The sequence below is a fragment of the Mustela lutreola genome, chromosome 8, assembly GCF_030435805.1.
Source record: "Mustela lutreola isolate mMusLut2 chromosome 8, mMusLut2.pri, whole genome shotgun sequence".
Lineage (NCBI taxonomy): Eukaryota > Metazoa > Chordata > Mammalia > Carnivora > Mustelidae > Mustela > Mustela lutreola.
In genome coordinates, this window is record NC_081297.1 from 103,603,067 (window position 1) to 103,675,155 (window position 72,089).

The 72,089-nt window shown below is 36.8% G+C and overlaps 1 protein-coding gene and 1 long non-coding RNA gene across 7 annotated transcripts; one reads left to right on the forward strand and one right to left on the reverse strand.

Annotated features, from left to right (window-relative positions):
* Positions 1–3,017: 3,017 nt before the first annotated feature.
* On the reverse strand, positions 3,018–6,969 carry LOC131839141 (uncharacterized). 2 transcript variants are annotated; one of them, XR_009356826.1, is made up of 4 exons: positions 6,238–6,969; positions 6,035–6,099; positions 5,838–5,901; positions 3,018–3,104 (listed from the first exon to the last, which is right to left on the reverse strand). It is a non-coding gene; the product is annotated as an uncharacterized LOC131839141 (long non-coding RNA). The 2 variants fall into 2 exon arrangements; XR_009356825.1 differs by having other exon boundaries at positions 5,838–6,099.
* A 27-nt stretch (positions 6,970–6,996) lies between these two features.
* CPSF6 (cleavage and polyadenylation specific factor 6) lies at positions 6,997–41,373 on the forward strand. 5 transcript variants are annotated; one of them, XM_059186288.1, is made up of 11 exons: positions 6,997–7,144; positions 14,895–15,104; positions 16,631–16,734; positions 20,075–20,220; positions 21,076–21,249; positions 21,380–21,490; positions 21,970–22,474; positions 24,835–24,950; positions 25,424–25,577; positions 29,616–29,811; positions 36,476–41,373. In XM_059186288.1, the coding sequence occupies exons 1-10, from the start codon at positions 7,085–7,087 to the stop codon at positions 29,803–29,805; spliced, it is 1,770 nt and encodes a 589-aa protein (XP_059042271.1). In that variant the 5' UTR covers positions 6,997–7,084; the 3' UTR covers positions 29,806–29,811; positions 36,476–41,373. The 5 variants fall into 5 exon arrangements, with proteins under 5 accessions (XP_059042271.1, XP_059042273.1, XP_059042272.1 ...); XM_059186290.1 differs by having other exon boundaries at positions 29,619–29,811; XM_059186289.1 differs by lacking the exon at positions 36,476–41,373 and adding an exon at positions 29,892–34,737.
* The last annotated feature ends 30,716 nt before the right edge of the window (positions 41,374–72,089 follow it).

The window sequence follows — 72,089 nt, forward strand, 5'->3', positions numbered from 1 at the left end:
TTTTTTAAATTAATTTATTTTTTAAAGGTTTTATTTATTTGATACAGAGATAGAGAGCACAAGTAGGCAGAGCAGCAAGCAGAAGGAGAGGGAGAAGCAGGCTCTCCGCTGAGCAGGGAGCCCAATGTGGGGCTCCATCCCAGGACCATGGGATCATGACCTGAACCAAAGGCAGCCACTTAACTGACTGAGCCACCCAGGAGCCCCTATATATTTTATTTAAAAAACAGAAAAGTTAAGAGTAACTAATATTCAATATAGGAATAGTGTCCCCACTCAATTCATGTCAAATGACTTCATGTTATTAAGGTATGTGGCAGGCATAAAAATAGGTTTCCTGGGGGTTGATATATCCATATTTTGGGAACTTTCTTAAAGAAAAATAACAAAAAATTATGAACACAAAATAACGTATAAAAGCAAATTGTTATTTAGAAGAAGAAAAGAAACAAAGGAATTTCAATTTCATGTGATTTTCTCTTTAAAAGAATATGTAGCAAGTTGAGGGACACCCGGGTGGCTTAATTAGTTAAGTGTCTGCCTTCTGTTTAGTTCATAATTCCAGGGTCCTGAGATTGAGTCCCATATCAGATGCCCCGCTCAGCAGGGAGTCTGCTTCTTCCTTTGCCCCTCCCCCTGCTTATGTTCTTTTTCTCTCTCTCTCTCTACCATGCTCTTTCACTCTCTCTTGAATAAATAACAAAATCTTTTAAAAAAGAATATATAGCAAGTCGATAATTTTATATGCCTCATTGTGTAGTATATTCCAGCTGGTAGAGAGTTCCATTTTGACAAAGCATTAATGAGAACCCAATTTTTCACTTGCAATTTTGCATGTTTCTTTACAGACTAATTTTCGAAAGAACAGTATCTAATTCCTCACATTTCAAACCTTGTTTCTCCTCCAGTACCCATATACTTCTATTGCCTAGCATGGTTGGACACACTCAGATCACCATATGACCTCTGGCTTTGCATTTTCCCATCACAGAAGCTGGATGAGTTGCAAAGTGGGAATAAAAATATTTCTGGAAAGCATTCCTGTGTCAGGATGGTTAACAATAACTTATACACAAATATTTTCCATTAAATCCAAATTAAATGTAATCCCTCATTCAACTTCCACTCAGATGCAAAAATATGGCTGTTGCCGCTCCAACCCCTATCTAAAACAAAGGGGAGTATGTATGAAAGAGAGGAAAGTGGCGTGGAAAGGAATAGTGGTTTTAGACAAATTATGGAAGGGGCCCATGAAAGCAAGGGATTTTGAATCATTAACATTTTTTACTTCCCATGTAATTGCTCCTGTTGGAGGTAGTCCTGAGGAAAGACGGGGACTCTCTCCCCAACACAGAGGATTCTAAAGGGATTCCTTTACACAGGTATTCAGTACACTGTGCTTGCTGTGTATTATGATACATGGCAGCTTATGAGAGCCCAGTTACATAGACTTAGTGATTTTTATTTTCTTGCTTTAACTAAGTTGACCACTACAAAATGCCCAAGTGTTTTAAAAATCCTAAGAAACCATGGTTCATAACTAATACTTGTAATGAAAGTACACGTAAAAGACAAGAAAGTGTCAGAGCCAACACTTAATTCAGATATGAATTCCTGTCAGTCCCATAAGGAGATGAAAACAAGAATGATGTAATGAGATTTGACAAGAGCAGGACCAAAAATTTCAAGGCTATTTGAAATATGGATTTATATCCACTAATGATAATATGAGGCCATTATAAGAGTTATGCATTTAAAAAATCTTATTTATTGGAGTGCCTGGGTGGCTCAGTTAGTTAAGCAACTGACTCTTGATTTCAACTCAAGTCATGACCTCAGGGTTGTGAGATCAAGCTCCACATCAGGCTTCATGCTCAACACAGAGTCTGCTTGAGATCTCCCTCTGCCCCTCCCCCGCTCATGCTCACTCTCTCTCTCTATTAAATAAATAAATAAATAAAATCTTTTTTAAAACCTTGTTTATTTCGTCCTTCAAAATTATATATTTGTATGGGTGTTTATGGTATAAAAATGTTAATATAAAATGCTTTACAAAGTGATATTTACATTTACATATACTATGGATGCATGTTTAAAATGTTAAGGGTATTTTTTAAAGTTTGGGGAGCAGGGGCACCTGGGTAGTGAAGTTGGTTGGGTCCAACTCTTCATTTCAACTCAGGTGGTGATCTCAGGGTCATGGGATCAAGCCCTGTATCTGGCTCCACACTCAGCACAGTCTGTTTGAGATTTTCTCTCCCTCTCACTCTGCCCCTTTCACTCATGCTCTGCCTCTCAAATAAATGAATAAATATATTTTTTAAAATTTTAAAAATATAAATTTGAGGAGCATAGAGCTAAACTATGACCTATAGTATGTTAAAACCAAAATCGTATTTCTATGGAGATTACGCCATTGATATATGTGTCAAATATTTATGGATTTGGATTTGCCTTCTCCAGCCATCAGGTCGTTTTCGATGTGTTGTCATCCAATAGGTGGAATGTGTTGGACAAGACTTGGGGTATCTGCTTAGTTCAGAGCAATTGTCTTTTACTGACAACTGTCCACTCTTTCCTAACTCACAGAGTAGATTTTGTAAGCTGTGTTTTTACTCTATGACTCCATCTCCTTAGACTAACTTGATTGGACTAAAAGTAGACGCCTATAAAAATTGAGCTAATCAGCTGCTGTCTCTTTAGATTTTGTGATTGAAACTCAAAACATATAGCCATTTTCCTGAATGGTGCTTGTTTGAACTCTGGAGCTGAGGTTGCCACTGTTGCATAGACATGTGCATGGAAAAGGAGAGAAAGTTCTTCTGTATAGAGAAGGACATGTACAGAAGACCTTAGAACATTATTTACCTCCTCCCAACCTCTTTGTTACTCTTCTTAAATATTTTGATTTTATATTGTTTATATCGTTGGAATGATGTAATTGTGGAAAGGACAGGGTCGCAGACAAAGAATGTGGGCAGCCTCTAGAAGATGGAAAAGGCAAACAACTGTACTTACCTCTAAAGCTTCCAGAAGGAATGCAGACCTGCCGACATCCTGATTTTGGCCCAGTGAGATCCATTCTGGACTTCTGATCTCCAGAACTATAAGATAATGAATTTCTGTTGTTTCAACCCACTACCTTTCTGGTAATACCATTGTCAAGTTGCTCTCAAGGCACTGTGGACTTTGAATTCTGTGTAGATTTGAATAATAGAATTTCAAAACTGAGGGGGAACTTCATGAAGTAAAGGACTTGCCTAAGGCTACCTAGCTGGTCAGTTGTAAAGTCAGGATAAAAACCCAAATCTCTAATCTTTCATCGATGTACATTAATGACTTATAAGATGTCTAACAAAGAGGGTGGTATGTAGAAGCACTGATGAATAAGTGGAGAGTTTTTACTTTTTGTTGTTATTATTATTAAGCATTTTCTTTTGTAAACTACAATATTTCATTTCTTGAACATTGCTAAGTAAGCAGGTACCCTATAACAACATTTTATTTTTTATTGTTATTTTTCCTCAGAGAGAGAGCTAGGGAGGGAGAGAGAGAGAGAGAGAACAAGCGAAGGGGTGGGAGGGGCAGAGGGTAAAAGAATTTTAAGCAGGCTCCATACCCAGCCCAACACAGGGCTCAATCTCATGACCCTGAGCTGAAATCAAGAGTCAGATGGTTAAGGAACTGAGCCACCCAGACACCACTATAACATTTTAAAATCATCAAAAAGCCAGCCAGGACCTGGTGATTCACAGACCTGTACCCCTGGGGATAAAATTATATGTTTATAAAAAATAAAAAATTTAAAAAAAACTATTTAAAAAAAATTAAAAAACAAAAATGGTAAAAATAAATAAATAAATAAATAAATAAGCCAGCCAGGGAGTGAGGAATTACCTGGGCAAGATGTAGAAAGGATAGGCCTATACATTCAGAATGCTCTTGCATTTCAGATTCAAAAGAGATGGCTGAGAGGTTACCCTAATCCAGGGTGATCCATGAGATACTAATACTCATTAGTATCTGGAGATGCCTTGCAGAAAATAATGAAAATCCTCTATGGAAAAAAAAAAAACTATCCTAGGACTCATATTATTTCTTCAAGTATTTCAATTATCATGTCCTGCACACAGTGATAGGTAATAAGACAACGTGAGTGAGAAACAGCATAAGGAACACAACAAATAGGGTTGCCTCAGTGGCCCAGTTGGTAAAGCGTCCAACTCTTGATTTTGGCTCAGGTTGTGAGATCTCTGGGTTGTGAGATTGAGCCCCGTGTTGGGCTGGACATAGAGCCTGCTGAAGATCGTCTCTCTTTCCCCTATGCCTGCCCCTCGCCTCTCTCTCTTTCCAAACAAAACAAAACAAAAAAACCACAACAAATACCTAAAACAAAGAACCAACAATACACTCAATAGGACTCCAGATATTGGAATTAGCAGAGACCCAGATTGTATACCAACAATGACTACTGCACTCAAAGAGATGAAAGCCAGGACTCACTGTTTTGATAGAATGCTATAAAAATGAACATAACAGGGGCGCCTGGGTGGCTCAGTGGGTTAAAGCCTCTGCCTTCGGCTCAGGTCATGATCCCAGGGTCCTGGGATCGAGCCCCGCATCAGGCTTTCTGCTCAGCAGGGAGCCTGCTTCTCCCTCTCTCTCTGCCTGCTTCTCTGCCTACTTGTGATCTCTGTCTGTCAAATTAATAAATAAAATCTTTTTTTAAAAAATGAAAGTAACAGATTTTAAAAAGAATCAGATAGAAATTCTAAAGCTTAAAATTACCAAAAAACCCCACCCCCAAACCAAAATTAATAGCTAAATAGATGTTTGACATCATGGGAGAGAGAATTAGTAATCTATTTTTTTGTTTCAAAAAAATTTTTTTTATAACACAAGGTCTATACCCCACGTGGGGCTTGAACTCATGACCCGGAGATCAAGAGTCACATGCTCTACTGACTGAGCCAGCCAGGCAACCCAATTTTTTAAAATTTATTTTAATTTCTATTTGAGAATTAATCAAATATATTTTGATTAGAAATATATTTTGATTAGAAAATATATCAGAAAAAAGCTATTAAAAATGAAGCATGAAGAGATAAGAAAGAGAAGGTAAGAGAAATAGTGGGTAGTATAGATTTAACATACATTTGTTGAAGTTTTAGAAGGAGAGAAGAGTGGGGCAGAAACAATATCTGAAGAGGTAAAGGCTGAGTATTTTCCAGAACTCATGAAAGGCATCAATCAACATATTCAAGAGGTTCGGTGAGTCCCAAGAATCATAAATAAAAAGAAATACACTTCCAAACATACATAGTAAAGGAGCAGGAAGCCAAAGTCTAAGAGAAAAAAATCTTAAAAGCAGCCAGAGTCGGGGTGGGGGGGGAACCCCCCAATGACCTCTAAAGAAACCGTCACACCTTTTTCGTGGGCAATGGTAGAAGTCAGAACCCTGGAATGATTTTTAAGTGTACTAAAAAGAACATAAACTGCCCCTACATCAAATCTCCCCTTTCCTGCCTTCCTTTTTCACTTACAAGGACCCTTATGATTACTTTGGATCTATCAGGAGATGAAGGATAAGCCAAACTCCTTAATTTAATCATACCTGTGAAGCCCTGAAGCCCCTTTTCCAATGTGAAATAATAAAGTCAGAGGTTCTGGGGATTGGGATATAGACATCTAACATGGGCCTATGGTGCCCACGCCAATCTAAAAATGGGTCTCGCTCCTTATCATGAGTCGCTTTCGTCTTCTATAAAAGCCCCACGGAAAAAAGAGAATCAGTATTCCCAAGAAGTAGAAGAGGATGGGGGCATTTTGCATATTACCTCGTTTAAACTACCATGAACCTTCAAGCTTGGTGATGTACGTTTTATTACAAGTCTGAAGATTCTGAAATTGAACACGAGAGAGAGGTTAGGTAACTCGACTGAGGCCATCCAGCTGGTAAACTGACAGACTAGTAATTGGTATCCACATCACCATACTGGTCTGTAAGACTCCAACGAAGCTTCTTCCAACATACCAAGTACAGGTGGATCTTCTTTGGCTTATCATTGTGTGAGCGATTTCTGCATCTTAGCCAACACTCTAATTTGGTGGTTTTTCAAATGGGTGAAAAAGAAATAGAGAAGGATGAGGTTTCTAACCGGAGAGACATCTTTGAATAAAATATTGGTGGCAGAAAGCGGTCTCAATTGATCACGTGATCCCGGTTAACTCACTCACCTTCTATTTGGCCTCAGTTCCCTCATTTGAAAAATAGATGTTTGGAGCTAATGACGCCTTTTCCAGGTCCCTTCTCGCTCAGACATTCGATGGTTCTAAGAGAGAAGCCCCTTGCCTCAAGATGCCTCTATCGTGCCGGGTGGGCTCTAGGATGGCTGCATTCAAGTTGGAGGCGTTTGAAGTATTCAGAGAAAAACCAACTGCGATCTAAGGGGGTAAAACTGAAGGGCAACGGACGGGGAAAGAGGAGATGAAAGGAGAAGGTGACGGGAGGTAGAGAAGCAAACATAAATGGCATGCAAATAACCTAAGTAGCTTGCAAATTGCCTAAGATAACAAGCCACGGGAATCCAGCGTTTACTAGGCAGATGAAACGGTGGGTCTCTGAGGATGCGGGGATAAGAACATCGTTTTCGCTCTCAAGGCGTTCCCAGAATGCTGGGTTACACTCCGTATGTAATCACGGACATAAAACTTCCACCTCTCTAGAAGCCTTGGCTGTGAGAACCGTGAGAAAAACTGAGAAATGAAAATAGTACAAAACGTTTGAGTGTGCCAGAGGCAACGTGAAAACCCCGTCTCTGGAAAGAGCTGGGATGTGCCCCGCAAACCCCAGGCCTAACCTACACACACAAAAGAAGCCGCCTCCGCCAGCAGAGACGCAGGCTTTTTCTCCGCGCCCGCCGAGCGGCCCGGCTGCTGAGAAGACCGCCGCCCCCGGCCACCCCCGCCTCGTCCCTCGGGCCTCGGAAGTGACGCAGAGCGCCCCGCCCCCGCCGCTAGATCCGCTGCTGCTGCCGCGGCGGGCAGACCTGCAGGAGGCGGCGGCGGCCTCGGCCGAGAGAAGATGGCGGACGGTGTGGACCACATAGACATTTACGCGGATGTGGGCGAAGAGTTCAACCAGGTACGTGAGGGCCCGTGCCCACGCCGCCGAAGCGGGCGGCGCTGCGGTCCGGACGCTGACCCGGGGCCCGCCGCAGGCTGCGAGCCGGCGCCGCTGCAGACCGTGCGCCCTTGCCGCCTGTGGGCCGCGCCGTCCGACCCCGGCGCGGCGCCCCCCTCGCCCCTCGTTCTACCGCGTCGTTTCGCGGGCCGCGGGTGATGCGGCCCGCCGCGGGGCCCGGAGCGCGGACGCGGGCCGCCGTGCAGCCGCCGCCGGCCCCTCCCTCGCCGCCGCCACCCTCCCCATTGTTGGCGGCGGCCGGCGGGCGCTTCCCGCCGCGCTAGGCCCGGGCGGTGGGGCCGCGTGTGCGCGGCGGGAGAGAACGGGCCGCCGCCGCCGCCGCCGCGCCCCCTCCCCCGCTGCCGGGCCAAGCAGGAAGCCCGGCGGGGCGCGCGCCGGCCGCCGCCTCTCCCCCGGCCCTGCAGCTCGGGCTCCGATTCCTCTCGTCGCTCCATTTTGTCTCCCCGGCCGCGCACGGTCGCCTCATGGAAGGCCGCATTCATGGCCCTTTGTATCCCGCGCGCCCAGTTTCCTGGGCTCCTGCTCGCGTTTGCGACAGGTTTCGGCGTGGCGTCTTCTTCCTCCTCTCCTCACACTTTCTGAAGGCGGCTTCGGTGTGGGCACGTTTGCAACAAGTCCTTTGACTTTTGCACCAGCGTTCGTGCTTAAAAGTCGGCGCGCGGGCCTTGCCTCGGTGGTCGAGGTCTTGCAGTGCTTTTGAGGCCCAGTTGTTCTTGGCTTTTGTGATGAAAATACCTGTGAAGGTAGATGGCCTGAGCCGCAGGAAGACTTGGAAGCGTGTTGGTTGGATGGGGGGTGGGGGTAGCTCACCAAGAGATAAGAGGGGTGATTAAAATAAAAGAACGTTGACCCGAAATTCTTTTAGTATAGTTTAAAGGGTTGTAATTAAGACCTGACTTTCGGAAGCGAATGTAAAATGCCTTCCGAGGGATCCGCTAATTTAGGTTTTGGAAGGTTGGAGAAAGTGAGAATGGAAGGTTTTTCCGGTATCTCACAAGCCACAGAAGAACTAGCCGCGGAGCTGTGATGTCTGATGTTGGACATCCTTGCAAAAGATCTCGTTCGTTACTAGAGTAGTGACGTGTAAGCGCTAAGCCTGCTGTTCCCATCTTTACTGCCTTTATGTAGTAACACATTTTTAAAAAATTAAATTGTGCCTAACTGTAGTGCACCTAAATGCTTTATTTTTTTATAGTCCAGGTCCGTAAGAGAAGCTTGATATAAATTTAGTGGTTAATGTGTTTTTCTTTTTTTCCACCCACAACATTCAGGACTTTATTTCTGACCAGAGGCTCAAGATTTTTCTTTTTTTAAAGATTTTATTTATTTATTTGACTGAGAGAGATCACAAGTAGGCAGAGAGGCAGGCACAGTGAGAGAGGAAGAAGCAGGCTCCCCGCTGGGCAAGAGAGCCCCGTGCGGGGCTCGTTCCCTGGATCCTGAGATCACGACCTGAGCCGAAGGCACCCAGGCGCCCCAAGGCCTCAAAGATTTTCTTAAAAAAGAGAGAAAGCTAGAATTCCTTAACAGTTCTTATTTTCCGGAATGACTTTGTGCTTTTCTGATTTAAGTATTTTGAAAAAGAAAAATATTTTTCAGGTAGCTGTAAATTGTTCCTACTCTGTAAAAGACTGGATATTGTAATCAAATGCTAAGTTTTAAATTTTTCATTATTTTTATTGTGTTTATATTTTGGATCGGTGAAGCCTGAATTGTGTCAATGGCAAATCAGAAAATGATCTTGGGCACTGCAATCAGATTGTAATGCTTTTAAGATCAGTAGACAAAGACCTCTAGGAAATGTCTTTTTATTTATCAAATGGGTATAACATTCCATCCAAAAGAGAATGTTCAAGACTATCTTCATCAGGTTTTCTTATAAGAAAATACATTTGCTTTGCCCTTTCCCCCATGATAAAAGAATAATTTGGGTGCAGTTTTAGAGTTGGAGCTTTCTTCAGGACCTCTTCATTAAAGAGGTTTTTTAAGGCTTTCCCATACTTAATTTGGGATGGCCATTTCTTTAATACATATAGCTGGAAGGAGTGATACTTGTTTATCCTTGTGCAGTAACTAGTGCTGACTGAGCAGGAGGTAAGAAGAGATTAAAATTTTGTGGCCCAGATAAGGAACTATTTTATAGGATTCTCTTAAAAATGTAGCTCTCTGTTGATGTAAACTTAACAGCGTTTTGTTAACAATATTATACATATTGTATATTAACAATATTACACATATTGTATAATTTTTCCAGTAAAATCTCTATACTTTTGAAAAGATTAATGGGATTAAATAGAGGCTTTGTTTTTGTTATTATTTTGCTTTTATAATCTGCTTGCTGTGGTAATTCCTCTACAAAATATGTCCACAAAAAGATAGTTGGTTGTTTTCAAGGTCCATCCTCTTTATAAAAACGTTACTGTTACTGAAATATTTTTCTGAAAATTGATCAGAATTAGAAGCAACTACAGAATTACTGATCTAATTTTCACTTTATTGTGAGCTGGTGACCTTATTTCTACTGGTTGCTATAGTAAACTATGACTCTTACTGTAGTTGGGTTTTACTAATTATAACCAATCTTGACTTATTTTGGCTTCTAAACTGCTGTAAACCTTCATAAAAAAAATCCTTGTTCTTCACTGTGAGCTGCAGATTTAATTGCATTTGTGCACTTTGAAATTCTCTATAGTCTGTATTTTCCATTTTAATTGGTACTTTATGAAGCCCCCCCCCCCCCAGGTGTGTATTTTGGTTAAGGACAGATTAAACTTACATCAGAAAGTATGAGACAGTCAGCTCTCTTAGGAGAAGAGAATTGGGAAATGGGGTGAGAATAAATTTAGTGAAACTGTAGGGTTCCTTTCTTCACCAGATGGATTTAGAATGAAGAATAAAGTTGGAGAAAGAGAGAAGGCACAAGGGACTTGGCTATTCTTTATGGGTGCTCTTTAATTCTTAAAGTAAAGGTCTTTGGATATAACCAAATTGAGAACAGTTAGTTACTCCAGTGGAAGGAAAATTTGAACTACTTCCAAACCTCTACATTACTTGAATTTGGAGTTGAGAAGAAAACAGTTCTGTTTCAGCCTCTGTAGTATGTCTCAGTACAGCTTGAGCTGGGATTTGTACTCTCACGTGGTAGTTGGCATCCCTACTATTTAACAAATACAGACTTTAATTTTGACCAAGACCAAATAAAAAATTTTCAGACTCAGTTGTTCAAAATACATTTCTTGATTATCTATTATTATATGCCAACAAAGAGGTTTACTAAATTCAGATAGTCTCTACTCTTAAAATGCGTTGTAGTTGGGGGGTGAGATACATCTACATAACTAAAACACTCTGACAGGTCACATATAAAACTCCTTTGTATCCTTGTAGAATTTTTATTGATGGGGAAAGTAAAAAATACTAGGAACCTGAGGAAAGTTTACACTGTATACATTTAAGTGTGTGTTTTGCATGTTTGGAGATGAAAAGCTCTTACTATAGAATTTAGTTACTGATCTGTCTAGTGGTAGGTCACTGGTAACACAGTGCTTAGTACTTTGACTACTGAGTTTTAAAATGAAAATGTTATATAGGTGTTGCTGGGAAAAAATTCCTTCAGAAATTAAGGACCTAGCCATCCTCGTAAGTCAGCTTGCCTTTATTTCGTGAGTTCAGTATATTTTATATTTAATCATTTATGTATCTACTCGAGCCAGTTGTCTAGCTGACTTTGGAAAATAAGTTTCTTGGGCAAATGTCCGTGAAAACCTTATTTTTAGTAAATTTATATTTAATAGAAAATCCTCTGAGATAAGGCTGTAAGGTTAAGAATGAGATTGACTCAGAAACTTAGGTAGGAATATTTAGGGGAGTAGAGCTCTTCCCATTCAGTTTTACAGTTTATGAGTGTAGTTTATTCAACTGCCTGTGAATTGTCCACCATTTGTGGTTCATGTGGCATATTTTTAGTACCAAGTTGGCTTCTTTACCATTAGTTGACCTTTTTACAGGGATTGAAAACTAATTTTCAAATGTACTCAGAACACAAGTAGATAAAAATAAGAAAATGATGTATTTTCTCTAAAGGTAAATATGAATTAGATGATCTTCTACTGGATATTGCATGCTGGTATTTTTCTTCCTTGGTATAGAATACATTTTGTAAATGTAAATGCAAAATGTAAACCTACCCTCTTTATATTTCTCCAAATGGAAATGGCTTATACGTTCCTTTCTCTTTTTTCTTCTCCTCTTCCTCCTTCTCTTTTAAGTAAAGGGGCTTTAAAACAAGTGGCCCTTGCTGTACCATTACTGGTACTCTTCGTGTAATGCAGGGATGCTATTATTACAATTTAGGATCACCAAAAGCTATGTTGGGCTTGTCAGGGAGATTGAAGAGTTTTGTATGGTTTTTCCATGGTCAGCCCAGTGGTGGTATACAGAATGTATGTATATACAGGACATCTGTGATACTAAAATTTTGTGGGAAGTGATTAAGAAAAATATGTCTAAAAACAAGTGCTTGGAGGGAAGAAGAAACATTGCCTATAGAAGGGAGCTAATGGTTATTTTACTATCTATGTTGTTTTAAACTGTTTTTTCTAATGTGGCAACAGCTACTTGTATATCATGTAGAACATAATCTTGAAGTGTAAAATCTTAAAAGAATGCCATGCGATTAGAATGATTATAGCGATTTAGAATGTAGGGAAGGAGAAATATTACTGTTTTTTTTTTTAACGAGCCCCGAGAACTATTATTTTATTGGAAGTTACATGTTATGTGCAGCTCTATCAATAGATAAGTTATTATGAAAAGCAGATAGTTAGACTGAGCAGCATTTGGCATCTAAAATAGTTAGAGGGGCAATGTTGGTTTTTGTTTGTTTTTGAATGCCATTAAAAGTTCCTAAAGATGATAATTGAGAAGATTCTTTCCACAGTAGAACTTGACACTGTTGACCATTTCTCTCTGACACAGTAGAAGCTATTTCCTTTTTGTTCAGTACATGTTCAGAGCTCACCTTCTTTGTATATGACCTGTGATACACATTTTGCATAATTTCAGAATATGTGTTTTTCCCCTTTTAAAAATAAGAACAGAAAGTAGATGTGTTCTGTATCTTTTTTTAATATGGAGGATAGATGTGATATGCTGAAGCTGAAAAGGAAGATTACTGATACCTCAAGAGTATGTGCTTTGAATTGCATTTTTAGTAATGGCAGCAAATGTATTCAGATTCATTAATATTTTTTCACCACGTCCAAATGCATACCGTTGGGGCTAGAAGTACAGGCTGTGGCCTTGGAACAGAGCGAAGCTAACTAGTCCACATGGATATCAAACCCCAGGACCCTGGTCTCAATTAGCATCATACTTCAACCAATTGGAAGCAGTCCAACTACCAGACAAAATGGCTGATCCTAAATATTGGTAGAATCATATCAATGTGGAAAATTGGTTGGTGTCAACATAGGAATTCGTGGACGGACAAAAATAGTAAGTGATTGTGATTCACCAGGTTAGTGTAGCTGCGATTATGCTTGTAAATTATTGTCTACTTATGTAAACATTTTCCTAGATTAGAACTAATGAAAAATCAAATGATGTGTTAAACCTGTTTCATGAAAATATAAATTTTAAATAATCCTTGCATTCTTTTTTTACTCTCCCTCAGACCATATATTGTGATTGTAGTCTCTACTGAGGAGGATGGAAACACAACTCCCTTTGAATAATAATAATAATTCCACTTGGTGTACAGAACTGGATTGCAAGAGTTTAAAATGCCCACTGCCCCTTGTGGGAATCTTTTTTAGTGTCTTAAGTGTATGGAACCACTGCTGCAACTACGCTGCCTGAAGCTTCAGCTACACTGAAACTTCATAACAAAACTTAAACTCCTTTTTCCTAATTTTTACTGTCACTGCAATTTGAGCATGTTACTTTGTTTAACAAAAATTCAGTTATAAAAGATTATTTTGATATTGCTGTACAAACAAAACAAAATAAAATCAAGGCATAATTTAGTTATTTGTGGTCTTAGTTTTTGCCCATTGCTAAAGATGGCTTTGTTCTGTGACTTAACCTAGAGATCTTGGATTCCTTATTAGATAAGTCTTACAGACATTCTACCTCATAACAAAATGTTATGTAAAGATGCTGTTATGTAATTAGTAAATTGGTTGACTCAGTTATGCAGAAGATTACCTGAAGATGACTTTGTAAATTTCAGATTCCTTTAGCTATGTGTATAATTGTTATTTCCCCTTTTAGGTTTTTTCCACTTTTAAAAAAATCTTTACTGCTCTTCTGGGTAACAAAGCAAAGCTATGTTCTCTTGGGGCCTATAATAACAACATTTTGTTGATCTGTTTATAGTCCTGTTATAAATGCTTTCCTTTGGGTCATTTGTCTACCACCTAATACTTCTTAAAACTATTAAAACTTTTAGCTCCTCCTTATGTGCCATTTATATAGCAGTTCCTCCTTAATAAGTTATATTAATGAGAGGATATAACCCAGGTTCTGGGCTCTCAAGTTTGTTGTTTTTTGATTGTAGTTCTCTTCTTTTATTATCTCAAATTTTCTACCTCATAAGAAAAATGAAATCGTTCACATTGATTTAGATAGATACTTAGTGATGGAAGGGAAGGAAGATAAAAGTAGTTTTTTCTTCTGATTCTGGCTAGTCAAGCCTGTGGCCCTTACAAAGGGCAGTTTAAATGGTGTTGAGTGTTCTGCCAACGTCTGTATTTCATTTTTCTTGTAATTATTTATGGTAGAATCCTTCTTTTTCATTTTTCTCTTGTGTACATTTCTGTTTCTTGTTTGCTTTCCGTTTTTGCTTGCTTACCATTCAGGCATGTAAATGGCATCCACTGGCATTGTATTTATTCTGCTGGTGATACTCAGTGGCAGAGCTTTACTAGATCCTTGTTCATATCATCTTTCTCTTGCTAATTGACTAGATATCTCTTGCTAAATTGACTAGAGATCTAAGCGTTCAGGTAAGCAATAACTCTTTGTTGACTGAGAATAATGAAACTATTGCTGGATACTAATTTGGATAGTTTTATGCATATTTTATTTACTGTTAATCTATTTCTTATTCATTTGTAATGACATTTGGAATAATTTATGTACCCACATTTCTTCATCTCTTCCTTTGGCTTAGCTCACTGTACTTTTTTCTAAAACTAGTATCTTGCACAGAGTTGGGAAACAAGATACTGAATACCATAGAAAATAATAGTTGTATTTGTCTGCAGTTAAATATTAAAAGATTTATAATGGCTCTGACTTTTGTTCGTGATATTTTTGTGTCATTTTTTTAAAGCCCATCTCTTTGCATTCATGTATTATTACTTCTACTCTAAGAGTATTGTACTAACAAGGAAAGTTTTACATCACTACCTATTTTGTCTATCATTCTTATCCCTGAGGAATGTTATTTTCCATATTATAATATATGTAAGTGGGAAAATAGGATTTATTGTACAGAAACTCACTTTATATAGGTACCATTCAAGAATACATCTATGGCGTGAAGTAAAGAGAAGATTTTTACTGAGATCTTTGGGGCTTTATCTTCTACCAGATTTTTAAAACAAAATAGTTGAATTTTGTATTCCAGTCTGTTTAGTGGTAGTCTGACTGTTGTATAATTTAGAGCATTATTTCTGTGTCTCAGGAGGCTGAATATGGTGGGCATGATCAGATAGATTTGTATGATGATGTCATCTCTCCATCTGCAAATAATGGAGATGCCCCAGAAGACCGTGATTACATGGATACTCTCCCACCAACTGTTGGTGATGATGTGGGTAAAGGAGCAGCACCAAATGTTGTCTATACATATACTGGAAAGAGAATTGCATTGTATATTGGAAACCTAACATGGGTAAGTAAACTTAACATATGAATTAAATGATTGGTAGTTGGTTTTGAACTGTTCAAATAGTTAATTTATTCCAGTTTTATAAAATAAAAATTTGAAGATTTGATGTTCTGTATGCTTGTTTATGCAATGAAGAGAGAAATTCAAGTATATTTAAACATTATAAATTCCAAATCTAGTTTTGAATTTTGTGGTCATTCAGCTTGTTTTGGTAGACATTCCATTAAATATAATTCAGTTATTTTGAGTTTAAATCAGATATTTTTTATATTTTACTACTTCTACACTTCTGTTATCCTAGTTTTACAAAGAAAAATACTCACGTAAAGTCTGCAACAAGGATTCAGAACTCTAGGAACAACAGTTTGATCTGGGGTTTTTAAATTTTTCATTATTAGGCTCCTGGCTGGGTCAGTCAGAAGAGTGTGCAACTCTTGGTCTCAGGGTTGTGAGTTGGAGCCTCATATTAGTTGTGGAGATTGCTTAAAAAAGTAAAATCCTTTTTAAAAGAAATTTTCATTATCTAATTTGTATTACAAACTTACTGAATTTTATTTCTGCTTTTAAATTTGAAATCTCATTTATGGAAACACTGCTATATACTTTATATTTTAATTTGGGTTTTTTATGAGATTATTGATTGGGCATTTCATTAACTGGGCATTCAGTGTATATTTATGATTTTATTAGCATTAAATCTTAAAATCATTGAAACAGCCATGTGGAATCTTTATATCTCTGCTTAGAAGCATTTAGTACATACATTCGAAAGTTTAAAAGTTGTCTAGAAATCAAAATCTGTCATCCTTCTTTCCTTGGTAGAATTTTAAAATGTTCACATTTTTAAAAAAATTAGTCTCCAACCACTCAGTCTGAGCAGTTTTATAATATTGGAGAGAGTATCAGTAGTATCAATATCAGGAGTGTGATTGCTAAAGAAGGCTGAATCTTAGATTGTCCATCTATTATTTTTGTGATCTTGGACAAGCTTTAAATTTCTCCACTGAACCATGTGTGAAAGGGGAATAGTGATAGGACTTACAGGATTGTTTTAAGAGTTAAATATTTGATATAAAGTATACATGATAGGTACTCAGTACATGTTAGTGTTGTTTTTTAATCTTACACTCAATTAAGGCAGAATTTATTTTCTGAAATAATTTCCTTTAAGGGAAGAAGTGGTAAGTGAGATTGGTTTTATTAAAAACTTAGTATCATAGGAGTTTAAAGTTTGGAGAGACTAGAAAGTCTTTAAGAGTAAAAAAAAAAAACAACACCTTTTTTTGAAATAAATCTTACCTCCAAGGATATATACCTTCTGATTTCTGAAACATTTATCAGGGGATGAAGTTGGGTCCTCAAGTGCTTTTATACCATTTAAAAATTAAAGATTAACTGACAGTGACTCTGCTTAGATTTGCACTGAACATTAACTGTCTTGTTTGTTCTGAGTTTTCTCTTAAAACAAGTTTAAACAATACAAATCTTGGCTATGTTTTGATGGTTAATGAGGGGGAAATATCTTGCAGTGGACAACTGATGAAGACTTAACTGAAGCAGTGCACTCTTTGGGAGTAAATGATATTTTGGAGATAAAATTCTTTGAAAACCGGGCAAATGGCCAGTCAAAGGGGTAAGAATTTTAATTTCATTGTTTCCCCTAATAAGTTAGTACCTAGTGATCATAATTTTGGGAGTAATAATTCTTAATGCTAACTGTGTGCGTGCTTTATTATCCACATTGGCAAAAGGATCTTGGGCAGAGATTTCCCTTCATTTCACTTAATTTCATTTACCCTGTGTTCTAACTTAATAAAACTAGTGCAGTTGGAAGTGTGGACAGATTAGATTAGATGTATTTAATTTTCCTGAGTTTGAGTTTTCTCCATTTGTGGTTGAAATGATTATTGAAAAGACAGTGTTGAAGAAGCATTATCCTGTGATTAAGGGATGGGGAAAGATGGGCAACTGGAGAATAATGTAAAATGAATGCTTTGTTTAATTTAACTGTTAAATTATATAAATGAGATAGGATCATTAGAGCAGCATTGTAAAATATAGGTACCCAGACATAGGAAAATAAAAAGCCACAAGGTCACCATCCATACATGATCACTCTTAAGATTTTAGTGAATATACTTGCAGGTTTTTCCCTAGTGCTCATAGCGTATATTTAGTGCAAAAAAAATTAAAAGAACAGGATTATAATTCACATGTTTCATAACATGAGTAAAACATATTTATCCATAAATTCACTTCATCGCTAATGTCTTAATTCTTTCCATCATACCTTGTGTGCTACAGTAATTTATTTTACCATTCTTATTTTTGGTTATTTGGGTTTTCAGGCTTACTATAAATAATACTACAGAAGCATCACTATATATAAACTTTTAGGAGCAGATTTTGGATTTTTTTAAGATAAATTGCTAGATGCAAAATAATAAGGAATATGCCTTAGTCTGCTTTATGTTCAGAGTATCAGTTTACATTAAGAATATTTTGTAAATATATGGGGTATCTAAGCACTTCTTACGAACTTCACTTATATTACCTGGTCCTGACCCACTATTCTCTCTTACTGAACTTTTGTAATAGCCTGATGTTCTTGCTTTCACCCTAAATCCCCTGCAGCTTATGTTACTGCACAATGTAAACACTGGAAAAAAGTGACATCAATATTTGTCTGCTCAGATCTTCTTCTAATGGTCCCCTCTCATAGAGTAAAAGACAGAATCTTAACTGTGCCCTAGAAAGGCACTGTGTGATCTGTTCACATGTCTGACCTTAGATCCTACACCATTCTTTGCCGCCTTTATACTGTTTCAGCCACATTTATCTCTGCTGTTCTTCAGATATTCCTACGTAGGATTTTTATACCAATAATATCTTATTCTTGGTTGGTTTTACCCCCAAATATCCACATGGCTCTCTTTCACTTCATTCAGGCCTCTGTTGACAGAGTTCTCTTTCCTCATCATTCTATGCAAAATACTACTTTCTGCTCCTTTCACTCTGTTTTGTTTTTTCTTTATTATAGTGTATTTTCCTAATTGGTCTTGTCTCCCATTAGATCGTAACGTCTATGAGAGGAAGGGTTTTGTTTTGATCACTTCTTGTTCCCTAGCCCTGGATTGGGTCTGGGATATAGGTGGTGGTGTTCTATAAATGTTTGTTAAATTAATGAATTCATTAAATTGTTTCTGAGTGTTGTGACCCAAGATAATCTTGATTCACACAGTAGAATTTGTCAACTAGAATAAGGGATCTAGTTAAAGGGCCATTTTGAACATTAGGAAGAGCTCCTAAGAGCCCTTCTGAGAATAATTTAGAGTATCCTATAACTGTATGAAATTGGTAGCCATTTGGGGTTTTTTTTTTTCTCTTTTTTCTTTTTTAAATTTATTTTTCTTAATTGAGATATAATTCACATCCATAAAATTTACCTTTTAAAAATGTTCAGTCTGAGACGCCTTGTTGGCTCAGTTAGTTAAGTGTCTGCCTTCAGCTCAGGTCATGATCCCAGGGTCCGAGGATTGAGTCCTACATAGAGGTGCTTGCTCAGTGGGGATCCTGCTTCTCCCTCTGCCTGCTGCTCCCCCTGCTTGTACGTGCACACACTTTCTTCCCCTCTCTCTGGCCAATAAATAAAAATCTTTTAAAAAATAGATAAAAAATAAAATGTTCAGTCTGATGGTTTTTAGTATATTTATTATCACTGTCTAATTGCGGAACATTTCATCATCCCCAGAAGAAATTGTGTACCCATTAACAGTTTATTTCTATGGTTTTCTTATTCTAAACATTTCATATAAATAGAATCGTAGTATGTGGTCCTTCGTGGCTGACTTTTACTTAGCATAATGTTTTCAAGATTCAGCCATGTTGTAGAATATATCAGTATTCTTTTTATGGCTGAATACCATACGGATATACTACATCTTTATTTATTCCATCCATCATTTGATAGACATTAGGGTTGTTTCTACTTTTGCTATTGTCAATAATGCCCCTATGAATATTCTTTTACCAGTTTTGTATGAACACATATTCAGTTCTGTTAGGTGTGTGTGTTTATATATACTCAATAGTGGAATTATTGGACTATATATTAACTCTGTATTTAACCTTTGAAGGAATTGCCACATGATTTATGAAAGTAACTATACCATTTTACATGCCTGTCAGTAGTGTATGAAGTTTTAAATTTCTCCACATCCTCATCAGCACTTTTTATCTTTTTGATTATAGCCATCCTAGTGGATATGAAACAGCATCTCATTGTGGTTTTGATTTACATTGCCCTGATAGTTAGTGATGTTGGGCGTCTTTTCACAGTGGCATTATTCATAATAACCAAGAAATGAAACAACCCAAATGTCTGTCAACTGATGGGATCTTTTTTTAAATGTGCTATATCCATATGAAATACTCCTCAGCTATAAAAAGACATTAAGTAATGAGCCATGCTATAGCATGCATAACCCTTGAAGACATTATGCTAAGTGAAAGAAGCTAATCACAAAGGACCACATATAATTTCATATATATGAGATATATATGTATAATTTCATATATATGAAATGTCCAGAATAGGCAAATTCATAGAGACACAAAGTGAATTAGTGGTTTCCTAGGGTTGGGGGATGGAAGGAAATGGAGTGACAGCTAATGATTATGGAGTTTGATTTTGAGATATTGAAAATGCTCTAAAATTGCTTGTGGTAATGGTTGTAAAACTCTGAATATATGGGGGGGGAAACAACCCCACTGGATTGTACACTTTTTAAATGAGTGAGGTATATAGTATGTTAATATTTTGAAAAAGTTAAAGATGCAAGAGTGAGCTTGCATATTTTTAATTTAAGAAATATTTTCATTTTTCTTAGATAAAGGTAAATGCACATCATTTCCTTAACAGTAGTTTTGTTAATCTCTCCCCACCTACTCTCACTCCTTTAAACATCTTTTAGGTTTGCCCTTGTTGGTGTTGGATCTGAAGCATCCTCAAAAAAGTTAATGGATCTGTTGCCTAAAAGAGAACTTCATGGTCAGAATCCTGTTGTAACTCCATGCAATAAACAGTTCCTGAGTCAATTTGAAATGCAGTCCAGGAAAAGTAAGCAATCCCTCAGAGGCCTTTATTCAAAGATGTGCATTTTAACCAATGTTGCTAGTATTTGTTAGATACTACACTAGAGAAGTCATCTTAATACTTCATTGGAGAATCCATCTTAGAAAGCCCATCCTTTGGTTTTAAGTCTGGTTTATGACTATGGTCCTGTGTACTGAAAACTATGTCTCAGACCCAGTATTCTACAACAGTGTGCAGGTTCTATAGCCCTTCCATTCTTGTCCTGTCATTCTCATCCTAGAGAAAGAAACTACATTCTAATCCTTAGATTGAAGGGAACTTACGTGGATATGTATTGTGGTGGGGAAGAAGCCACTGGTAATCAGAAAATATTTGTTGATTTTCTGCTTAGCACCAAGACCTTCCCTCACTTGGTTAAGTGAATAAAGGAAAGATTTGCCTTTACACACTTAATGAATGCTGTCACTTAAAGAGATCTAGTGGATGATCATGCAGTTAACAGAAATTCAAGTGGTGGTTTTTCTTTTAATGCCTTAGCACTTAAGACTTAACTGAAGAATAGGATAAAAAATAATCTATGCTTCCTGAAATTCAGATTTCTATTGGGAGAATTTTAGTCTTGGCTGCTGTAGAGTACTGGTATTTTGAAATTAACTCATATTTACTTACTGGAAACACATTTAAGTCTGGATACTTTGAGACTCGATGTGAATGTTTTCTAACCAGTATTTCCTCATGTAGTGTGGACAGGCCCAAGACATCCGCAAGTTAGCCTATAGCATACATGAACTTTGAAATAGAGTTGTTTCTAATAGCAGTGGTTACATTTCAGAGGACTATTTTAATAAATGCTATTTATGAGTATTTGGATATTTGCAGCTACACAATCAGGACAAATGTCTGGGGAAGGTAAAGCTGGTCCTCCAGGAGGCAGTTCACGTGCAGCATTTCCACAAGGTGGTAGAGGACGGGGCCGTTTTCCAGGGGCTGTTCCCGGTGGGGACAGATTTCCTGGACCAGCAGGACCAGGAGGGCCACCCCCACCTTTTCCAGGTAAAATTTTTCTTAAATTACCATGGATAAAATGTGTCTACCTTAATACCTCTTTTCCTTTTCTCTCTTTTTCAAGTAATGCATTATTAATGTGACTTACTCTCCTTGTTATGCTATTTTTGGAATCCAGGAAATTTGATCAAGCATCTTGTTAAAGGAACTCGGCCTTTGTTCCTGGAAACTAGGATTCCATGGCATATGGGGCACAGCATAGAGGAAATACCCATTTTTGGCCTAAAAGGTCTTTATTTTTCTCCAAACTTGCTTGACTTATATATAGAATATTTACATCCGTCTTATTTTCTTACCTCTTAAAAAATCCTTTCAAGACCATTTTTCCTTGTTTCACTTTCTAGCTTGGCATCAGAGTAGAATATAAGGTGGGTGATTTCACTGTAAGAAATGTGTGTACGCTGAAAGATGGAAACTATCTCTAAGCATTGTAATCTTCTTTATTAACGTTTTTTGTTTCAATAATTTTTCTTAAGCATAAATTGAACTAGTTAAATTTGTAAAGATATACCGCACTTCTATAGTTGTTAGTGTAGCATTTACCATATGGGTTTCATTTAAAGAGAAAGAATCTTGGTCTATGAGTTGTGCTTTAAAAGTATATTCTTGGCATAAAGGTTACAATACCTTATTGAAGTGTTCTTTTCTCTCTCTCTCTCTCTCTCTCTCTCCTCTCTCCTCTCCTCTCTTCTCTCCTTTATTCTATAGCTGGACAGACTCCACCACGTCCACCCTTAGGTCCTCCAGGCCCACCTGGTCCACCGGGTCCTCCACCTCCTGGTCAGGTTCTGCCTCCTCCTTTAGCTGGGCCTCCTAATCGAGGAGATCGCCCTCCACCACCAGTTCTTTTTCCTGGACAACCTTTTGGGCAGCCTCCATTGGGTCCGCTTCCTCCCGGCCCTCCACCTCCAGTTCCAGGCTACGGCCCCCCTCCTGGTCCACCACCTCCACAGCAGGGACCACCTCCACCTCCAGGCCCTTTTCCACCTCGCCCACCTGGCCCTCTTGGGCCACCCCTTACACTTGCTCCTCCTCCGCATCTTCCTGGACCACCTCCAGGTGCCCCACCACCAGCTCCACATGTGAATCCAGCTTTCTTTCCTCCACCGACTAACAGCGGCATGCCTACATCAGATAGCCGGGGTCCACCACCAACAGATCCATATGGCCGACCCCCACCATATGATAGGGGTGACTATGGGCCTCCTGGAAGGTAAGTTATATGTATCTATGACAGTAGACTTGGTGTATTTGTTTGATGAAAGATACTCCACACTCTCATCACCAAGGTTTTTGTTTGTTTTTTTAAATTATGGCCTTTTCCCCAGGTATTTAATATTTTGTATTATATTCTCTCATTAGAAGAGGCAATATCATATGGTGAAAGACATACAAAACAGCTTTGGGAGTAATCCACTTCTGCCACTTGATAAAGCTGCATGATTTAGAGCAAGTCACTAAATTCTGGGGATTCATTTTCATTATTTTTTAAGTTAAAAGAGGTTAATAAAGATAATTTAAGTGAGAAATGGGATCCATAAACTACTTACAAGATGGTAAAATGAATCTCAGTTTACCATTGGGGATACTACACAGAGCACTAAAGTTTCTTCATTTTAGGAATTAGATCAGTTTGTTTATAAGTACTATTGATTAGCTCATGCTGATCAGGAGTCCTGAGTAGCAAATTACCAACTTTTAATTAAAATGGAAATATTCAGTGCTTTACAAGTATATTTGGGTTTGTAAAAAAGTTTTTATGGAAATTAGAATAAGTAATGGTGATGCTTGAAGAAGAGCTCAGTGGAAATCACTATTGAAGTAAGTGATCTCTTAGCGCCCTTTGAAAGTCATTTAAAAACTGTCCATATTCAAAACATAATTAGAGAGCTAGGTTTCTACTCTCCAAGAACTATTTGAATTTGCCCCTTTAATTTCTTCTGAGCTTATATTTTTAAACTATCACTGTTAAACTACTTTGTATTTCATTTTGTCTGATAACATCCTGAAAGAATGGATTTGAGGTTCTGCCTAATTCCATGCAGTTACACAGACACGTGGCAATAACTTTGATATTGTAAGCAAAACTCATTGACCATTATCTTTTTTTAGAGGTTGTATCTATTTGACTGTCAACAATGCTGTTTTGGGGCAGCTGGGTGGCTCAGTTGGTTAGGTGTCTGCCTTTGGCTCAGGTCATGATCTCAGGGTTCTGAGTTCGAGTTTGAAGTTGAGCTCTCTGCTCAGTGGGGAGTCTGCTTCTCCTTCTCTGTCTGACCCACCCCCACCCACTTGTGCTCTCTCTCTCTCAGATAAATAAATCTTTTATTTAAAATGCTGTTTTCTTTAGAAAACTGTTAGAACTGTTGAACTAGTATATAACTTCTGTTCACTTTAATTCCAGTGAGTGACTTCATATTAAATGTTCACAATTAGAATATAAGAGTGGGTTACATGACTTGGTTTGACTGTTTAAAATTTGAGTTTCATATCCTTTTCCTAACATAACAGAATTTCTGCAGTATTAGGTTTTCAAGAATGGTGGGGATGGTTATTAATGACTAATTTTTTATCAAAAATTAGAGAAAACTCATTATTTTAATAAGGGATTTTATTTTTAAGAGGGATAGAATTGGCACAAGTCGTGGCATTTAGTTGAAATTACACCTATATTTTGAACAACTTGTAACTTGCTCAGGATGTTTATAAAGTTTGGGTAATAACAGTAATATTTTAAAAGCATGCAAAAAGTTAGATTAACTGTTTCCTCCTTTCATTGGAATGAACTACTAGTGTGTCCCTCAACTCAGTGTCCTAGTTAGTAACTGGTAACTCAGATGGCAGGACTTTCCTTTTCCTGTACTGTACATGTACAGGTTTTTTTTTTTTAATTGAAATATAGTTGACACATAATTTACATGTAGTTTTAAAGTTGTCAAGTAGCTTTAGAAAATTTTGGCACTTAATCCATTTTTTTCAACAGTTTACACTTACTATCTTTTATTTGCCTGATACTCTTCCAGGGATTCAGTGGTAAACAAGATGGTCTAAGATCTTGTCCACATCTGAATTTCTATTCATTAATCAGATTTGTTATCCTTCTGTTGTAAGTTGGGCCCTGTGCCTAGAGGATCCAAACATAAATGTCACCAAACTCCTTAATTGTGTAGGCCTGTATTTTTTGTTGTCACCATTTAAAAATATATATAAATAGAAGATAATAATAATATATAACTTTTATGCTATATATATATTCATCAGAACAATTTATTGTGTCTTCTTTTTGTATGACTCTGAAAAATATTTTATTGTAGATATGTAAATACATTATCTCTGGCCTCCAAAAGGCAAAGTTTCTAAGTTGCTACTTTATTTCAGCTGAAAGATAGTGGAGTAAGAGAATTTTGCTTAGACTTACTCTCTTTGTAGGATAAATAGTGTGCTTCCCTCGGGAAAAATAACTGCTAGCTCTGAGGCATTTGTCAAAAGCAACTAGTATGAGTTGTTTAATACTGTTCTGACTAACTTGGAAAATTTGTTGAGTGCAATTTAAGGTTTATATTTATTTTACAGGGAAATGGATACTGCAAGAACGCCATTGAGTGAAGCTGAGTTTGAAGAAATCATGAATAGAAATAGGGCAATCTCAAGCAGTGCTATTTCAAGAGCTGTGTCTGATGCCAGTGCTGGTTTGTGTATTTCTGTATTAATATTTCTTATTTATGTTATCAGGAATGGCCTAAAACTATGTGCAATCTTGAAGATTGGTCATTTGCATTTAGTATTTATATTCATATTCCCAAATCATATCTGTGTTTATTTAAAAGACATTGAAGGGAACTATGTGTCAAAGTAATGAAAAAAATCCATAATTTTAAATTTTTAGGTATAGATTTAAATTTTAGTCTTTACATTTAATGGCTTAAATTTGACTCTCATATTTACAAATTAATAACCTGCTTTACACAGCAATAATAATAACAAATTGTGCTAATTTCATGCACATAAAACGTTTTTCCAAATGGTGAAACACTGAAAAAATTAAGACATCTTCTGCAGTTATTTTGTTCTTTTATAAAATGATTTATTACTCTTCCTCCAAATGATTAGATGGTATTTTGGAAACAATTTCTTTGATTTCAGTCTCTCCTTTCCCTCTTAGGTGATTATGGGAGTGCTATTGAGACATTGGTAACTGCAATTTCTTTAATTAAACAATCCAAAGTATCTGCTGATGATCGTTGCAAAGTTCTTATTAGCTCTTTGCAAGATTGCCTTCATGGAATTGAATCCAAGTCTTATGGTTCTGGATCAAGGTAAAACTTTCCTGTCTCATGTCTATTTAAAACTGTTATTTTACAAAAAAAAAAAAAATAATGTGTTTGGGACTTTAACATAGGACTTTGATTTTACTTATTACTGTTTATGCAATAGCTATTATTGATTTTTTTTTCTTCTTACATTGAATCAAATGTAAGGTGTTTGCTTGTTTTTAAAGCCCTTCAAAGGTTTCCGGTTATTCTTAGAATAAGACTCTAAACATTGAGGGCAGTGTGTGATACCTGCCTGTCTTTTTAGCCTCATTGTGTACCTCACCCCTTGCCCACTATTCTCTAGTCATGGTGGTGGTGTCTCTTCTCTGCCTTTTGATCCATTAATACTTAAATACCTCAGTGTCTTTATACCTGATATTCCTTCTGCTGGGAACCCTTTTCCCTGGCTCTTCACATAGCTCACTTCTTATTATCTATGCTTTAACTCAATCTAACTTCTAGAAGAAGTCTTCTCCCAGGTTATTATGTCATGTTCTTTTTATTTCTTTCATAGTATTTACCGTAGTCACAGTACTTACTGGAGTCTTTTTTAAAAAAGATTTTATTTATTCATTTATTTATTTGTTTGTTTATTTGAGGGGGAGGAAGAAGAAAAGGGAAAGAATCCAAGGCGGGCTCGGTGTTGAGCACAGAACCTGACATGGGGCTCATTCTAATAACCCTGAGATCACAACCTGAGCCAAAACCAAGAGTTGGACCCTTAATTGACTGAGCCACCCAGCTGCCCCTATTCTTTATTGTTACTGCACATTTCTTTTCACTAGAATACATACATGTTGGAAGACGGAAGAGGCCTTACCTGTCCTGTTAATTGTAGTATTTCTAATGACTAAATAGTGTTTGGTACAGAACAGGTGCTAAATAAATATTTAGAACAAGGAAGTTAATGTCTATTCTTAGTTTTCTAATTAGGTAGTTCCTTTTTTTAGTATTATAGCTAACTTTGAAATTTTACATATTTTGAAAAGTAGATCTTTAATCTGTATATGATATTCATAGATCTATCTACAGTATACTTTATCTGGTGTTAGAATCTTAATTAAGTTAAGGGAAAGGACCCTGTCTTTGTCATGGTCCTTAGCTTTCTAATTAGTACCTTTCTGACCCAGTGTAAGTAAGGATTTTTGTATCTGAACAAATTTGTCATAGCTGAAGACCATACCTTACATAGTCTTCTTTTAAATTTTTTAAGCCCTACTAAGTAAGAATTTCTAGGTATTTCAGCTTACGGGCAGTTGTTAACTTCCCTATTGTGAATTTCAGAATTTAGCAGGATTTCTTTCTTTCCTTTTTTTTTTTTTTTTTTTTACATTTTTAAAATTTAAATTCAATTAATTAATGTATAATGTATTGGTTTCAGAGGTACAGACCTGTGATTTATCAATCTTATATACTACCTGGTGCTCATTATATCACTTGCTCTCCTTAATATCCATCACCTAGTGACCCTGTCCCTCCACCTCTTTCCCCTCCAGCAACCCTCAGTTTGTCTCCTATGATTAAAAGTCTTATGGTTGTCTGCCTCTCTGGTTTTGTCTTGTTTCATTTTTTCCCTTTTTTTCCTTCTGATCCTCTGCCTTATTTCTTAAATTCCACATATCAGTGAGATTATATGATAGTTGTCTTTCTCTTACTGATTTATTTCGCTTAGCATAAGACCCTCTAGTTCCATCCAGGTAATTGCAATGGCAGGATTTCGTTTTTTGATGGCTTTGTAATATTCCATTACACACACACACACACAAACACCTTTATCCAGTCATCTGTCGATGGACATCTGGGCTCTTTCCATAGTTTGGCTATTGTGGACATTGCTCCTATAAACATTGGGGTGCACGTGCCCCTTCAGATCACTACATTTGTATTTGGGGATAAATACCCAGTAGTGCAATTGCTGGGTCATAGGGTAGCTCTATTTTCAACTTTTTGGGGAACCTCCATACTGTTTTCTAGAGTGGCTGCACCAGCTTGCATTCCCACCAACAGTGTAGGAGGGTTCCCCTTTCTCCCCATCCTCGCCAGCATCTGTCGTTTTCCTGACTTGTTAATTTTAGCCATTCTCACCGGTGTGAGGTGGTATCTCATTGTGGTTTTAATTTGTATTTCCCTGATGCTGAGAGATGTTGAGCACTTTTTCATGTGTCTGTTGGCCATTTTGATGTCTTCTTTGGAGAACTGTTCATGTCTTCTGCCCATTTCTTGATTGGATTATTCTTTGGGTGTTGAGTTTGATAAGGTCTTTATAGATTTTTGGATATTAGCCCTTTATCTGATAAGACATTTGCAAATATTTTCTCCCATTCTGTCGGTTGTCTTTTGGTTTTGTCAGCTGTTTCCTTTGCTGTGCAAAAGCTTTTTATTTTGATGAAGCCCCAGTAGTTCATTTTTGCCTTTGTTTCCCTTGCCTTTGGAGATGTGTCTAGTAAGAAGTTGCTGCAGTCAGGGTGGAAGAGGTGGCTACCTGTGTTCTCCTCTAGGATTTTGATGGATTCTTGTCTCACATTTAGGTCTTCAATCTATTTTGAGTCTGTTTTTGTGTATGGTGCAAGGAAATGGTCCAGTTTCAGGGGTGCCTGGGTGGCCCAGTTGGTTAAGCAGCTGCCTTAAGCTCAGGTCATAATCTCTGGGTGTTGGGACTGAGTCCTGCATTGGGCTCCCTGCTTAGCAGGGTGTCTGCTTCTCCCTCTGTCTCTGCCTCTCTGTCATGCTTTTGTGCATGTCGCTGTCTCTCTCTTAAATAAAGAAAAGCTTTTTGGAAGGGGGGGGGTGATCCTGTTTCATTCTTGTGCATGTGGTTGTCCAGTTTTCCCAACACCATTTGTTGAAGAGATTTTTTTCCACTGGATATTCTTTCCTGCTGTCAAATATTAGTTGGTCTTAGAGTTGAGGGTCCGTTTCCAGGTTTTCTATTCTGTTCTATTGATCTGTGTGTCTGTTTTTGTGCCAGTACCCATACTGTCTTGATGATTATAGCTTTGTAATAGAGCTTAAAGTCCAGAATTGTGAAAAATTTAGAAGAATTTCTAAAAGTATTTTAAGCAATATATTTCAGTTAAATTACCTGGTTTTTGTTTTTGTTTGGTTTGGGGGTTTTTTGTTTTGTTTTTAAAGATTTTATTTATTTGATGGAGAGCGTGTGCACAAGCAGGAGGAGAGGCAGGGAGAGAGAGAAGCAGACTCCCCGCTGAGCAGGAGCTTGATTTGGGACTTAGGACCCTGGGATCATGACCTGAGCCGAAGGCAGACACTTAACTGACTGAGCCACCCAGGTGCCCTTGTTTTATTTTTGAAGGCAGCTCGTGAAATAATTTTTTTTATTGAGTAACAATGTGAATTATATCCCAGTGTTTTCTGGTGGTCATAAGTTTTGAACTTGTGAGTTTTGAACTCACAAGTCATAACTTTTGAACTAAGTTTTGAACTCTGCTTCCCACCATGCCCCCCAGGTCTCCACCACACACCCCCTGCAGCAAACATATATAAGAAAGTTTCTTAATGGAGTGGGACTCATGAACAATCATATTTGGGATAGTTATAAATGTAAAATTGATATGTTTATCAATTATAAAATTGATAGGCTTAGGTCACCTCTTGATGGTAATTTTTATGTATTTAAGTTTCATAATTTCATGACTTTTATGTCTAAGAAACTACCTTCTGTACAATCTTTAGTTTGAAACAACATGTTTTTGAAACTTTTTCTCCTTTATCTTTCTGTTTTTTGTTCAGTTACTATGTGTCTGGTTTAGGCTATTACATGTTACAGATGATAAGATGTATTGCCCCTGTGTGTCTGGTTCTTCGTTTGGGGGTAAATTTTTTTTTTTTGCGGGAGGGAGGTATGTGACTATTTTTAAAAATGGAATTTCTAGTTCAAGCTTATAGGTGTGTTGGTAAATCGTTATTGGTAGTTCAGGATATCCTAAGTCTAAACTAGGTTTGTGAAGAATTTTTTGCCTTGGGTACTTTTAACCACTGCTGTTCATTTACAGAGAGCATTAATCCAGTAATTTCTTTTAGAAGACGTGAACGATCAAGAGAGAGGGACCATAGTAGATCACGAGAAAAGAGTCGGCGTCATAAATCCCGTAGTAGAGATCGTCATGATGATTATTATAGAGAGAGAAGCAGAGAACGAGAGAGACATCGGGACCGGGACCGAGATCGGGACCGAGAACGGGACCGAGAGCGCGAGTATCGTCATCGTTAGAAGAAGGTGGGTATTCCTTGTTCCTGTTATATTTAGCATATGTGTTATTAACAGTAATTATAACTCCAAGGCTATTGTTTATACAGTATATACCTACATTTTAAGTGGTCCAACTACTTGTTCTGAATTTAATCTTCTGGAAACATCTGAGACAAAAGACAGGTGAGTAATGCCAGGTAAAAAAAAAATTGACCTTTTATCCTTGAATATTGTATTGCTGAGTTAAAACTAAGATTGTTGATGGTCTTTAGAAAGCAAGAAAACAATCAAGAGGACTCATGTCTACTTCTAAAATCTGAAAATTGGAATTGTCTTAATTATACAGATAGTTTGCATGTTATTTGAAATACAAAATACGGGAAGTTAATTCATAACACACACACACACACACATATGTATGTATAGTGCTTGGACTTGTAAAAGTAAATTGAAAGTTTCCCTCCTTGAACTGACTCCCTAAAATTTTTAAGACAATCTAACACTATAATAGCTTATAATACAGGAGGATGGTTTCTCAGCATTGAAAGAGCTTTTGTACTTAAAAAACTACTCTTTAGAAAAGATACTTTTCTTGGCATCTGGTTTTTGTTTTAAAATAAAAGAAAACATATCCTTTAATTTGCAAAGAAGATATGAAACTTAATTAAAATGGATTCAGGGTACTCCATATCTAAGAATTTTAAGTTGTATCAAATCATGCATCCCAGGTTAGAATAACCTTGAAATAATTTTCTTTGATGTTTCATTCATAAACCATAATCATGTGTCTTTTTTTCTGTATTTTAAAACTATTTCTTGTGTACATTTTTCATAAAGCGGGAATTTGTCTGTTTATACTTCATTTTCACGTGTTTTTATTTTTATATTTGTGAACAGCATTTATTCGTGTGAAAAGTAGGGGGAGGGCACTGTGAGGCTTGTGCATGTGACACAAAGGATATTCTGTAAACAAATAATTTTTCTTTATATGTTGGTGGTATATCCAAATTAAATTAGGCTTAAACAGATCCCTTACAGGTAACTACATTTTACATAATTATTTTCCATAATCATGGGAAACCCTGAATTTAGTCACAGTAATTGTTAGTATTTAAGTTGTTATGGGCAAAAGCAAAGACTATCAAGTATATGTAATTTTGTGGCAGAATAGCAGTTTCTTTAACTGTAAGAGATACATCTTAGCAAATGAGATCCTTTTTGAATAATACTATTTATAAAATAAACATGTAAATCTTATTTTTATGGTACATTAGCTATTACTTTATTCACAGTTTTATGGGCTATTTGAAGTGAAAAGCCATTTTTAATACTTCCCTAGCATTTTGAACATGCATCTTAAATATTTATCAAAACTTGAATTTTAAAATAGTTTTCCATGTATTATATTATAGAACTTAATGTAAATCCCAAAACATTTAGTATGAAGCAAAACATCTCTCACTTTAAAACTGAGCTCATTGAAATTAATACTGCTTTTGGATGTAAGGATTAATTAAATGTTCTGTCATGTAAACACTAAACATCTAAACACTAAATTTTAAAGATAGAGTTTTTTCCCCTTTGGGTTGAATAAATCTTAATCCCATTTTAGGAAAAAATTCTCAGTATCCATCAGTTGCTTAAGGTGAATTTTAGCCAACTTACTTGAAATGCTTAGCTGTATCAGCCATTTCATTTATAGTAAGGTACAGGTGTATGAGTTATATCTTTATTTAGACTTTGCCAGTTATCAGCAAGCTTCTAATTATTGAGGGCATGATAATGAAACTTCCATACATTTTTAAACATCTCCACTATTGGATGTGCCCATCAAGGAGCTTCTGAACCAGATTATACCCAACGTTAATGATTTTTCTTCCTGGTTTCAGCTAAACTAGCATAGTCAGCCAGGTAAACTCCTTGAAAAGTCCACTGTTCATTTTAAAACTTTGAATTAACTAACATTACATTCTAGTAATGGGTACACCTAACTATATCATGGCATGAGTTTCATTACATTCAGACATTAACTATGAATTCCTAACTTGAAAACTATGGTTGACATATTTTCTTAATCACTGATGTGTACCATATCAGAATTCCCATGTTTTGTTTGTACATTAATCAAAATTGAGTTGTAATATTGTTATGTGCCTTCATCCAAGCAAAATTTTACATAAGCATTTCTAGGGCAAAAAATTCTGTTATCCTGGAATATTGTACCTTTGCTATACCAAACAATATTTATTGCAAATGTAGATGTGAACTTACAGGGTTGGGGACTAGGATTAAATATTTTCAAGTGAAAACTTCTAAACAAATAAGAAAACTATCTGCACATTTAATTATTATCATAATAGGGTCTGTTGACCTTTTTAGAAGTTTTTAAATATGAGTCCTTTTGAGCTTTCATGTAAATCTTAAATGGACTAAATGGAGTACAAGTAACTGGGAAGCTAACTTGAATGTCAGTAAGCGTGTATATAAATAAAACAATAATGTAATTTATTATTAAAATGATGAATGGCTAAAAGGGCAAGTTCTTAACTGGAAACTTAATGATGTTGGCAAGCTGTTAATGTCTGTCCCATCTTAATTTTTTTTGTGTTTGAACTGTTGGTAATGTTAATTGCATTCTCTCATTTAAAATATGTATTAATTTTTCTAAAAGCATTCAGTATCAAGTTCAAATAGGTAATATTTTAATGGGAATATCAGTATTGTAAATTTTCAATATGTAAATACCTTGTATTTCATATTCTGTAATTTCTGCCTCTATTCTCAGACCACTCTGAGCAAAACAAAAGTAGTTCAGTGTTTTAAAATTGTACACTTTTTACAAGAATAATTTTCACAGTTCTTTTCTTTTAGATTGCATTCTTCTTATTGTTTGGAACAATGCCACACAGCAAATTTCTGTTAATGATTCAGGTTTTTTTGTGTGTGTGTACAAAAAATAATGAATCCAAATTATTTTTTAATATACTCTTTATTCATGCTTTTTCTCTCCCTGAAAAGAGGTTTTAATATTTTCAAATCATTGTCCATTTTTTTGATAAAAATTTTAAGCATCTTGTGTGGAAAATGGATTAAATAACTACACTTCGTTGTAAGACTTAATCATAGATACCATAATCTCAGGTTGTGTTGTTATTGCGCAAGATTTAGGGTGGTTTGCATTCTTTACTTAGTTTATAGTTTTTCATTAATTTAGGAAAAACAAAGCCAAAAGAATAAAAAAAGGTTTTTTTATATGTGTTTCAGCTCCTTAAGATTTAGTGTTACTTTGAGGCCAATGTGAAAATTAAGTTCTCTTAACCATCCAATGAATGATACTGGTGGTGATGATACTTAAAAATTATTTCTGCAACTCTTAGGTCATCTGAGATCTGCCTAATATTATCCAGCCTTGTGTGTGTTTGTGTTCTACCATATGTCCTAACTGCTGTGCTTCATCTGGATTTGCTAGTTTTCACTTCTTTTGCTCCAGGTTTTCTTTTAATATTTATAAAACCTTATTACACAGCTATCTTAACTGAAGTGGCAGGAGGGTAGGAAGTAATCCTGAGAATAGATGTATAGTGTGTTTTTTGCTCACTGTGGTTTAAGAATGGGTTTTGTTTACAAATGATTAATGTTCCCTGTTAAAAGAAAATTCAGTGCCAATGTGAGTCACCTTGCTCTCACCTCATCTCAGTGTGAAATTTACTACCATTGTTTTAGTTTGTAAATTAGATCACTCTGAATAAGTAATGTTTTGAATGAATATTTAGTTAGCATTGTTTTAAAGAAAACTTAATAACCAAAAAGGGGTAAGTGTGTCATATATGCTATGCATATTTACTAATTTGCCTTCTGTGGTAGGGTGTTCTAATCCTCACAGGAAATTCTCAATCACATAAGTAGCTTATTTTGAAATGTCCATTTTGTGAAATTTGGGGGACAAAGATGAGTTTTCCTTGACTGTGGTGAGGTTTATTTCTATAGTGAACTGCCCTAGAGCAACAATCTTGTATCTGTTTTATAATATAATGAAAGACTTTAGTTAAAATGAGGTAAGGTAAGTACTGTGACCACAGATAGAAAGAAGGAAATTTACCAGATGTTGTGGTAGGAAGGGAAGTTTTGTAAATACCTATAATAAACAGAATTTTCATGTACTATGTTTTAGCCACTGCGAAAAGGAATTTTAATTTATAAGAGTTGACTTATATTCAGAATCTTCTATTTCTTTTGCCCGCTCCATCCCCATTCCTCTCATTAAGGAGAAATTTTCAGAAAAGAGAAACGTGAATTTTGTTTCACTGAGTTAATAGAAGCACATCTCTAAAAGTATATTGAAATTTTTTTCAATTCAATATTCACTTCTTTTAATTGATTATTAATGTGAAAGCCTGTGAAAGAGCCATATCAGATACATATTTGAATTTTACTAAAAAGGTGAATTGGCCATGAGCATAGAAATACTGATGCTAACAAATTTGCTTAGATAAGTTTTAACAGAAATGCTCAGAATTTGAGCTGTTAGTATTGGCTTGATCTTACATTATCTCAAAATACAGGTGCTTCTCTGTATTGAAATTTTACTTAGTGCTTACTTTAGAGACTTCATTGAAGAGCTGTAGATTACATTTGTCTTAGTTTTTTAACAAGTGTCTACATAGATCTTCCTTTTATATTATAGCTAAAACTGTGTGACTTTGACATTAACATATTCAACTAAATGGTATTCTGAAAACATGAGCATTGAATGTATTTGTCACTTTTAAGCTTTTTTGGTATCTTTGTTTATGTAGATGTCTAACTAGAAATTTGAGAGTATCCTGTGGGATTGGATTATTGGAAATGGGTTGTATTGCCTTCAAATTTGCTTCCGTTTGAGATTGTAAAATTTGTATTTCCAAATGGATAAATGTAAAGTGTTTAGAAAGAGAAATAAAAACTGTCAGACTACCCCCAGATTTTATGTCTGTATGGTGAAAATGAGAGAATTTAATAGTAAAGATATATGAAGTATATTCAAGCAAAAGATGAGTGTATTTGTCCTGCAAACAGATGTGTGTTACAATTTCACAAACAGGATTCTCTGCAGAAATAGTAGTAAAATTCTCCTTTGTGGAGTGATGAATGAGTAAGTTGCAGTGTATGCCACATGTTTTTTGGAAGGAATGGGTATTTTTTGTTCGCTGTGACTTTAATTTTTCCCTCTTTAATGACCAATCTCTCTCTCGCATCACAACAAAAGGGTTAGAGAGATAACATACTTTTTAAAGTAAGATTTATTAATTTCCCAGCATCTTTTCTGGTTAGAACATATTCCTTATCTGTCTTTAATACCAGTTTTTAAAAATACATTGCGAAGAACAAAAATAAAACCTATGAAAGCTGCCTTTCTAGATTTTTTTCCCATGAAATAATTCCACCTAAAGCTTCATCAACATAAGATAAAAGTACAACAGAAGGTAACAGAAATGGCTTAAGTATCTCATTTAAAAATGCGGGGAAATAGAAACTATTTAAAAGAGAAAGTTCAGGATTAAACATCTGGGGTTTTTGTTTTTTGTTTTCTTTTGCAGTTGTAAAATTTAGGTTTTTACTCTAGGCAGTGTGAGTGCATATGTGTATTGATGCTCTGAAGACGCTTACAGCCTAGTTGGGGAGGAAAGGACATAAAATACGACATTTGTAGTTGTGACAGAATATTAATTACTCTTAATTACAAAGCAGAGTACTTTCCAATTTTATGGCAAGAATATCACTAAATATTGTGCCCTTTACTTCTTGCTACATCATCTTATTAAAATGCTCTCTTGGAACTTAAATTTTAAATATCTGGTGTTTCAGTGATGACTTACATGCAAGTTAATTGAATGTTTCTTTTGTGAACCTCTACCTGAAGTTTGCATATTTTTGTATTCTTGAAATTTTAGCTTACCAAATTGATTTTTTTTTCTTTGTGTGAGTTTTCAATGAAATTTATCATTGTAGATTCTTTTTTAGCTTGTTTTTGGTTAGCTTATATACCACATTAGTTATTTCACTATAGGTGGAATAGAGTGAAAGTAAAGTAAATGTTTTAAATTTGTATTACGTCTAAAGATTTGTATGTGGATGTCATATTTATTTAAATGTGCATACTGAGCTATATATAAATTTTATTTATAAATTTTGTAACATGAAACAGTTTGATTTATAACATTTGCAGAAGTTCCTGTATGCTGTCAAATAAATACAACTAATTTGTAAAATAATTGCATTTTATATTCAGTTCACATTTAATTGTTAATGAGTTCTTTAGAATTGATATGTGGGTAAATGAAAAAATTTACATTAAAATCATTCAAGCATTTTTCCATTTATTTTTGTAGTATGCATACTTTAGAAAATGACTTATAAATGTTTCCATCATCACAGAAACAGCAGCTGCTATATTTTCATTTTTGCTTGTCACTAAATTAATAAGGCAGTAATAACTAAGAAGCATGAAATCAGAATGTCTGTTTTAATCAGCACATAAATTGGGAGCATTTCTCCACCATAAAGGCAGCTACTGTTTCAGTTAATGCTTATTGTGTTAGAATACGTAACAGTGAAGTAGATGCACGACTTGTGTATGTATAGTTAAGCCAGCGTTTTTCTGTGTATTATGGGGAATAGCAAAATCTACATCACAAATTTTGACACATTACAGCTGAAGGAAGAGGAACACCTTCCAAGACAAAACAGTCTTCATGGGGGAAAAATGACGCTTGTCCAGCAGTTTGCTTCTTGTGATTGAACTGAACCTGTAAGGATTCATGGATAAAATGAACAGGAATAGATCTGAATAAAGCAAATCTGCATAAATGGTAACCAGTAGCTCTACTTTTATTTTTTATGTTGCTTAACTGTTTTATTTGAAGGAAACCTGTGTGATTTAAAAAGTTATAGCTTTTGCAACTTTATTACTGGTTATATACATTTGGCCATTATAATGTGCAAGCAATTGGAAAAAAAACGTCAAGTAAATGCTTGTTTTTATAGTAGTTTGTTCTTGTTAAAAATGTTCATATGATAATGTCTGTAAACAGCACCACTTTGATTACAATAGATGTAGTGTTGTAATAAACTGTTTAATGGGGCTGATGTGTAAAGCTGTTCAAGTTATTTGATGTTTACACCTCAGGGAAAGTCTTGTGTTCAGCAATATCTAAAGATAATGTTACTATGACATTTATACTGTCCTTTAAAAAAGCATTGCAATAGCGTTTTTGGATATGCACCAATCTAATCTTGCGTTCAGTGAATTAAACATACTAATTAAGTGTCTCTTGCCCTTGATTTTGATATTAGAATAGGTGATTACATGGATATTTAATATTTCTATATTCTGCTTTTCTAGCTGTTTTTACCTAGTTAGCTTGTGATTTTGCTGAATGGTATGTAAACTTGTAAAATTTCACAGACGTAGCAATCCAGTCAATGTGTTAGGGGTCAAAAAAAATTTGTGGTTTTAACATTATAGTAAAAACCCATACGTTATTTGCTACAGTAATGCAGCTTAATTACAACACAGATGTACTGAAACGCTTAATTGTAAACTGCTAGCATTGAAGAAATATTTTGACAATTCTGATTGGATGCGGCAGTTATTTGCTGTTTTATATTAATAGTGCTTATGGTTTATTTTTGAAGCCATAGGCAGTGTAAATACAGCCGTGCAGCAGACAAATGGGAGTAAGGAGAGCATTAGTTTTATTTTCTGGTTACTATAGATTTTGAAAGGCCGTGATGCTTACTGATACTGAGTTGTAATCTCCTGTATGTGTAATGGGTGATAATAGGTGTACCCTGTCACCAGTTCAAGGAATCTTAACGTGTATTCATGCAACCTTCTGATTCATGCTAGAGTTACTTAATCAAAGATTTTTTTCAAATCTGCCTTGCATATAGACCCACATTAAAAGCACTTGGCTGGCATGTGTTCTTAATTACAAAATTAGCATAGGCAGGGTGACAACTTGATTAGATACTTTTATAGGAAGGTCATTCCGAATCACTATTTCAAAAATTTGAGTTGAAATCCTAGGCAAGTTTAATTTGTTTTTGATCTGATTATCTTTTGAGTGATCTGATAATACACAGTGATTTTTTAAAAATACAGCCAAATTTTAGGGCAGTGCTTAAAAGTATTTAGTTACCCTGAATATTATGTCATTTGCAACTTACAGAAGCCCTCCAGATATTTGCAGTGCAGTTCTTCCCTTCCGTTTTGTCCACTATCACACTAGTTCTTACAAAATTAGCTATTTCAAGTTATTCCTATTATTGCCAGTTTTATTTTAAAACATTTTGTGATTAGAGTATTTGTGCATGGGATCACTGGCGTTTATCAGAACTGTTTGCTCTCAGAAAAATTTTTCAAGTGTTCTGTCTTGTTGAAAATGCAGTTGCCTTTTTAACATTATTTGAGAATTGAATCAAAATAGTTTTCTTGTTTTGTATGTAGGTGTTTTGTCATTCGTTAGCTTTCTTATACTTTAATCACAATGTCCTAATGTGAAGAAGTATGGACATAAATATATTACAAGGGAAATTAGTTAATAGTAAGCTTAAAAGGTAAGTAAATGTCCATGAGAATAAGATACTTTCTGACATTTTAAAAATGGAATTCTAAAAATCTAACCGCTTGAACTTGAGATGAAACTGGAAATTTTGTACTAATTAAATCATTTATCTTTTCGTGGGTTTTTTTTTGTTTGTTTTGTTTTGTTTTGTTTTGTTTTTTTATCAGTGGAACCCTTTAATTGCTCTTTCTATATATCACTCTTCTCCCTATGTGGCTGATTTCATTACATAACTTTTGTTGCAGACAATGTGAGTGTCCTAGAATTGTTTGCTGCTAGTCCGTTATTTTTAAGTGTTGTCAGAAGGAAATACCTTTTTGGTTTATCCATTAATTTTTACGGTCATCTTCTACCTGATAACACATGAATGTATAGCACTAAAGGTGAAAATTGCAAGCCTTGTTTTATTCTTCTTATCCTTCTGTCATTTTTGAGCTAATGTTATTTGAAAACTCTTTCTTTTTTTTTAACATACAAAAACAATCCAAAGAGATAAATCATTACATAGACACCAAAAAAAAAAAAAAAGAGAGAGAAAGAGAGTTTCAGAGACTTTTTCATTTCTTTTTACTAATAATTGTAGTGGACACGAAAACACATTTGAGTTTAACTGTAAACCATAGGCATTTATTAGTGCTATGCGGTCACATTCCTTTCAGCCAGTAGTTACGAATGAGTGATGCAGCACCTCTGTGGTATTGCTTCTGAAGCAACACTTTGAATTGATTTTGCTGCTTATAGCTAAAGGATATATGTTTTGGAAAGGATATTCCAATGTAAATTTGGAAGTGTTTATTTTGTCAGTTTTCATAGACAAGATTTGGAGTAAGTTGCAGTGGCTGTTGATCATAGTTTAGCCCATTTAATGGCCCCTTTACCTAGAATATTTTTAAGCAGTTAACTACAATTTGGAGTTCACAGATAACTTATGGATTGTAGCTTAAGGTATTATTTTCATTTAATTCTCCTGTGGAGAATACTGCTTTGTTTTTTACTAGTTTAAGGTCAGTTCTTAAAATAAACACGGGATTTTAATGAATGTTGTATAACATTTTATAGTGAAAGGGGAAAATTGTTGGAAGGGTAAAGACTTTCTCTTTCCCTTATGTATTTAAATGTGCCAATAACCTAAATACATACTGTTTTATACAATGAAATGCTACTATGAGACTTTCTGTTGGAGTGCTCTCAACATTTTGGTTTTCATACCTGAATGATCATTGCATTTTCTGTATTTTATAAGATGGCTTCAATTTTGTGTTTTAAGCTTCAGCCTGTTATTTTAAGAGGAAGTTTATGTTCTGATTCTTTACTGAGAATACAGTATTGAGAGTCTTACTGTTTTACAGATAACTGCCTTTTAAATTTTATTCATTAAGTTCATTTGCATCCCATAGCCGTCTGTAAATGTTTCCAGCAGTTGTATGTACTTAAATGCACGCTTCTCCATTGTACATATTAGATGTTTTTGTGCTAAAATATATTAAGTGGGATTTTTGTAGCAAAGCATTCTATTTTTCTGTTCTTACTCTGTGTGTGTGTTGTTTTTTTTACATTAACCTTCAGTTTAAACACTGGAGTATTTATTTCATTTTTTTAGCAACTTGACTCTTAGAAGCCTTAGACTAATTTTTTAATAAATATTCAACCAAAAATTATAAATTTCCTAAGATGTGGCCTTACATATAGCATTCCTTGTGTTTGTAATGTGAGATTTTTGACTAGAGAAATCAAAAGATTCTGATTTAAAGTTTCCTTGTAAGTTGAAATAGAAAATGTGTTAAAATGTCTAGGCTTCTGGGAGGAAGTTCTTACATTCTTCTTTCTTGGCATAGAAAGAAGCAATATGAATTTTTACAAATATTCAAGCAATTGTATCCAGTTTAGATTGATTTAGGTTTGTCTTAACCAATGTTTCTTTAAAATTTCAGGTTGTTGGCATTCACTCTGAGTATGTAGCTACTGTGGTTTTTGTATGGGACATATAAACACTTGGTTAGGTATAGACAGATTTTAATGTTTTAAAGACTTCCTGCTATATTAACGTATTGTAATAGGAGTCTTAAAATATTAGGTAGCATTTAATTGAAGTCACACAAATCCTGAAATGGTATCAGCGGATAGTAAATACTACAAAAAGTTTTTCATGTGTGAGCATCCTAAAATTCTGCCATGGGTGTAAATGTTTTGCATTAATTTCATAATTGGACAGACCCTGCATTTAGTAAAAACACTTCATTTTGAAGGTGTTTTCTTTTTGTCACACTGTTACTTCATAACACTTTTCAACATTCTGTAAGTTAAATTATTTTAAAAGACAATGGTGAATTCGTGTTTATTTTTTTACTTTGAAAATTGTAGTACTCAGGTGGTATTTAATGGGAAAGGATCCTTGGGGTAAATCATAATGTATTCTAAGGAATGCATCTATAACATTGATGACTTTAGCCTTAAAAAAAGGTCTATTCTTACTCTTATTCCTCTTCATCCCATGGTATATTAGCAAAGTAGTTTACAGCCTTGTACAGCCTTACAAAGTTGTTTTACAATTTTTAATGGAAAGCCCTTAACAAAAAAATTGTATCATATTATCAGTATCCATGAATTAACTAAATCACGGTTTGTAAATAATTTGTCTAATACCAGAAGGCCAAAGAAAGTCTTAAAATTTTAGCTATTGACTCTGGTGACTTCACAATAAGATTTCTGTGCAAAAGGTAAGGTGATATTTGATCAAATAGACATCTTTTTGGTGTCCATGAGAACTAGACTTCCATATTAGCTTCTATTAAAAAGCTCATTCCATTTTATTAAAATGTTTGTAATTGCAATTTTGTGTTTAATGTTTACTTTGTCTTTTCTTTCTTTAGCATTTAGGTGACTGTTCAGCAGTTTGCTATATGGCCATTGTTGGCCCTAAACTGCATTAGTAACAAGCATGGTATTTATCTTGTATTGAAAATAAAACACAGTTTTGATAATACTTTACAGTTTGTCCTTTTTATTTGGCTCATAATTTAACCATTGTGTATGCTATGAATAATTCTTATCTGTTGGTAACATACAGTATAACAGAAATTGGACTGTTGTCTGTATTATTTAAGCCAGCCTCCTAACCAGTGGTGGTTTTCTTCTGTATTGAATGTTGATGGTTTTTAAAGCAGATGATATCTGGCTTAAAATTAGGCTTAAAACATAAAAACAGCTCTAGGCTGTTTTATTCTCAAACCTTAGGTTCAGAAAACATTTGCTTAGTTTTAGAGGATTATTAATCTTAGTAGACTTGAATCAAGGAAAAATGTTTCTAGATGACAGCAAAGATATTTCACCTGCTAGTTTAGAAACAACATAGAGTACTTTCAAAACCGTAACAGATTGTGATTTCAGTAAGGATTTGTATGCCAGCTATTATAATCAGGCCCAGGATTTCTCACCTGTAGGCTTCAGAGTGTGGTGAAAGTAACAGGTCTGTAAACAGTAATAACCATATGAGAAATAATAAGTTCTTAACTATTCCTAGGACCCTTTTCCATGCCCCACTAAAATTGTGGTTCAGGCTTTGTTTCCCTTACTCTGTTACATGTTTACATTTTGAAGAAGATTGCATTCGTTGATCCACCTTTCACTGAGTTCATTGAGACTCCTGCAGAGAGTATTTGAAAGATTACTAGGAAGTTTTTTTTAACCAGATGCCATACAAGACTCCATAGCAGTCAGTCAAGGCCTGATGTAGTGAAAGATGGACTTTTTTATGAAGGATTGATAGAATTTATCCGATCTCCTAGTTTGATTACCTAATCATTACTGTGAAACAAGAAATGTTATTAGAAATGGTTTCCGATGTTTCTTGTTCCCATCTTGTCTCTTTTATATTTCACTAACAGAGCTGTTGGATTTTTATGTTATAACAGTTCCTGTCAGCTGCTGTTGTCCATGCCCGATAAGGGATAAATATACATGATCTTAACTTTAAAAAATACATATTGGGCTTTATAGAAAACTTTAGGAAATAGAGTTTACTTCCTTAATGATAACATGAGACTTGAAGAACAAATAAGACTTGGTGAAGAGAGAAAGGACGTACCTTCTAGTGAGAGACCATTGCATAAAAGGGCTTTTGTGTCAGGAGGGAGTATATTAATAGGAATTGGAAGAATGCCAGTTTGACTGAAGTGGGTAGTGAGAAACATTGGCCTATATGGGTTTTAAGAAAGGGCAAAAGCCAAGACTGGGGCTTGTAAATCACATAAAAGATTGTCCCAAGAATGAATGATGTGAAATCATCCAAGTGTGTGAAGGGTTGATTGTTAGCATTTCAAAAAACTTAACTGGCTATAAGTTTAAGTCAGGAAAAGAATAAGGTAAGCCAGTGAAACTGTTACAGAAGTCTTTGACTATAGGGAGATAGGATAATAGAGATAAAGAATCTAAGTTGATTTAGTGACTTAAGCTAAATTGCAAACATCTAGTAAGTTTGGGTATGAGGTGAGAAAGGATGGCTTTTAGACCTTATGTAATGGTATACCATTCCCCAACTCGGGAAATTTGGGGGGAAAAATGTGGAGATAGTGTGGATTTTGTGCCTTTGAGAGCCAAGAAATGACTAGTGACTAGTTATATGGCTTTGGAGTTTTGAAGATGGGTGTTAAAATCATAACTTTGTAGTAACAGTTAAAATAGAAAAGAAACCATCAAAACATGGGGAGGCTGGGGAAGTCTAGTACAACTTCCAGGCTTTTGGTTTGGGATTCTATGCTCATTTATCAGTATTATGAGAAGAAATAGCTTTGGAGACTTTTTGTTTAGTTGTGCTTTAAAGTAAGCTCTCTGCCCAACATGGGGCTTGCTCATGACCTCGTCAATCAGGACTGCGTTCTTTATCTAATGAGCCAGCCCAGTGCCCAGAGAGGAAGTAGCTTGGCGTTAGAAGAGAACTCCTTCCTCAGGAGGGGAAATGTAGATAGATAAAAATATATGGAGGTTTGTGAGCTGAAGGTAGGTGGTAGTCTTAAGATGTTCATCTAGTGACTTTAAAACAGTTGAGGGCATTGTGGTTTGTGGTTATTAAGTTTGGGAGAATGAACTGAAGTTGATCAGTTTGTTGGGACTTGGTTAGTCTAGCTGTAAGAGACTCCCGTTTTTGTGGTGGCAGTCCACTTCACACATTCAGTCACCTGGAAGGTAGGTAGATCAAGCTCCCGGATGGGGACAGCATTAATTATTGTCATCACTTTCGTGTTTAAGGTTGTCAACCCACCTGCAGAAAAGTCACCCACGGCCTCTTGATGACTGGTAGTTTTGATGGTGGGGGAAGGATGACGACAGCATTTTTTAAAATTGCTGTTGGACCTATTCTCTCAGTTTCTTAAATCACCCGAAAGACAGTATTCTCCTTTATCAAGTGAGCCAGTAAGCTCTGAAGAGTTAGAGGACTCCTAGCAGAATGCTGAGTCAAAGTTAGAATGTGTTAGTGATTCCAAGTCTGCTTTTTTCAGTTACTTGCTGAATGTCATCAAACTAAGCACCCCCCCAGTCCCACACTGTAAGTGCGAACTTAAGCTTTATTGATACCTGAATTGTAAGAATTTATGAATATATTACTTTAAAATGTTACACTTCCACAAATAAAGAGCTTCCTACTCTGCATAAGATACTGTGCTGGGTACTTCTGTGTTAGACAGGCCTTAGTAACTTAGTGGTATATATATTTTTTAAAACTTGGCTGCTTGTGTGGGTTCTACCTCCATCATAATTACTATAGCTATCCTATTAGATTTAAGAGAGATGCATATATTTGTGAAATGTTATCATTCTGGACAATTTGGACATTAAGAAGTTGGGCTTCACCCTCGTACAGTATAGAAACTTGGATACAAACCACTGTGTACCACTTTAGGTTTTTTCATCTCCCAAACTGCCTAAATCATTTTACATTATTTCCTCTTTAGATTTCCCCAGCTAGGGGGTGGGTTAGATGGGGAATCCCCTTAAATGAAAACACAAAATGCAAAAAATTTACTGAAGCATCTAACTTATCCCAAGAACATGCTCAGTATATTAGAAGGTGATTTGCAGAATGTGAAGACTAGAGGTAATCATTACTCAATGAATTTGAGTAACCGTGATGGCTGGCTTTTCAGTTAATAGTATATCCTTGGTAAACACCTGTCTGTTCAAGTTATTTTTATGCAACCCGGAAATTATTTCAGAATTGCTGGCAGCCATTCTATCCCAAATGTATAAATTTATGCGGCTCCTGGGTAGCTCAGTCGGTTAAGCACCTGACTACAGCTTGGGTCATGATCTCAGGGTCCTGAGTCAGCTTCCCTCCCTCTCTCTGCCTCTCCCCCAACTTGTGCATGTGTGCTTTCCCTTTCAAATTAAATACTAAAAACCACAAACTAATCATAAAGGAAAAAAATGGGTAATTGGGCCATAATAAAACTTAAAACTCTAAAAAATGTATAAACTTAAGCTGTTTAATATTTCACATTACTTGTGAACATGCTGTATATATATGTGTGTACTAGGAGACTGCCTGTCTAAAGCTTATTGCAATCTGTTCTGTGTTGTCCCTGATTTTTTACATGATAGTATATAAATGGCACAACTTCTCATTTCGAGGACACCCAGGCAGTAATCTGTCTAAAGTTATCTTCTATCAGTTGTTACCCCTGTTTATGTAAATGCTGAGAATGGAACATGCCCCCGTATCAGTTAACATAAGTAGGCAGATAAAGTAGAGAGTTAAAAATGAAGATTTTAGGGATGCCTAGGTGGCTCAGTTGGTTAAGCGACTGCCTTCAGCTCGGGTCATGATCCCAGCGTCCTGGGATCGAGTCCCACATCAGGCTCCTTGCGCGGCAGGGAGCCTTCTCCCCCTGCTTCTGCCTGCCATTCTGTGTGCCTGTGCTCGCTCTCTCCCTCTCTCTCTGACAAATAAAATCTTTTTTTAAAAAATGAAGATTTTAAATTTTACTTTTCCCTACATCCTTAGTCTCCTTTGCTGTTTTTCTTCCCTAGATCTTTAATTTTGGGGTACTCTGAGGAGGCTTAGCCTCCCTGCATGTCTTGGTGCTCTTTTCCTGTCTCTTAGCTTTAGGTGTTAATATGCTCAGTTTCTAAGTTTATATTTCCAATTCAGACCTTTTCCCTAGATTGTCTACTAGAAACCTTAAGTATCTAATAGGCACATCAAGCAGCATGCTGAGCTCTTCATCCTCTCACACTCCCCCACCATCTGCTAAGCCCACAGTCTTTCTCAGTAGGCAATACCCAGTACCTTCATTTCAATTGCTTAGATGCAAACTTTGAAATTACTCTTGGCTTCAACACCTCACATCCAATACATCAGGAAATCTTTTTTTGTTGTTAATCATCAGAAAATACCTAGAATCTGGCCACTTGCTATTTCCATGACTTTGATCATTTGCCTGTTAAATTATTGCTATAGGAGCACCTGGGTGGCTCTGGCCGTTGAGCATCTGCCTTTGGCACAGGTCATGATCTCTGGGTTCTGAGACCCAGCCCCGTGTTGGGCTCTCTGATCAGCAGGGAGCCTACTTCTCCCACCCCTCTGGCCCTCCCCTCTGCTCTCTCGAAAAACAAAAACAAACAAAAAAACCCACTTTTTTTTTTTTTTTAAGATTTTATTTATTTATTTGACAGAGATCACAGGTAGGCAGAGAGGAAGGGAAGCAGGCTCCCTGCTGAGCAGAGAGACCAACGCGGGCTCGATCCCAGGACTCTGGGGTCATGACCTGAGCCTAAGGCAGAGGCTTTAACAGGCGCCCCAAAAACCACCTTTTTATAAAAAAAATAGATTCCTGCAATAATTCCTATAGTTCTCCCCATTTTCTGCTCTTGCCTACCTACAGTCTTCCCAACACAACTCTTGGGGTTTTTGGTTTTTTTATCCTATCTTCAAAATCCTGCAGTGGCTACACATTTCTATCAGGAAAGCTCCTGTCTTGAAAAGGTTTCTCCATAATTTGGCGCCTAAATGTCACCTTTCTGACCACATCTCCCAAAGCCACTCTTCCCTCTCCCTGCTGATTATTTTCTAGTCATTCTGGCTTTGTGTTGTGTTGTGTTGTGTTGTGTTTTGTTTTCCAACAGGCCAGACATGCTTCTGCCTCTCACCCTTGCAGGGCCATTTCCCCTGCCTAGAATGCTTTGGATATCTGCATGACAATGTCATCTTAATGAGGTTTATTTTCACCTTTCTGTTGAAGGATGAAAGAGTCTGCTAACTCCCTTACTCTGCTTTATTTTCCCAAGTGCTTATTAACACAATGTATAATATACTCCCTAACACAATGTATGGTATGTTTGTTGTCTTTCAGAATATGACTTGTGTCGTTTCTTTTTTTGTTTTTTTAAAGATTTTATTTATTACTTATTTGACAGAGATCACAAGTAGGCAGAGAGGCAGGCAGAGAGAGAGGAAGGGAAGCAGGCTTGCTGCTGAGCAGAGAGTCCAGGACCCTGGGATCATGACCTGAGCCAGAAGGCAGAGGTTTTAACCCACTGAGCCACCCAGGTGCCCCGACTTGCTTATTTTCTAAGTCCTAAGTTCCTACATAAGCGTGTGCCACATACATGTTCATTAAATGAATGAGTGAATGTCTTCTAAATTCGTAGCTCTACCACATCATCTTGTTAAGCTTATGGTATACAGGTATTCCTGAAAACAGGCACTGTTTTCAAAAGTTTGCATTTATGTCACTTCTATGAAATTTTACGAAAGTTAGTGCCTTGTTTGTGTTAAGCAAGAGGAAAGAGGATTTTTGGCTTTTATGGGAAAAGGCAAAAAGTAAAAGTGTCAATCACTTTTTTGACCACCAGCTGTTACAGAGGCTGTGTGGACCCTGAGCAGTGAATGGCACTACCAGGCTCCTTCCCTGGAAACCACTCGGCGTCAAACCACCATAGCTTTGCACTGTGAGCATCTGAGCTTTATCTTGATTTATTTTGTACACCCCTTAGCAAAATGTGTCCTAACGTATTAGAAAAGCCTGAGGTTATTTTGGGGGTCTACTTTTGGTTGGCAGGGAAACCTGCAACAATAGTTTTAAGAGCTAATTCACGAGCATCTTTTAAATGGTAAAACATGTTTAAAATGTCATTTTAACCATTTTTAAACATGTATTTCAGTGGCAGTAAATACATTCACAATGTGCAACCATCACCACCATCCCTTTCCAGAACTGTTGGATCATCCCAAGCAAACACTGTACCCATTAAACAATAACTCCCCATTCCTACTTCACCCCCAGTCCTTGACAACCTCTCCCGTACTTCCTGTCTATCAGTTTGCCTGTTCTAGGTACCTCATATAAGTGGAGTCATACACTATGTGGTCTTGTGTGACTGGTATATTTCACTTAGCATAATATTTTCAAGGTTCATCCAGGATGTAACATGTATCAGAATTTGATTTTAATGGGTGATTGATCCATTGTATGTATATACCACCTTTCATCCATTCATCTGTTGGTGGGCATTAGGGTTTTTCCATCTTTTGGCTGTGGTGAATAATGCTGCTGTGAACATTGGTGTATGAGTCCTGCTTGCAATTCTTTGGGGGTATATACCTAGCAGTGGAATTGTTGAATCAGATGTGCTGATTCTGTTGAAACCCAAAGACTTTCCCATAGCAGGTGCATCATTTTATATGCCCACTAGCAATGCATAAGGATTTCAGTTTCTCCACACCCTGACCAACAATTACTTTTCATTTTTCTGATGGTAGCCGTCTTAATGGATATGAAGTGGTGTCATTGTCAACTGTGATTTTTAAAGTGAGTCTTCTTTATTGAGTCTTTCCAAAATATTAAGCTTAGTTTTCATTGAACCAATTCTATTTACACTCACTTCACTGATTTATATAATAGCCATGAAACCACAGGAAAATAGTACTAATGACATAGTTTAAGAGCAAACACAACTGAATAGTAAGAACAGAAGTTCTTGGGCTGGCTAAGTAGGAAGAACATGTGACTCTCAATCTTGGGATCCCAAGCCTAAGCCCTGTGTTTTACAGAAAATGTACAGGTAGTTATATGGGGGCCACTTGAGTGCTAACACAGTATCAACATTTTCTTATTTCATGGTCTAAAAGCTACTAAAAACGTGGTCTATAGCCCACCAATGTGAGCATCACAGGAGTGGAGAACTTGTTAATGACTGCTGAATCAGAGCCTCCATCCCAGACTTAGGGAATCAGAATTTGCTTTGGGACAAGATGCGCAAGTGACTTACATACAGTAATGATCAACATATTGGGGTTTTAAACTTTTAGTGGCTACCTGGTATTTCAACTTAGAGTTTTAATCAGTTCTTGTCATTGGGTATTCAGGTTATTTCACTTGATTTTGGACTAGTAGGAAGGACAGACACGGCAGTGAATATCCTTGTAAATAAATCTAAATATATATCTCTGTTTTCCAAAAAGTAGTTTCTTAGGATGCTTGATTAAATGAATATGAACATTTGAGGTTTTTTGACACATGATGTTGCCCTCTCATTTACCTTCACCCCAGCTGTATGTGAAAAATCACATTTTCCCACATACTTTGTAATAATGGTTTAAAAAATATATTCATTTTGGAGGTAAAAACTTATTTTTAAATATCTTGTGATTTTTATAATGACTTAAATAGCATAAATGTCTAAATATTTTAAACTGAAAAATATTTTAAAAGGTTAGTATGCTGCCATCTAGTGATAGCTTTATGTAAGGACAGGGTAAGTCATGATTGAGTAATTGAGTTCAGTGTATACATCAGCCCCAAACTAATACGACTAGTAAAGAGCAGACACAAGAACTGAATGATCCAAGCCAAGTTCCAGTATCAAGAAATATCTGAAAGATTCTTTTCTAATCCTTTATCTCTGGTAAGTCACAACAGTATAGTCAAACCAGAAGGAGGTAATAAAAATAATACCTTGATTTTTCTGATGGAGTTCGGTTATAAAACCAGTTAGTAAACTAATAAAATCTTTTTCATGTCCATCCCTACACTGAAAATATTTCTGAATTTGCTCAATGCACACAGTTAAGTCATTGGAAGGGAAGATATTTTGTACCTGCAAATTTTGTACTTCTACAGAGACTGTTACTTTAATTAAAGAATATATTTAATGTTTCTTTGAAGAGGTGTATACAGTTTCCTAATGTCATTCTAAACAGAATTCTCATGGTAGGTTTAACAGTAGACTTACCTTTATTTAGTTACATAATACCGTTTTGTTTTGTTTTTTAAACAAAAGATTTAAAGATTTTAAGATTTAAAGATTTTATTTCTTTATTTATTTGACAGACAGAGATCACAAGTAGGCAGAGAGTCAGTCAGAGAGAGAGGGAGAAGCAGGCTCCCCGCTGGGCAGAGAGCCTGACGCAGGGCTCTATCCCAGGACCCTGGGATCATGACCTGAGCCGAAGGTAGAGGCCCTAACCTGCTGAGCCACCCAGGCGCCCCAATACTGTTTTTGTTTTTAACCCTAGGTGAAAGCCTATCTTTTTTAGAATTTGAGTGCCTCTTCTCTGCTAAGTATGGGATTCAGGAATGAGTTATAAGCCAAGGAATATTCCTTCTGTTTTTGTGAGCCAGGAAATAGAATAATTTCTATTCAATGAATATTTAAAATTATTGCAATGTGCAAAATACCTTGAACATAAAAAAAAAGCAATGTGCTGTCTGGAAAAAAAGAGTTGATGAGACTAATAGATGCTGGCCACTTCCCATGTGTTATTTCATGTAAGTGTCAAAACAGTATTATTAGGGTTCCTCATTTTATAGACAAGGAAACAAATTTAGAAAGATTCAGTAGCAAAGCAGTGATCTCTACTATGGAGTCAGAGGAGTCACCCTAGAGAATGTAATAGTGGGTCTCGTTAGTGGTCATTATTTCCAGGTGATAGGAGATGATATGAAAGACCGAAGTTAAATTATTAGAATTAATAGGTTAACAAGCTCTGTGAACACAAAATACAGAAATCAGATGTAAAGAGCTAGTATTAAATTTAATCAAAGATGTGGAAGCCCTCTTTTGGAGAGTTTTAAGCCTTTACTGGAAGATATTAATTTAGATCCAAATTAATGGACATACCATGTTCATGAATAAAAAGTATTGTAAATTTGACAGTTCCCCCAAACTGATCTAGCATTAGTACAAATTCAATTAAAATTCCAAGAGGTTTCTTTCTTTTTGTTATTGAACTGGATAACCTGTTTCTCAGCCTTATGTGGAAATTAAAGGCAGATGATGAACAACAGTGAGATGTGGGAAGACGCCCGTCAGTCAAAACTTCTAATAAGAGAGTGCAGTGTACTAAGTCATAGTGCAAGAATAGATAAACAGACTATGGAACAATATGCAGAGGCCAAGACCACATGTATGAAAGCTAGATTTATGCTAGAATGCAAATTACTCTGGACTGTTCTGAGAAAAACTAGGATTTTTGCCTAATGCTATATGTAAGTACCAGTTCTAGGTGGATTAAATGTGGACTGAATCTGAGAGGCAAAGGTAGAAAATACAGGAAATACAAGAAAATCTGGAAAGTAATTTTATGACTGTAGATTAGAATTTCTTAAGGCAAGGTACACATCAAAGGGCAATATTGATAAATGTGAATACATTAGGAACTTCTTATTAGAAGATAACCACAGAATGCAAAGAGAAGCTGCAGTCTGGAAGGACTAGTATCAAGAATATAAAAACCCAGATCTGTAAGAATGACAAAAACCCAACAGAAAAATGGGCAACAGACATGAACTGACATTTCACAGAACATTCCATAATTATGTGAAATTATTTCTAACTTCATTAGTTATCTAAGAAAAGCATATTAAATTCACAGGTGTCATTTCAATTGAAATATCTGCAAGATAGGCCAAACATGTTTAATTGGTTCTAAGTATTAGCTAGGATGTGATCCAATGAAAAACACTGCTGGAAGGGGTGTTAATTGGTATATCCACTTTGGAAGACAGTTTAGCACTACTTTTTAAATGTGCATATATACATTAGGAAAACTTGAATCTATGCACTAGGAGGCATATAAACAAAAATGTTTATAGCAACATTTTTAATAGCAAAAGATGGAATAGCTCAGATGTCCACTGACAATAGATAAATAGGACATTTGTACAATAAAGTACTAAAGCAGTGGGGCCACAGCAGTGTCCACATTAACCAACCCTTGGGAAGAGCCCGGATTCCCACTGACAGATGAATGGATAAAGAAGATGTGGTGTATATAAATGCAGTGAAATATGCAGCCATCAAAATCTTGCCATTTGCAAAGACATGGATGGAACTAGATGGTATTATGTTAAGCAAAATAGGTCAATCAGAGAGACAAATACATGTTCTCATAGATATGTGGAATTTAAGACACAAGGCAGAGGATCATAGGGGAAGAGAGGAAAAAAATGAAACAAGACAAAACCAGAGAGAGAGATAAACCATAAGAGACTTTTAATCTTAGGAAATAAACTGAGGGTTGCTGGAGGGGAGAGGGGTAGGAGGATGGGGTAACTGCATGGTGGACATTGGGGAGGATATGTATTGTAATGAGCACTAGGTATTATATAGGACTGATGGATCACAGACCTGTACACCTGAAACAAATATGTTATACTTAACTGAATTTCAGTTTTTAAAAATGGGAAAAAAAAAAAAAGTAAGGCCAGGTAAGATCAGCAAGAGGGTGATGATAAAGAGAAAAGGTCAGCAAACTGAACTCTACGGTGCTTCTATGGCTAGAAATAGGGAAAATGGAATGATGCAGCAAAGAATACTGAGATGGGGCAGACTGTGAGGTGAGAGAGCCTAAAAAAAAAAAAAAAAAAAAAGGGTGAGGGGTCCCCTGAGTGGCTCAGTTGTTGAGCGTCTGCCTTGGGCTCAGGTCATGATCCCAGAGTCCTGGGAAGAGGGGAAAGAAAGAAGGGAGGAACAGAAGAAGGAACAAACAGGAGGGTGTCTCAAGCCACGTTTCACAAAAGAGAGTGTGAAGTGTGTCACATGCTACTGAAGGGTTCAGTAGGATGAAGACTAAATCGACCATTTGATTTGACAACCCAGAATTCATTGGTGTCTTAGAGTAGTGTGATTTAGAGGAGTGGTGAGCATTAAAAGATGAGTGGAATGAACTTGGAAGGGAGTGGGAGACAAGAAAGGAGATCGTCAATTTTTAAAAAAATTTTTTTGTTGTTTTTTTTTAGAGGAGATAGTCTTGAAAAGAATACTGTGAACAGCAAATAAACGGGGAAGTAGTTGGATAGGGATGTTACTAATTGATAGATGTTTGGAGTGTTGCACAAACCAAGTGTCATGATGATTTAGAGTGACCAAGCCCTCTGCACTTGTTTGAAAAGCCCCTTCCCCTACTGCCTTATATAAACTTGAAGTCCCCAAGAAGTACACAGTTTTGCAAAATAGATATTTTTCAATGAGCTGTTACTGGTCAGGGAATAGCAGAAGAATCTAAAGTTCTAGATTTGTGACCTCTATGAGGCTTCCATCGTCCTAACAATGGAGCTTCCCATTTCTCTCACACAGTAAGCTTGTGTCTCATATGGGACTTAGAAGGCATAATGACTTTTACCAGAACTTACTGTACATCTACCTATAAAGAGCCTTTGTTCCCAATAATGTAAGCCCTTGGCAAGGACACAAGCTCACAGTCACTCAAAAGTCTTCCATATTGCAGTCACACTTATACTGTGGAGAAGTTTATTTGCTTACATGTATGAAAATACTCCTTGTCTATATTTATTCAGGATCCTTTGTAGGTTGGTAAGCAAAAGGAACACATTCCTTTTGGGGTAATCACGTAGGGAATTCTAGTGACAGAGTTCTTTTGTAAGTGTGGAGAATGGTGGGCAGTGAAATTTATGACAGCTTAGATCCAAAGTTCCTTCCACCTTCTAGACACCTACCAGAGCAACAAGCAGGCAGTATTTTCCTAGCACTGCTGTCACGGAGTACCATCACTAAAACAAATTTATTGACTCACAGTTCTGGGGACTAGAAGTTCAGAATCAAGGTGTTAGTAGGGTCATGCTCCCTCTGAAAACTGTAGGGCAGTACTTTTCTCTTCCTAGCTTCTGGTGGTTTGCTAGCAATCTTTGGCACTCCTTGGCTTGCATTTGCATGACTCTAGTCCCTGCTTTCATTATGACATTCTGCCTTAGTGTCTCTGACTTTTCATGACTGTAAGGACACTAGTGGATTAGGGGCCCACCCTACTCTAGTGTGACTCACTCTTAACTGATTCTATCTTCAATATTTCTATTTCTAGACCCTATTTCTAAGGTCATATAATCTACCTGGAGTTAGGACCTCAACATATCTTTTGGGTGGGGTAGTTTGCAGAAGGGGACAGACGATTTGACCTGTAAATCTGGATTATAGACCCAAATCCACAAATGGCAAAAGATGTAAGTGGTATTGAAAACAAGTACGAATGGAGACTATTGGAGTAGTGGGGGAGAAGGGATAGATAACAGCTTTAGAAAGAGCCAGCAAACATATATGGTGACACTGCACTAATACAAATATACTACAGAGAAAAATGTGAGTAGAGCAGTAAAACTTGGCATCAGACCAAAAAAAAAAGTAACCAGAAAAAATTTTGTGCAGAAGATGAAAATTATAACCAAACTCCAGCACCACCCATAGATCTAGACAAATAGAGTCCCTGTTCTGGGTCCCACACTTGAGAGGGACCCACATATCACAGGCACACAAATATATTAAAGAACACACAAGGCAGCACTGTCACTTTGACTCCAATGCTAATTGCCAACACAGTGCAATTAGTAACTACACTTCTGCTCTTGTGAATAACCACATTCAGACCCTAGGGAAACACTTCTCCATATCCTCTGCCTAGTATCTTCAAAAGACAACCGTGTCCAAATATGCAGGTTTGTCGGTTGTGTTGCTACAGACATTGCTTCACGGAGCAAGGAGGATTTGAGTATCTGAAGTTTGGGGACACAGAAAAGACTACACTTAGCACAAGTGTAAAAGATTCCTGCATAACAAAGCAGTTTCCCACTAAGGGCCAAGCATTGATTTTCTTCTCTTTATGTTCAAATTTTTACTCTACAAATTTTGTATACTTTGAATAAGCTTTTGTTTAGGGTGGGCTGGGTGATGGACATTGGGGAGGGTATGTGCTATGGGGAGTGCTTTGAATTGTGTAAGACTGCTGAATGACAGGCCGGTACCCCTGAAACAAATAATACATGTATGTTAATTTTAAAAAAGATTTTGTTTGGGCGCCTGGGTGGCTCAGTGGGTTAAGCCGCTGCCTTCGGCTCAGGTCATGATCTCAGAGTCCTGGGATCGAGTCCCGCATCGGGCTCTCTGCTCAGCAGGGAGCCTGCTTCCTCCTCTCTCTCTCTCTGCCTGCCTCTCTGCCTACTTGTGATCTCTCTCTGTCAAATAAATAAATAAAATCTTTAAAAAAAATTAAAAAAAAGATTTTGTTTAAATTCATAGTCTTGAAGATTGTTACTGTCAGTGAAATGCAAATTATGTGGAAATAGGATAACACGATTAATGATTGTGCTGAAATAAAGGCAAAAAAATAAAATTGATGGGATAAGTAATGTAACTTATGAAATAATGTGCTTATTTTATGCTGTATGCAAGCATTGCTGGTCCCTCAAGAGAACACTAGACAGGTACAGTAATAGTTAAATGTAGTTATCTGGTATTTACTAAATTTCAATCATATAAAAACCATAGCTTTACACATCTTTCATTGTTTTGAAAGTATATTTGTTGCGATAGAAGGGCTGAATATATTTTATTTCATCATTTTACGGTTTAATAACTCTTAAATTTAGACATATGGTTAGGGGCTCCTGTTTATATTCTTGCCCCAGACCCTGCAAATGAAAGGAGTCAACCAGTCAAACATTTACTATGAATTAAAGCTGCAGTCAATGAAGCAGTTACTACTGTGGTAGAAGAAAACAGTGTCAAATACAAAAATACAGATGGCCAGATAATAGAAGATGAAATATGAAATGACAGAATGAAAAAAGAAAAAACCCATCATAGAAATGAAAATAAAATGAAAAGAAGCACAATAAGTGTTTTTTAAAGGTTTAAAAAATAATTGCTTTATTAAAATTATAGAAATAATGGGGCGCCTGGGTGGCTCAGTGGGTTAAGCCGCTGCCTTCGGCTCGGGTCATGATCCCGGGGGCCTGGGATCGAGTCCCGCATTGGGCTCTCTGCTCAGCGGGGAGCCTGCTTCTCCTCATCTCCCTCTCTGTCTGTCTCTGCCTATTTGTGATCTCTCTCTCTGTCAAATAAATAAATAAAATCTTAAAAAAAAATTACAGAAATAAGAGGCAGGCAAAAAAAAAAACCTAATATAATTGAAGTTCTAAATAGATAATCAACATAATTTTCTGAACTGAAGATTCCAATCTCTACATTGAAAAGGCACACTGTGTACTAGGTTAGTACAAAGAGATTTCTGTTTCCATTGATGGCAAACTGAATGGATTGCGCCTACTTTCTCACCTAAAACAACTGGGAAAGCTGGAGAAATTGTAAATCTGTTTGAATGCATCAAAAGCAAGCATGCATGAAGAATTGCAGGGTTAAAATCTAGGAAAGGAGTTATGAGTCTGCCATGTGAGATTCTGAAAAACATTCTAAAATTTCAATTCTGGAAATAGAGCCCAAGAGGACTAGAAGCTAAACACAATTTTTAGCATGCATGTGGCTAAAGGAACACAAATTAGAATTGAAGGCTGCAAGGAAAAACTATACACATCAGGTTTTTATTTGGGATCCCAGAAAGCTTATCCAGCTTCAAAATTGTCTTAATCCCTATATGAATGAAAGGTGCTGCAAGTAAGTCTGCCTGCCTGGCAGAAACAGAAGTGAGTTATCTGGAGGAAGATTGACATCATCCAGAGTTTCAAAGTCTGCACTCGAGTGCAGTTCTGTCCCTCAATCAAAAATAACCTGATTTAACAACTGGAAGACAAAATATGAACAAAAGAGAAATGACAGATAATGGAAACATAATAATGGTCTAAGCCAGGGGCCAGCAATATATGGCCCATCCGTCAAATCCTGCCCCCTGCCTGTTTTGGTAGATAGATGTATTGGAACAGACCTACATGCATTCATATATGTATGTTTGTGGCTGCTTTTGTACTCTAACAGCATAAAGAGAACTACTCGAGGGCTCACAAAGCCTAAAGTATTTACCAGGAATATTCACAGAAATTTGCTAGCTGCCAATTTAAGCTACCTTGATAAGATACCAGAACAACAGGAAATTTTAAAAGGAATAGAAGGCAATTGTAGAGATAAATGCAGAACTTAGTAAATACTAAACAGAGAATCAACACAGTCAACAATTGGGTACTTCGAAAAGGTAATTAAAAAGCTTAGCCCTTAATGAGACTGATAGAGTTTGAGAAAGAAGGTAAAACTAACCAGTGTCAGGAATGAAAATGGGAAAATTAATACGAGTTCTGTCAGGCAAAAACCAATTTACCAAAACTGAATTGAGAAAAGTGAATAGTCCTTTGTCTGTTAAAGAAATTGAGGGGCACCTGTGTGGCTCAGTTGATTAAGTGTTTGACTTTTGATTTCGGCTTGGGTCATGATCTTGGGGTTGTGAGATCGAGCCCCACATTGGTCTCCGTGTTCAGAGCAGAGACTGTTTGTTCCTCTCCCTCTGCTCCTCCCCCTCCTCACACACTCTCTCTCATTCTCTCTCTCAAATAAAATCTTTTAAGGAGAAAAGAAATTGAATTCCATAATTCCCACAAAGAAACCACCAGATGAATTCTTCCAAACATTTAAGGAAGAAATAACACTAATGACATAAAACCTTCCAGAGAATAGAAAAAGGCATCCTGGTCTCACCTGAGCAGGATGAAAAGGGGCTCCCCGGTAGCTGGTCTAGTGTGTGATGCAGAGCCAAGCAGGGTGATGAGGCTGCCCACATGGGGGCAGCCTTACATAGGCTGTTGGAGCCCAAGTGCCATTAGCAGGGCGTCCATATGGAAGGAGTAGCCTGGATGGGGGGGCGTGTGTGGTGTGGGGAGATAGGGAGGCGAGGTTAGAGTCCAAAGTGCCCACACTGTGGAATAGCCTTTTAGAGCATAACAGCCCAGAGTAAAAGAAGAAAATGTTCATGATGGGCTACACCTTGGCATGGAGAGCCAGATCCTGAGGAAGGTAAAGAATGCCTGTTAAGGGTTGCCACAGCCTGTGCAATTAGGAGAACATCCATGTATGGAAGTAACCCAATGTGGGGAGTCAGAGGCTAAGCAGATAAGAGGAGGGCATCCCTGCAGGAGTGTGGACTGGTGTAGAGTGGCAGAAGCCAACCAGGGAGATGAGATATTTGTGTGCATAAGAGTTGGTAACAATAGGGCGCCTGGGTGGCTCAGTGGGTTAAGCCGCTGCCTTCGGCTCGGGTCATGATCTCAGGGTCCTGGAATCGAGTCCTGCGTCGGGCTCTCTGCTCAGCAGGGAGCCTGCTTCCTCCTCTCTCTCTCTCTCTGCCTGCCTCTCTGCCTACTTGTGATCTCTCTCTGTCAAATATATAAATAAAATCTTAAAAAAAAAAAAAAGAGTCGGTAACAATAGAGATGGGAGATTAGTTATATGTAAGGGAACTGAGTAGACAGGAAAAGGGAGATAGAAGACAGGTTTCTCACTGTCTGAGAAGGGAGTTAAAAATACAGAAAGGATGAATTACTGAATGAACCCTGTGTTTGTTTTTTTTAATTGGAGTTTTATGTAATATATTTCCTATATCTATCTACTCAGAGGGTCTGGGAACAGTGACACTTTAATACCAATGAGGATATCTAGTGTCTGGATCTTGACTTCTAAATGTCATATCCACTAAAAGGAATTAGGGCTGCTTAGAGAAATGACTGGTTTTGAGGCTGTTACAGGCAAAGTGAATCATAACAGAGTAGGGGTGCCTGGGTGGCTCAGTTGTTCAAGTGGTCGACTTTTGTTTAAAGTTCAGGTCATGATCTCAGGGTCGTGAGCTGGAACCCTACTTAGTGTTCTGAGCTGAGTGTGAAATCTGCTTAAGATTCGCTCTCTCTCCTCCCTCTGCTCCTCCCCACCCCTGCTTGCGTGCACACGCACTCCCTCTCTCAATAATAATAATATGGGGCACCTGGGTGGCTCAGTGGGTTAAAGCCTCTGCCTTCGGCTCAGGTCATGATCCCAGAATCCTGGGATCGAGCCCTGCTGAGCAGAGAGCCCGCTTCCTCCTCTCACTCTGACTGTCTCTCTGCCTACTTGTGCTGTCTGTCAAATAAATGAATACAATCTTTAAAAAATAATAATAATAATAATAATTGTAATAACATCTTATGTCAAAAAGCAAGGAAGTTCTCAGAAAATGGGAACAGATCAAAATGACCCAGAATCCAGTAAGAATGGGTGCTCCCCTGTCCAAACTGAGAACAATTTTGCAACAACCACAAAAAGGTGATAGTACAGACACATAGACCAATGAAACAGAATAGAGAATTCAGAAATAAACCCTCATATGTATGGTCAAATAATTTTTGTCAGGGTGCCTAGACCACAATGGGGAAAGGACAGTTTATTCAACAAATGGTACTGGGAAAACTGAATATCCACATGCAAAAGAATGAAGTTGGATCCTTATCTTACACCATATGCAAAATTTAACTCAAAATGGATTAAAGGCCTAAAGTTAAGACCTAAAAAATTTTATAGTTTTAACTATAAAATTCCTAGTTAAAAACATAGGAGAAAAATTCGATGGCATTGGATTTGGCAATGATTTCTTGGATATGATACCAAAAGCCCCAGCAAGAAAAGCAAAAATATGTTAATGGGACAACATCGAACCTAAAAACTTCAGCACATTAAAGAAAACAATAGAGTAAAAGGACACCATATAGAATGGGAGACAGTTGCGAATCATATATGTGATAAAAGGTTAATATCCAGAATAAATAATTCTCAAATATCTCTCAAAAGAGCAATGAACCCAGTTAGAGCATGGGCAAGGGACCTGAATAGACATTTCTCCAAAGCCGATATGCAAATGGCCAATAAATATATTAAAAGATGCTCTACATCACCAATCATTAGAGAAGTGCAAATCAAAATAACTATAGGATATCACTTCATACACATTAGGATGGCCACTATCAAGAAAAACAAAATACAAATGGTGAAGATGTAGAGAATTTGGAACCCTTGTGCACTGCTGGTGGGAGTGTAAAATGGTGCAGCCATTATGGATATCAGCATGGAAATTCCTCAAAAAACTGAAGATAGACATACCATATGATCTGGCAATTCCACTTCCGAATATATATCCAAAATAGTCAAAAGAATGATTTTGAAGAAATATTTGCACACCCACATTTATTGCAGCAGTATCCACAATATCAAAGAGGTGGAAGCAGCCCAGACATCCATCAACAGATGAATAAAGCATGGCGGAGGTACACAGTGGAGTATTAATTCAGATTTTAAAAAGAAGGAAATCCTATCACCTGCTACAACGTGGATGAACTGGGAGGACATTATACTGTGTGAAATAAGTCAGTCGCCAAAGGACAGATACTGTATGATTCCACTTACATGAGATATCTAGAGTAATCCTCAGTCACAATTGTGATTCCAAATTTCCAGTTACAGTTGTGGAAACAGTAGAATTGTGGTTGCCAGGCTTGGAAGAGAGAGAAATGGAGAGTTGTTTACTTTGTGTATAGACTTTCAGTTTTTCAGTTTTGCAAAATGAGAAAATTCTAGAGGGGCACGTGATAGGCTTAGTCTGTAGAGCATGTGAGCCTTGATCTCAGGGTCGTGAGTTCAAGTCCCACATTGGGTATGGAGCCTATTTTAAAAAAAGAAAGAAAGAAAGAAAGAATTCTAGAGATCTCTTATACAAGATGTAAATATAGTTAACTCTACTGAGCTTTACACTTAAATTTTATACTATGTATTTTACTATAATTTTTTAAATTGCAAAAAAAGTGATAAAAGATTTTAACACATTGTAAACATAAGAGTGAGCCTATACAGATATAAACAAATAAATTGAAGAGTGAGTTGATGAAGAATGGGGTGTTTGCATAATTTCAAATATCTCCCCACAAATTACTTACTACTTATAAAGGAGAAAACATTATTTTCATAGTAATGATGCCTTGTGGACGTGACCGTAATCAAATGATCAAATGGATATTATTAGTAATGGGACAAATGGATACCATGTGCCACCTGATGGGATGCATTGAGGAGAACACAGTCTCGTATCTGTAATATTCCGGCCAACGATACATCACCTCAATCTTGTCATGAGGAAAAATCGGACAAGCCAAAATTGAGAGACATTTCTACAAAATAAGTTACCATGATTTCAAAAATTGTCAAGACCACAGACATGAAAAAAGGACTAAGGAACTGTTCTAGCCTAAAAGGACCAGAAAGATGGGACAATAGAAGTCAATGTGCGATTGTAAACTGAATTATTTTGCTCTACAAGATATTATGGGGATAATTAGTGAAACTTGAATGAGGGCTGAGGATCGGATTAACATATTAGTGTTAATTTTCTAATTTTGGTTGTGGTAACGTAGGAGAATGTCTGTTGGAAAGAATACACCTAAAGTGATGGACATCTGCTCAGAAATTTATTTTCAAAGGATTCAGGGAAAGTTTATAATATTCTTTCAACTTTCCTATAATCTTATAATTATTTAAAAGGAATTTAATGGTGTACTAGGGCTTTATCAGCTATTAGGGAAAAAAATATGCTGCAGCTTCATGATTCGGTTTCTTTTCAAATCTTTGAAAAATATATTTTGGAGCCCTTAAAATGTTTTTGAGCCCATGTTGCAAAGTTTGAACAGCTTCATCATGGGCAGATCATCTAGTTGGCCCAGGTATTTTCAAAATAGTTCATCTGTGAGATGACTCTGAAAAGAATACAAACAATAGTTGCGAAATGTTGTATCCAAGTCAGTAAATCCCAGTAGCGAAGAAGCCATATTTTCCCCAATGAGATTTTAAAAAAATAGCTTGACAGAGCACATATTGTGTGCTTACTTGTGTTTTTAAAGAATGCTTTGTTCACACCTGTCATTACAGTTGTGTCCTTATACAACTGATCACAAATGTCTTTTAACAGTAGGTTCCCATCATCCAGAACTTGCTTCACTTTGTTGAATAAAGCCACAGCTAGATAGTTAAAAATTATGCCTAGGGTTTTTTTTTTTAATCATGACTATATTACATAATAGCAGTTGACCAGAGTTGTCATATCTGAAAATCTCCAATAACTCCCTATTAATTTCTGCTAATTTGTTTTATTAGCAGAATTTAATTAGGTGTAATTGTTACACCTAATTTTATACATATTTCTCATTTTTTAATTAACTCTTAAATTTTTTTTTGTTAAATGCTAAATTTGTTTTTCTCATTTTAATATTTTTTCAAAGGCTCATGGATTAAAAGCAGCATTATTTTGATGACCTTCATGAAATTTAAGAATGCTAGTGTTCAGAGTGCCTGGGTGGCTCGGTGGTTTAAGCCTCTGCCTTCAGCTCAGGTCATGATCTCAGGGTCCTGGCATCGAGCCCCATATCCGGCTCTCTGCTCAGCGGGAAACCTGCTTCTCCTTCTCTCTCTCTGTCTACTTGTGATCTCTCTCTCTCTCTGTCAAATAAACAAATAAAATCTAAAAAACAACAACAACAAAAAGAATGCTAGTGTTCAGTATAAACTCTGAAGGGGAATTCTCTATTTTGTTTTTAAAATCTTAAGAGCCACAACTATTAGCACTTCAGAATAATGCTTAACATTCTTTCTTGTCTGTGTTATAATGCTCTGGGCTAGTGCATTTTTATTTGATTTATGTGTAAACCAAAGAAAGATAAGGAGACATGGAATCAAGTGCAATATGGTGTCCCCGGTTGGATCCTGAAACAGAAAAAGGACGTGAAAGGAAAAGCTAGAGAGATCTAAGTACAGTGTAAATTTAGTTAATAGTAATGTACTAATGTTAGTGGGTTTTTAAAATTTTTTAAAAAGATTTTTGTTTATTTATTTGACAAAGAGAGATAGCGAGAGAGGGAACACAAGCAGAGGGAGTAGGAGAGGGAGAAGCAAGCTCCCCGCTGAGAAGGGAGCCCAATGGGGAACTCCATTACAGGACCCTGGGATCATGACCTAAGCTGAAGGCAGACGCTTAATGCCTGCGCAACCCAGGTGCCCTGTACTAATGTTAGTGTTAACATCTTACATAACCCCAGTTGGTTTGTCAAAACTAAGATAGTAACATTAGGGCAACTTGGTGATGGACTTCTTTGTTCTATCTTTGCAGCTTTTCTGTAAATATAAAAAATGTTTTAAGGGCACCAAGACAATGCAGAGGAAGGATAGCTTTTTAACAAATGGTGTGTTGGGACAATTAGACATCCATGTGCAAAAAATTACCTTGAACCTATATATCACACCACATACAAAAAATAATTCAAAATGGATCACAGACCTTAATGAAAAACCTAAAACCACAAAAGTTTTAGAAAAAAAGATAGGAGACAACCGTTGTGACCTGGATGTTAGGCAAAGACGTCTTAGAGCACAGTCAAGAACAGAACAAATAGATAAGTTGAACTTGAACATAGTTTATATATTATGATGCTTTTTAAAAGACACTGCTAAGATAATGAGAAGACTGGGAGTCTGGGTTGTATGGATGTACATCATGGGTGTATGGATATGTACAAACTTAACCAAATTGTATACTTAAAAAAAATTTTTTTTAAGATTTTATTTATTTGAGAGAGAGAGTAAGGACAGGCAGGAGAAGGGGGAGGTGCAAAGGGAGAGGGAGAAGCAGACTCACCACTGAGCAAGGAGCCTGATAGGGAACATGATTCCAGGACCCTGGGATCATGACCCAAGCTGAACGCAGACACCCAACCGACTGAGCCGCTCGGGCACCTCAAAGAGAGTGTTTTCAACAAATGGTACTGGAGTAACAGGATATCTCTGTGGACAAAATTGAACCTCTACTCTCATGTCATACATAAATACTGACTCAAAGTACATTCTAAACCTAGATATAAAAACCAAAACTATAAAACTTCTTGGAGAAAACAGAAGAAAATATCTTCAACTTTAGGATAAGCATGGATTTCTTTTTTTTTTTTTTTTTTTTTTTTTTTTTTTTTTTTAAAGATTTTATTATTTATTTGACAGAGAGAGATCACAAGTAGGCAGAGAGGCAGGCAGAGAGAGGAGGAAGCAGGCTCCCTGCCGAGCAGAGAGCCCGATGTGGGACTCGATCCCAGGACCTGAGATCATGACCTGAGCCGAAGGCAGCGGCTTAACCCACTGAGCCACCCAGGCGCCCAAGCATGGATTTCTTAAAGACAGAGAAAACATTAAAAGTTGATAAGTTTTACATCATAAAAATTAATAATTTGCTCTTTGAAAGACACTTTTAAAAACAAGGCAGACTACAGGCTGGGTGAAAGATTCCCAGTACATACATCTGGCAAAGGGGTATTATCAAGAATTTTTTAAAAACTAATCAAAAGTAAATACCCCAATTTTTAAAGTAGGCAAAAGATTTGAACTTGCACTTTCTGAAAGAAGATATATGAATGACAATACCTGAAAAGTATTTTCATCATCATCATTTGCTATTAAAGAAATACAAATTTAAAACTATAATGTGGGGAACACCCAGGTGGCTCAGTCGGTTAAGTGTCTGCCTTCAGCTCAGGCCATGGTCCATGGGTCCTGAGATTGAGTCCCTGCATCAGGCTCCCTGCTCAGCAGGGAGTCTGCTTCTCCTTTTGTCCCTCACTCCACTCGTGCTCTCTCTCTCTCTCTCAAATAAATAAAATCTTAAAGAATATACAATGTGATGCTGCAATATACACACTAAAAAGACTAAAATTGTGAAGTCTGACAATATGAAATATTATGAGTTGTCAATGCTGTTGGGTATGTAAAATGGGACAACCACTTTGGAAAACAGTTTAGCTCTCTGTTACAAACCTATACCAGTGTACCAGCAATTCTCATCCTAGAGGAATGCAAATAATATCCTCACAAGACTTGAACAGAAATTTTTGTAGCAGATTCTTTCATAATAACTAAAAAAAAATGGAAACTATCAAAGTGTTAATTGAGGTGAATGGATACATTATGGTATAACCACACAATGAATTACTACTTCGCAATAAAAAGCAATAAACTCCTAATACATTCATCAACCTGGACAAATCACAAAAGCATGCTGATATAAACTAAAGAATCCAGATATAAGAGTGTCTATAGTATGACTCCACTTCTAGGAAATTCTAGAAAAGAAAAAACTGTCCTTAGTGACAAAGAGCAGGTCAGTGTGTACCTATGGCCAGGATCAGAAGGTATGGACTAGAAGGGGCAAAGAACCCTTTTGGATGATGAAAATGTTTTATATTTTCACTGTGATGATGATTAATCAGGTGTTTACATTTGTCAATACTTATCAAACTGCATTTAGATGAGTACATTTTATTTAATGCAAAATATGTCTTAATATAATTAATTTAGAAAAAAGAAAAGTAGAAAAAATTCTTGACTTTCTCATGTTCCTTTCTCTCTTTAACCAACTGAGCCACCCAGGCGTCCTGTTCCTTTCTCTCTTTAACACTTCAGCCTGGCTTATATCACCAGGACTCCCTAAAAATTAATCCCACAAAAGATCACCAATTGCTTCCCAATTGCAAATTAAATTTCTTGCCTTATATGACACCACATTGTTCTCACATACTTTTCTGCTCAGTCTTTCTCAGTCTCTCTTGAGAGTTTTGGGGTTTTTTTTTTAAGAATTTATTTATTTAGGGGCACCTGGGTGGCTCAGTGGGTTAAGCCGCTGCCTTTGGCTCAGGTCATGGTCTCAGGGTCCTGAGATCGAGTTCCGCATCGGGCTCTCTGCTCAGCGGGGAGCCTGCTTCCTCCTCTCTCTCTCTCTGCCTGCCTCTCTGCCTACTTGTGATCTCTCTGTGTCAAATATATAAATAAAATCTTAAAAAAAAAAGAATTTATTTATTTATTTGACAGACAGATCATAAGTAGGCAGAGAGGCAGGCAGAGAGAGAGGAAGGGAAGCAGGCTTCCTGCTGAGTAGAGAGTCCAATGCAGGGCTTGATTCCAGCACCCTGGGATTAAGACCTGAGCTGAAGGCAGAGGCTTTAATTCACGGAGCCATCCATTCGCCCCATCTCTTGAAAGCTCTTGATAATAATCCGACTGGCTATAAATGATGTTTCCCAGAGTTTTTCTTAGGCTTCTCTCCTTTGACTTTCTTTGGGTGCTCTCATCTACTCTTAGTGTTTCAAAGTTGCCTTATAAGAACCCTGAGATGTTCACTTCTATCCCGGATTTCTCTCTTTCCAGATCCCAATAGAAACCTCTTCTCTTTGAAATCCCGCAAGCTACAAAAATCAACATGTCCAAAACTGAGCTCATAATATTTATTCCTAAATCTATCCCTCTCTCTCGGTGATGGTACTCTGTCTTGTTAATATCATCTTCATTTATCTAAGTTAGAGAACCAAAAGTGACATCTACCTTTCTTTCATTTCCCAAGGCCAACTGGAGAGCAAATCTTGTTTATTCTACCTTCTTAAAGTTTCTAGTATTTCTTTTGATCTTATTTCATCTTATTCATGCTTGCCTTAGTTACCAAAGTCTATAAATTGTCCTCCCATGACTGCATCCCAGCCCTTCCTCTTTTCCAAACCATCATCCACACTTTAGCCAAGGAAGCGCCGTATCTGACAGGAGTAAACCCACCCAAAATTTCTTGAGTGAATGAATCGCACTTCCTCTTCCGTGGCTATTCGTGGCAGTAAGAATAATAATAACCCTTTAGGAATAATGAACAATGAATGAAAATTACGGACTCTCTCCCTAGAAAAAATGTACATTATGCACATGTAATATTTTGCACGGAGTTTCACAGGGTCTCATGAAACTCCTGATGCTCATGTAAAATTAAGAATATTGTAGGATAAAACAGATACTCCTTAGCCCGACCCTTCATTGTCGGACCCCCCCCCCCCCGTATTTCAGTACCTTCTCTGCCTGTGCCCCCTTTGCATCCTACCCTCTAGCCACGTAAACTACTGGCATTTCACTAAATGAATTGAGCTGTTTAAAGTCTCCGTGTATTTACATTGTGCTGCTTCCTTTGCCTGGAATAAACCAAGATGTTGTTATGAATATTTTGACACTCCTGTGCCACCATATTAAAACCTTAGTTTTTACTACCAAACATTTACTGTAACAGATATCTATGATATGAGCTATTTGGGGGATGAGAGTGGTGAAAGATGGTGTGAGGACCAATACCAATGTGAGGCTCAAACGTGGAATCAGAATGGCTTTTGGGGGGAATATATTACTTTAAAATAAAAAAGATATAATGAAACGATTTATGAGTGATATGAAAATATTTAGGCAAATGTATCTAAACTTTTACAGGTGCAACAACTATAGAGTTTGACGCCAGGGCTAGAAATCACTTTCTAAAAAATTTTTAAATAACGAATGATATTGGCAGCATTAAGTACATTTCTGACAGCAAAGAGCTTCTATTTTGACATGCATGTGACTAATCCTCTGGTTACAACTGTATTCTGACTCCTGGGAAAAAATATCCCAGATGGTCTTGTGACTATGGGTTTCAAACCTGTTTCTCTTACCCATATACTTACGGTGACACATGTGGTAGGACATGTGCATTGTGCAATATAAGTTCCATCCATGCACCTTCTTATTGCATTGCCAGATGCACCGGTGCAGTGGATAATAAGAGTATCTCTGGAAGTTACTTCCAACACCAGATCAACTAGCAATAATCTAACTGCAAGAAGTGAGGGTTATCCACAGAATCCAGCTACAAGTATCTCTTGAGTCTACATTCCCAAAATGTTTACAGCTAGATTCCTGCTTCTCCCTCCCCCACACATCACATAAAAGGGGAAGTGAAAGGAGGGGAATTTGGAGTGGAAAGAACCAGGAGGATCAACGGTTTGAAGTTAACATGTCACATTTTTTGCAAATTTTACAAAAACATATGACCATGTAAACATATTATTAGGGTCCCTCCTAGGGTCTTATGAAGGGCCCAGGTAAATGAGGGGTCCCAAAGCTTAAACTTCATTAACTTTTAGTTAATGCCTATTAAAACTGTACATGGTACAAAAGTCAAAAAGTGCAAAAGGATAATACAATGTAAAGTTTCTTCGAAATGGGTCCCTCCGATAGTAGTTCTCTATTGCAGACAAAAAGAATATTCAGTTTCCTGAGTCCTCCCTGAAATATTACACATAGGTAAGTAAGCATTTTGTGCTGAATATTTGGCACCCCCCCATCTTTTCTTACACAAATACTAACCTGCTACATATAATGTTTTGCACCTTGCTTTTTTTTTTTAAGACAGTTTTATTGGGTATAGTTCACACTACAATTTACTCCTTTAAAGTGTATGCTGAGTGGTTTTTCGTATATTTCGTATATATTTCGCGTATTATCATACAGATAAGTATATCCATCACCAAAGCTGATTTCAGGACATTTTCATCATCTAAGAAAGAAACCAGATACCTTCTAGCTATCACCTACCTGTTAACATCTCTCCCTGCCCATGCCTACACAACCACTGATCTACTTTCTATCTCTCAATATATTTCTCTGGTCTGGACACTTGATATGGAATCCTATAATATGCAGTTCTGTGACTTGCTTTTTTTTTTTTTTTAAGATATTTATTTATTTATTTATTTGTCAGAGAAAGAGAGAGAGGGAGAGAGAGAGAGCACAGGCAGGCAGAGTGGCAGGCAGAGACAGAAGGAGAAACAGGCTCCCTGCGGAGCAAGGAGCCAAATGTGGGACTTGATCCCAGGGCGCTGGGATCTGGACCTGAGCTGAAGGCAGCTGTTTAACTGGCTGAGTTACCCAGGCGTCCCATGTGACTTGTTTCTTTCACTTATCATAATGTTTTCAAGGCTCACTCTTGTATCAATACTTATACTAATCAGCACATGTATCAGAATTTAGTTATTTGTGTCTTCTTGCTCTTTTACTTCATTAGTCTAGTAGAAGTGTATCAATTTTACTGACATTTTCAAAGAACCTGATTTTGGTTTTGTTGATTTTCTCTGTTGTATCCTTGTTTTCAATTCCATTGATTTCTGCTCTAATTTATATATTTTTCCCTCTGCTTACTTTAGACTTAAATTGTTCTTTCTCTAGTTTCCTAAGGTGGGAGCTTAGATATTTTATTTTAGATATTCCTTCCTAATATATGTGCTTAATGCCATAGATTTTTCTCTCAGCACTGTTTTCACTACATTCCATAAATTTTAATAAGCTGCATTTTTTTTCTTTTTTAAAAAAATTTTAAAAGATTTTATTTATTTGTCATAGAGAGCACAGGCAGGGGAAGGGGACAGCAGGCAGAGGGAGAAGCAGTCTCCCTACTGATCAGGGAGCCTAATCCAGGGACTCCATCCCAGGACCCTGGGATCATTACCTGACCTGAGGGCAGACTAACTGACTAAGCCACCCAGGTTCCCCTGTATTTTTTATTTTCACTTAGTTCAAACTGTTTTTAAATTTCTCTTGAGACTTCTTTTCTGACTCAAGTATTATTTAGAAGTGTGATGTTTCACATTCATTTTTGAAAGATATATTTCTGTATTTAGAATACTAGATTGATGATTTTTGCCTTTTAGGAGTTGAAATATGTTGTTCCAATGTCTTCATTGTTTATATTGTTTCTGACAAGAATTTTGACATCATCTTTTGTCCTTCCATATGTGACAAGTCTTTCTCTTTGCCTACTTCAAAAAAAAAAAAAAAGTAACAGCTTTACTGAGACACAATTAATATCCCATATACACACTGATTTAAAATGCATCATCTGGGGCACCTGGGTGGCTCAGTCAGTTAAGCATCAGCCTTTGGCTCAGGTCATGATCCCGGAGCCCTGGGATCAAGTCCTACATCAGGCTAGGAAGCTCAGAGGGGAGCCTACTTCTCCCTCTCCCTCTCCTGCTCCTTCCTCTGCTTCTCCTCTCTCTCCATCAAATAAAATTTTTAAATCCTTAAAATAAAATAAAATGCATCAATTGATGGGCATTTGAGCTGTTTCCAGTTTTTGCCCATTACGAGTAATGCTGCTATGAACACTTGTGTACAAGTTTTTGTGTGAACGTGTGTTTTCATTTCTCCTGAAATCAAACCTGAGAGTTGAGTTTCTGGGTCATAAGGTTTAACCTTAGGAACTGCTAGACTATTTTCCAAAATGATTACACCATTTTATATTCCTACCAGCAGTGGGGGGAGGTTCCAGTCTCTCTAGAGAATATTTACAGTTTGAACAAATAACAAAATTGCCAAAATTATCTTACGGGGATTGTATCAATTCACTCTCCCTCCCCCCCCAGGAGTGCACAGGAGGGTCCATTTCTCCACACCATTGCCAATATAGGGTCATATCAAGATTTTTTGTCTATGACAATGTGATTAAATGTGGTATCATTCTTTAGTTTTAATTCACATTTCTTGTATTGAGTGTCATTAAGGATCTTTTCAAAGTTTAAAAGCCATGTATATTTCATTTTTGGATGATTTTTTGGTACTCACTTTTTATTGGGTTGTTAGTCTTTTCCTTATTGATTCATAAAATCTCTTTATAATTTAGGAGGTTAAGTGCTTTATTTGGGGTATGAACAGCAAATATTTTTCCAGTTTGTCTTTTGTCTTTATCCCCAATGTTTTTGCCATGCAGAAAGTGTGTGTATGATCAAAATTTTCACTCTTTCTTTTATGGTTTTTGAATCTCCACTCAGAAATGTTTTTTATTCTCCATAATTTATTTTAATTCTTTTTTCATATTTAATATTTAAGTATTTGATCTGTCCATAACTCAGTTTTATTATAAACTGTAAAGTATGGATCCAGCTCATTTTTCCAGATGGTTCTTCAGTTGCCATCTTTCCTCCTATTGATTAGAAGCGTTGCCTTTACCATATACTCCATTTTCACATGAATGTATGTATTTATAAACTTTCTATTGTAATTCTTTGATCTGTATGCCGATTCATATGCCAGTAACATACTGTGCTAATTGATGAAGCTTTAGAATATGTTTTACTATATGATTAGGTTAATTCCCTTGTATTATTCTTTGTTTTTAAGATTTCATGACTGTTATTACTTATTCTTCAGGTGAGTTACCTATTGCTGTATAACAGATTACCCCCAAATGTAGTGACTTCTGTGGTAAACAGCTACTAATTGCCTCGTTTTTGTGGGTGAGAACCTTCAGGGCAGCTTAGCTGGGTTCTTCTGGAGCAAGATCTCTCGTGAGGTTGTGGTCAGGATGTCGGCTGAGGCTGGAATCATCTGAAGGCTTGATGGGGGCCGAAGGATTTACTTCCAAGTGGGCTTTGGCAAAAGACTTCACAGTTTTTCACTACACAGACCTCTCCATAGACCTTTTTGAGCATCCTTACAGTGTTGTGGTTGATTTCCTCCTGGGCAAGTGATGTTAAAAAAAAACAAAAAAACAAAAAGGAGGCCACATAGCATTAATGACAGTCTCAGAAACGACACACTGTCACTTTGTCATGGTCAAGGACGGGAGTTAAGCTCCACTTCTTAAAGAATTTGTAGATATATTTTAAAAACCACCGCTCATTTTTTTCTGTATGAACCTTGGAATTAGTTTATCTACTTTCCAAAAAATAATATTAATGGGTGTAATACTAATATATTAATAATATAGTAACAATATTGATTAATATTGATATTTTTATTATAATACTTTGATTTGCAGGCAGAGAACTTCCTTTTTGAAAGACAATTCTATCACCTTTTTGCAACATCTCTGTTTTTTTTTTACTGTCATAAAATAAAATAGGGATGCCTGGGTGGCTCAGTCAGTTAAGTGTCTGACTTCAGCTCTGGTCATGATCTCAAAGTCCTTGGATCAAGCCCATGGTAGACTTGGCACTTAGCAGGGAGTCTGTTTCTCCCTCTGCTCCTCCCTCCTGCTCCTGCACTCTCTCTCTTTCTCTCAAATAAATAAATGAAATGTTAAAAAATAATAAAGAATTAATAAAGCATGGAAACAGTATTGAGGTTCAAGCAACCTGCACTATGCACAGGAAAAACTTTAAAGATAAAAGTTACGGGGCGTCTGGGTGGCTCAGTGGGTTAAGCCGCTGCCTTCGGCTCAGGTCATGATCTCAGGGTCCTGGGATCGAGTCCCTCATCAGGCTCTCTGCTCGCGGGGAGCCTGGTTCCTCCTCTCTCTCTCTCTCTCTGCCTGCCTGAAATGTCTATGAATGTCTTTTCTGTATCAATATCCAGTTTTCTAATTGGATTTTTTTTATGTTGAATTCTGAAGGGTTTTTTTTAATATATTCTAGATAAAAAGCTTTTGTGTGGCAGATGATCTGCAAATATTTTCTCCCAGTCTCTCATTTTTCGTTTCATCCTTTGAGTGGGATCTTTGGGATAGGAAAAGGTTTTTATTTTGATGAGGTCCAATTTATCTATTTTTCCTCTTAAGAATTACGCTTTTGGTGTTAAGTCTAAGAACTCTTTACC

Bases quoted from the DNA above. Each gene is read 5' to 3' on its own strand.
- CPSF6 (XM_059186288.1), top strand. From the start codon at position 7,085: ATGGCGGACGGTGTGGACCACATAGACATTTACGCGGATGTGGGCGAA. The intron at 16,735-20,074 runs GTAAGAATTTTA...AACATCTTTTAG, and splicing joins GCAAATGGCCAGTCAAAGGG to GTTTGCCCTTGTTGGTGTTG. The intron at 21,250-21,379 runs GTAAAATTTTTC...TTTGGAATCCAG, and splicing joins GCCACCCCCACCTTTTCCAG to GAAATTTGATCAAGCATCTT.